This window comes from Lygodium microphyllum, chromosome 4, assembly GCF_053477565.2.
Source record: "Lygodium microphyllum isolate KBCC chromosome 4, Lygodium_microphyllum_v1.1.10, whole genome shotgun sequence".
Lineage (NCBI taxonomy): Eukaryota > Viridiplantae > Streptophyta > Polypodiopsida > Schizaeales > Lygodiaceae > Lygodium > Lygodium microphyllum.
The window spans coordinates 132,861,737-132,933,825 of NC_141138.1; the positions used below are offsets into that span (position 1 = coordinate 132,861,737).

The 72,089-nt window shown below is 41.8% G+C and overlaps 2 pseudogenes; both read right to left on the minus strand.

Moving 5' to 3' along the window:
- Positions 1–5,608: 5,608 nt before the first annotated feature.
- Positions 5,609–25,562, minus strand: LOC148037642 (uncharacterized; annotated as a pseudogene).
- A 9,644-nt stretch (positions 25,563–35,206) lies between these two features.
- On the minus strand, positions 35,207–35,749 carry LOC148037643 (putative pentatricopeptide repeat-containing protein At3g28640 pseudogene; annotated as a pseudogene).
- Positions 35,750–72,089: the final 36,340 nt, after the last annotated feature.

Here is a 72,089-nt window from a genome sequence, read left to right on the forward strand (position 1 = left end):
CAGTCACTAATATTAATCCACTCTTCCTTAGGCTGGCCAAAATCTACTAGCACTCAACACTACCCTGGAGTTTTGGTGACTTTCTCTTAATCTCAATCAAGGTCTTGCAAAGAGATCAACCTCTTGGCTAGGAGATCAAGGGGTTAAAGATTGTTCAGTAATAAGTGCAATCCCTCTGCCTTGGTAAAGAATACCACCTTCTCATAGAGAATATGGTGTTGAAACTTCTTGGTGGCAAACACCATAGCCAAGCAAACCTTCTCCAAATAGCTATGACGAAGCTTTGAAATTTCCAATTTTTGGCTTGTGAATGCAATAGGATGATAAAGTTGTGCCACCCAAATTTGGGATAGGCAACAATAATTGACACTTTACATTGTTCCATGAATATATAAAAAACCTCACCCCTTTTTGGAGCTTTTAAGATTAGCACTTTGGATAATTCCATCTTAGCATCCTCTAATGCCACTTTGCATGATTCTATCCATTCAAAGACAGGGTTGTGAGATAAAATATTTGTCAAGGTAACAAGTGCTTAGTTGATGCATTGATAAATCAACGACGATAGTACCCCACAAATGAAACAAAACTGTGAACTTCCCTAGGGCAAGTGGGTGGGCTTAGGGCCACAATAATAACCCCCTTTTTAGAGTCAATGGCAATACTAGCTGCACTCACAACATAACCCAACAACAAACCATAAGGCACCTCAAATACACACTTTTGAGGGTTCAATGCTATGCAATACTCACATTATCGCACTCAAAGTATGCACATAAAACAATCAAATATCTATGGCAAGTCATGGTAGCTGCCCAAAAATCATCAATAAAACCTCCAACTCTTTAGGGGATATATCGATAAATGTATTATCAGCCTTTCTTTGCCAAGACCCAGGCGCATTACATAAGCCAAAAGCGATCACATGGTACAAAAAAGTGCCAAAAATTATAATAAATGTCATATTTAACTTATCCTCTTCAGTAGGCTATTTGATTATAGCCCACAAAGAGGTCCATGAAAGAGTATATCTCTCACCCTGCTAGCTAATCAATAAAGGGTAGATGAAATAATCCTTCACCATCTGCTTCTTCAATTCCTCAAAATCAACACACATGCAGATTTGATTGTTCTTTTTCTTTCTTATTACTAGTGGTGAGTACCATTCTATATGTTCAATGGGAAAGATCAGACTAACCTTTCTTAAGCGCATCAATTCCTTAAAAGAGGCTCTCTCAACTCAAAAGGCATATTTCTAACATTCTGCTTCACTGGCTTACTACCTTCTTGTTGAGGAATAGACAAATGATGTATGCTCTAGGAGGAGATGCCATGAATCCCATATGCATAGTGAGGAGAGTGGAACAAGCTAGAAAGCTAAGGTTGTACTTGACTCTTATTTCAATGCAATGCTATTGTCCTTTTAATCAAGTGTCAATGTCATTGTCCATACACACAATAATGTGTTTATGAGTCCAAGTCTCAATATTGGAACCTAATTCACTTTTGTTAGATTTGGTCTTGTCACAATCTATGTCCTCATGAGTCTTGTCTACATTTTCCATCCTCCATTGCTCATGCCATGTTCTAGATCCACGTCTTTTGACATGGTATCAGAGCTCAGCTGAGCATGGCCCACTAGCTTAATCTAGCTCTCTTCTTTGCTATCTCAAGATTTCTTAACTTTAATCTAGCTCAATGCTAGCTTATAACCTCATTTTCATATCTACCCTCAGCTTTCATGGCTGCCATAGCTAGTCTGCACCCACCTCTGTTTGAACACTTGAATCTCTTCATCCAGGTGAAATCTTGGCAGGCTTCCTTCTAGAAATCTCTTCCCTTTCTTAGGGCACTTCTTCCTGGCACATAATAGTAGGACATTAGCCACTCTATGCATCAGCATTTTCAATATTGCAGCTCACTGTCAAAATCTGTGCGCCTGTCCTCCTTGTCTTATGTACGAATCTCCACACAGGCCGTGATCTATTATGTAGCAAGCTATAGGGAAATGAAATTCCACTAGAAGATATTTTTCCTCACTAAGAATCTCTGCTAGTGGCTCCTCGAATGTGCTATAGTAAATAAAAAACTAGTGGTTTGTCAAAACCCTAAACAATCCACCATAGCCATTATAACTCAAGCCATTTTTCACTTCATTTTCCACTTCATTCCAACACACTGAAGCCTCAAACACTTAGGTCTGATCAGTTTCCAATAATAGAAATTATCAAGAAGAAGATTTGGAACATCAAGTATCAACTATCGAGCTCAACATCGAGTCTTCAAGGCATAGTCAAGGCATAATATATCTTGATACTCCATTAGTGCTTCTTAGCACTTGGATCATCAACTCACTCAAGAACAACTCATTTTTTATCCCATATCAGTTGCTTATTGTAATGCCCTAATCAATCAAATCTCTTGTAAGTATTAACCCCTTTGAAAAAGGATAGAGACTACCCGAGTACGCTCGTGGTAAGACCTCCTTCAAAACGAGTGAACTTGAGCAAATAGCTAAATTCAATGGTGAAGGCTTTCATGCCTGGAAGGAAAATACCATGTACCACCTCATGAGGAAAGACCTCTAGGATCTCTTTGAAGATGATAAAAGAGATGCAAATGGCTAGAAAGAAGATTCAGAAAGTGGGATCCTTTGCAGTAGCTCCACCAAAAACCAAAGAATGGAAGAAGATGAATAATAAGGCACTAGGCATCATTGCATGGGGACTAAGTGATGATGTGCTACATCATATCTCTAGCATCAGAGATGCTTGAACTACTTGGGAGGAACGTGATATGATCTTTGGCACCCACGTAAGGAATTCAAAGGTAAAATTACTCGTGCAGTTTTATAAATTGGATATAAAAGATAGTGCTTTCACCATGACCTGTTGAGAGTGGAAAAAGACTGAATTTTTGACTGATTTTTGTTGTTTTTGAGGTTTGAATGATTGATTTTTGATGGATTTAGAGTGATATATGGTTGTTAATGGAAGTATTTGAGAGTGTTCTAGATGATATTGATTATGTTTTGGAAGTTCATGATGATTCTCAGTGGAGATATGAAGCTCTATGATGTTCTATAGAGGTTTTGATTGGTTCTGTAGACCTTCTGTAGAGCCTCTGTCTCTACTATGTCTCTATACTGTAACTGTACTGTAGCTGCTTTGGTGTTGTTCTGTAACCCTTTGTAGACCTTTTGTAAGTGTTCTGTACAATGTATGTGTGACTTTGGAAAAGTTTTCTAACCTTTGGAAAGGATGAATCTAAGTTCGAAAGAGCTAAAACAAATGGAAGAAGCAGCTTGATGGGACCTCAAATGATCCGGCAGTGGCTATGGCACTAGCCGGACCTCATGCTCATAACAGACAAACACACCCTTACGGCCTTGCGGGCCAGGAGCGTCTATCTGCTGCTAAAGGACAAACTGTCCTAAAGCCTAATCTATGCATTTATAGTTTTGTAGTCCAATGTTTCCCCTTCTATAACATAGAGGGAGAACCCTTACACATTGGCAATAAATGCCACGATAATCACATACACGGGAGGCAACCTCTCAGTGGAATCACTACGGCCCCACTATAGCTCTCCTACATCGCAGGGATTGGCCCCTTGATGCACTGCTCAACATATAGAACAAGCGATCAAACTCCACTCTTTCATTTTGAAAGTATTCTAGGAGATACCATGTGTACTTTCAAAATAATTCCCCAAGAAATGAACGTCTATCCTACAGCTTAGGTTGCATTTCCGCACTCAAGCGTGGGTTATCGTAATCGAAAACAGGTGCTATGCATCCAGTCCTTTGTATTTTGATACCATGGTCGACATGCACATGCAAAAGTGGATGATTCTAAAGTGCTCAAATATAATTTTCAATCAGAAACGTGTTGTGCACAACCAGGCTCTACAATGCTCATTCACTAACTCGTTGCGGCGATGTAAGGATAGCACCGAGACAACACCTGTGCTACTATCCTCTTAGTTAAAATACAACAAACTCTATATCATGATATACATAAAAAAATTAGCAACAATCAGCACGCAAATCGCACCATTCAAACATCCCAACCCCCTACGTTTAGGTATTGCTTTCGTTGCATAGGTGTAGAGGTTCATTTTGTCATGTTTTGACGTATGAAAAGCAATAAATCACAAACTTTGACAAGGAGATAGGGCAAACAAACCTCATGCTTTGCCACTACCATACATCCACAAACAATCACTATATTTTTCTTATTTTTGTGAAGCATATTTCTATTTTTTCCCTTATTTTCTTCATTTTTTTGATTTATTTATCAATAAAATATGTTATTTTCTGATTTTTCTTGTTCCAATCACTTCAGCATACTAACATTTAATTTATTTTCCATTTTCTCCTCCCATAGGAACACATTTCACCAACTCAAAACGACAAAACTATCATTTTACCGCTTAAAAACCGCATTTCGGGTTTTACGAGAATTAAATAGCGCATGTAAATCATTGCAAAATCAAAATTTTTTGATAAACAACAACTAATCATGATACAACTAGCACTCTAACAAATTTTCATCCAATAAGAACATCATTACCATCATAAAATACCAAAAAACCCTTCATTTTCTTCATAAAAATGGTCATACTGTGTTTTTACGAAACCCGAGACGCATTAAATGGGTGCGTGACCAGCAGACGGAGCCTCCATTGCTCTCAATCCAATGCTGCACAGCAATCTTCAGCATCTCCATCAATCTCCATCACCATTTCCTTCAATATCCTTCCCCGTTCCTCCTTCAAGATAGTGCACATGAAGAGCCCATAGAGAGGAGAGAGAGGGAGGAGAGAGAAAGACTAGATTATGATCTCTTCATTCAGTCAGCCATATCTCGCGCGAAGACCAGCGATATGATCAGGGAAGAAGGAGAATTTGCCGGGCATTGTCTGTTAGATAGGTTGCTTGTATGCTCCATTCATGATTTGTGGGGGAGGTGGGGGGGGGAGCGATTTATTCGACGCCATTTTTGGCGTGAAGATGCTGTGGCCACGTGAAAAAATGAGGGAGGGGGGGTGCCTCCTCCCAAAGGGCACCCCCTTTTGGCCTAAGTTTTGTCCACCTTTTCAAATTTGGCCAATTTTTTGCCTCTTCTGCGTCCGGACTCCGATTTGTCCTCTAAAAAATCCTGCACATCCATCTCGGCATCCCGCACTGACTGGCAACTCCTGGCATCCCGTACGTCAGTCGAAAAAATTATCAAAAATCCACAAGTGTCTCTTGGGCGCCTTTTAAAAGCCGTCTTTCACTTGGTGCTTAAAATCGTCCTAGCTGCAGCCGCCGCTGTCAAAGGATTTGTGAAAGCAAAGTCGCGTCTTCAGAAGACCTTGATAAATTTCAGGATAAAAGATCGAACATATGAATAAACAAGATGAGAAAATAATGTCAGGACTCTATTTTATTTCTGTCAATAAGAGTATCAAGATTCAAGATGAAGAAATCCGAGCAGCCTCTCGAATGCATAGATCATATATACATTTCAAAGAAAATTTCCAAGAGTATGGTCTTCATTGATGAATGTTGCCTTTCAGTTCTATCAGCCGTTAAAGGTCACAATCCATGTCTCAGAGCTTTTCAAACACTTGGAATTCGAGGTGCCCGACGCTCAGCATGACAAATTGCAAAGATGTCAAAAGCTCGCTCCTTTCTCTCAAAAAGCTTTTAATACACATGAACTACACCATTATCTTCTTCTGCAATTTGTCATTTTCATCTGATAAACCACTTAGTTTGTGAGAAGCCTTTTAACAGATCCACATGCATGTATTATGGTGGATGTCAAATCTTGTTTCAATACTAACTCCACACAATGCAGCTTCAGGACACTTATAAACTCTGAATCAAACTGGTTAACTGTGTACCAAGCCCAACCAGTGAGCTCCTTTGAAGGTTTCAATTCAGCTAGCATGTAGACTTTCTTGCTTTTGCTTAAGATTGATTTGACTGCCTTTATCAGAGAGTGTGTGTGTTTAATGAAAAGAGAGAGAGAGTGTGTGTGTGTGTATACACTTCACCTTCAATTGAAATTTTAACCAATTTTGGAAATAAACACAAGTTTTGGGAGAAATGAGACCATTGTCTGTGCATTCGTGCAAAACAGGACAAACTCCACAAGGAATACTGGTGAAGGCTGAAGATTCAGAAAACCGACTTTGTGAGCCTCGATACAACACAGTGTCCTTATATATACCAAGTTTTTGGACACATATCATGTCTTCCGTCTGTGTTCACAGTCTCTTCTATCTCACCATCCAGCACTAGTATATCCATAAGCTGCCAGATTTTCTTACAGCATCAGCAATAGTCTCCACAGATGTCAAACTTTTCCAGCAAGTCTCGCTCTCGTAAGCGGAACAAAATCAGATGGAATTCTTTGCCTTGTAGAACCAAATTCTCTGTTGATTTTGAGATTGAAGGTAGGTTGAAACGCCTCGCAAAATACGTCAACAATATGACGAATTACAGCATAGAAAACCAGTCCAACCGTCACAGAGAAAAACAAATTCCGCCGTCATGAGTACCTACAATCTGCCGCTCTGTCTTTTCCAAATTGTTTGTGTGGATGAGAACGACTGGGAGTGAGATCAATAACACTGTCCTTCAGATATGCTGGAGTAACCTGTCGATCTATGACACAATCTCTAATACAATCTCGACAGTCACAACAATTGCCATGGTCACCAACATCAATACATCGGTCTTCTCGGTCTCAATTATCACTACAATGGTTCTTGCACTCTCGATTCACACCTGCAGGTGGTTCTTTTTATTTTTGCACATCTTGCTGCCGTCTGTACTAAAGCATCAGACCGAGTCTTCAAAGACAATCAGGAGCACACCCCAATGGGCAACTTTTCTTCTCCACTAATACTCTGTTCCTCTTCACTTGTTTTTCTGCGCCTTCCTCCCGAATACTCCTCTATTTTTCTTCTCGTCTAAAATCCTCCTCGCGCTCGTCTGCCTATTGTCCATGGTTATGAGTGTCTTCAGTGCTGGGTATATCCCACTCGACTAGATTGATCGCTGGCATCGGACGTCTCCTCCTTCCAGTCCATCCATACTGCTCATTGAAGTCGCAGAGCACCGTTTTTCCTATTTGTCCCCTCTCTCCCAGATTAGCGTAATTCCTCTTCTTTTTCTGTCACATACGCCTCTTTTTTCCCTCCCTCTTTAGCTTTTCAAAAATCCTTTTCTTTTTTTTAGTCTCCTCCTTTCCTTTCCATTGAAAAAGCTCATCTCCCTTCCTTCCGTCCAGCGCAGAGTAAGCTACTTTTGCCTATTCCAAGACAGCCCAATATAGGCATAGCTCAATGGAGCAAATTTAATAAGACTCCTGAATTCCTCATACCGCCTGCCATGGAATAAGATCCTTATCATCCACAACAACACAATCGGTTTTTGTTACAATGCAACACCAAAAGGTCACCATGAAAACACTGAACAGAATAACCACCATCTGAAATTGACACAATCTTAAATCCCGTCCCGCCGGCTTAGAGTACATATGTCCAACCACCACCCGCACATCAAAGGAAACACTCCAAGTTCAATTAGCAACAGGAAAGCAACTTTGAACAATGTCATCAAGTAATTCAGCCCTGCCACAACATGTCTTGCCACAGATGGAGCAGCCTCAGTCATTGAGCTCAAACCATGAATCCGTCCTACTGTCAATGGCTCCCCTCTGCTGAGTCTACGAGCAATAGTGCTGATGGATTTTGGCAAGCAATGGTTCCAGACCTTTTTGCAGCAACATGTATCAACATAGGCTGAAAGCATCTCATCATGTGCACCACTATGCCTCTAACTCCTCCTCACTATACTCATGTGCAGAAAATAAATGTAATCACAACAACTAAGTATGCACAAAGTATCAAATCGCACACACAACTTTCGGGTGGTTTTCACACCTCGAATGCGCAGCAATACGACATCCACCCCCTCTAATCCTATGCATCCTCCGGATGGGCCAACTACCCATGATCGTTATCATCAAGATCCACAAACAGATCAATCTCTTTATTATGCATTTCCGGTAGATCAACAAGATTATCTGTCTCTTCCATTGGAGTTTCTTGTCGTTGCTCTTCTCTTGAAAATTCTTCCAATGCATAGTCCTCATCATCCCTTTTCTTGAAAATCTTGATTCTTTTTCCAGCAATAGGTACTCTAAGCATTGTCCCATCCAATTCTGTCAGCTCATATGTTGCATTATCAAAGACATGTCTGACTATGTATGGCCCAAACCATCTTTTCACCATCTTCCGAAGTGCAGTATGCTGATTTTCAAGACTGCTATCAAACACCAATACCCAATCTCCCTCTTCTATTGCTCTTGGCCGTAAGCGATGCCTACTGTCAAACCTGTCCTTATTCCTTAGTCTAGCAACCTTCAACCTATCAATAGCTAGCTGAATATCCTCAGGTCTCCTCTCCAGCTGTCGAATCCGAAGAGCTAAGAGCTCCTCTCTCGTCAAATCCTCCTGCCAAGGTAAAATTGACTAAGTCAAAGCACAAGTCTCAATCGGCATAACAGGTTTCTGACCATACATCAACTCTGCAGGCATATATTCTATGGTAACACTATGAGTCGTACGATCAGCCCATAAAGCAAATGGTAGAAGTCTTGGCCATTCTCCAATCCGTCCTCTGCATGCTTTGGCTAATGCTTTCACTATCGGCGGATGCCCTCTTTCACTCTTTCCGTTTCCCTCTGGATTGTATGCTGTGGTTAGAGCCAACTTGATTCCTAGCTGAAAGAAAAACTCCCTAGCTTCATCTGCATCCAATTCACCACGATCTGCAGTGATCTTACCCACACAACCATACCTGCAGAAAATTTCCTCCAATAAGAACTTACACACTGCACTAGTGGTCTTCGTTCTCAAAGATCTGCCCTCAACATGATTAGAAAGATCCTCTCTAGCCAAAACAATGTACCTCATCTGCCATAGACCCATAGGCATGGTAACCAAATCAACTACCCACTTATAATGAATGCATAGCGGATAGGTCGGATGAAGCTCATCTCTATGACGCACTACTGAATACATCTGGCAGTCTCTGCAAGTCTCAACAAAGTGAGAAACATCTCTATACATGCCTTTCCACCAATATTTCTCCTTGATTTTCTCATAAGTAGCCCATACTCCTCTATGACCAGCCCAAGAACTCTCATGAAACTCCCTCATCACCTGTAACTGTGTCTCTTTATCACAGACAACCCGCAAAGGTAATCCGCCTCTTTTCTTCGGATGCTTCCAAAGAAATCCGTCCTTGAGAAAATAACCATAAGCTTTCCTTCTGATCTTCTTGAACTCTTCATCTGTCCATTCATCTCTTTTGCTTAGTGTACTAAGGTACCTGCCAATCTGCAACCAATCTCCAACATAAAGTTCTTCTATGAAAGCCACAATATCATAGACATGACAAACATGATCAACCATAGTGGCTGAAATTTCTGCATCATCCTCTTCTGCAAGTAGAGTCTCCTCATCATCATATCTGGCTCTAGACAACATATCTGCCACTGGATTATCCTTCCCTGCTATGTGTTTAAATTCCGGATTTAATGACTTGATGTATGCAATCCATCTCAACATGGCTATATCCGGAGTAGAGCAACTCGTGATCATACCAATCAATGGCAAGCAATCTGTCTCTACCACAACTGAAGCGCCAATAAAGTACTCCTTGTCACATTTGAGAGCCGTGACAATTCCCAATAACTCCCTCTTGATTTGCGGATATCTCCTCTGTCTCTCGTTTAGGACTTTCGCCCCAAACCGAATAGCATACCTATTTCCATCTGCATCATCTTGACCCACAGCCCAACCTATGCCAATTGGACTAGTGTCAACTGTCAATACAATAGGCCTTTCACAATTATAATCCGCTTTCCTGAGAGTAGGAGCATTCTGCAATAACTTCTTCAATTTCCGCATGGCTTTAGTGTGGCTCTCATCCCAATAGAATTTCTGCCCCTTTCGAAGCAGCTGATACAAACAATCTGCTATGTGTGCAAAATGAGGTATCCAAATCATATAAAACACACAAGCACCAATGAATCTCCGTACCTCCGAAGTGGTAGAACAATACTCTGCAATCGTGCCTATAGCATTCACCTTATCAGGTGAGGGTTTCCTGCCATAATATCCACACATATGCCCAACAATGATAACCTCATTCACTCCAAAAACATATTTTTGCCCTGAAAGTGTCAAGTTCACTTCTTCTAGCCTGGCCAAAATCTTCTCACATGCTGAAATATGATTAGCCACAAAGTATTTGCATCCCTGTTCATTTAGGCTCTCATTTTTCTCTTCTTCTGCACACCCCTTAATGGGCACATCATCCAAGAAAGGCATAGTAAGTTGAGGTATGTAATCACGAAGGACCTTATGCATGGCATTCATCATATGCGCAACAGAATTAGTGGCACCTTGAGGCAAGGTACACATCCTGACAAGCCCAATAGGAGTTCTCATGGTGGTTATGTCCCTGCTTTCCAAAGCCAGCTGAAACTGATCATATCCTGAATACAAATCACCCAAAGAATAGATGGCACGTCCAGCAAATGCCTCTGCAAACTCATCCACAACTGGACCTATACCAACATTCTTGATAGTAACTCTGTTCACTAGCTGCATGTCCTGAATAAATCGGAGAGTACCATTCTTCTTTGGAACTGTAAACCACCTGTTTGAGTATGGTGCAGATGAAGGCTCAAGGATTCCCATCCTGATTTTCTCATTCAATAAATCAATTAACTTTGGCAAGTGTGCTTTAGGCACTGGAATAGGTCAGAGATTCCATGGGATATGAGGAATAGTAAAAATGACCATAGGAGCAACAATATCAGGATTCACACATCCAATCTCATGTGGGACAAAAGCAAATCCCCTTCCATGATGCTCAAGCATATCCTGAAAGCATTGCTTCTCTATGGGTAGCAAGAAATCACCATTTCCAATTTTCAATTCAGCAAGAGTCTCTGCTGAAAACTTATGACCAATATGCTCCGGATTCCTCAAAATTTGCTGTTTAGCAGCCCTCTCTATTTGCTGAACACTGTCAGATGGAAGCGGTACAGCAACCGGCTTCACCTTCTTATCCACAGTTTTGTATTTCGTGTTAACCCTGGCTTCATTATGCTCTTCTGCATTACATAAACCTTGCTGTAAATCAGCAATTCTGCACTCCAATGGCTGAATATTCTCAACCCTCTGCTCTATGGACAGCATAGAAACAGCCCCAAACTCTGAATGCTGAAATATTTCAGCAGTAAACTCTATTGGCTGAAAATTTTCAGCCCTCTGTCTCTCTGAAAGCTGATCATAACCAGCTGGAAACTCTGTTTGCTGAATTTCTTCAGCACTCAACACTCTTTGCTGAGTTTCCTCAGCCTCTGTCTCAATCTGTGACACAAAATCTGCAATTTCATGAAACATGTCCAGGGATTGCACTAATACATTACCATGACAATTCAGCATATCAGTTTTCAGCATATCTCCCATTTCTGTCATCGTATCTGCACAAATCACACTGTCATACATCCCATCTATGTGCTCATCATCCTCCAAAATTCTTGCATTTTTCAAAATTTTCTCCTTCCTGCATATATACTGCATGGCAGCTCTAGGCAACCTAGAAGTCTTCTGATAACTCATTGAACTGTTTGCTGAAATCCCAACATAACCGGAGGAGAAAACACTACTGCTGCCAGGAGGCGAGAACTCCAATCTCCTCTGCTCTGTACCACCATCGTCTCGCGAAACGGCGGTACCTAATGAAAACCCGAATCCCTCACAGTGGGCAAGGGTGCATCTCTGAGAGTATCTCTGTTTCTAACATGGTTCACACATACAGTCATAAACTGAACTGCTCTCATACCATCTTTACTGCGAATCCGTGCATAAGCAGATCCATCATCCATGACCTTTGTTTCCATGCGCATCTCTGTAATGAATGGCTGACCAAGAATTATGGGATAAGAGCATGAATCCTGCACAAAGAAATGAAAATCTTCCTCTACATCACCAATAGAAACCTTGACACTAGGACAGGCAGCATACAAATCACCTGCAGTGTTATTGGCGGCTCTCATACGCCACCCATGCTCTACATCCATAGGCCATCTGTTACTCTCATAAACTCCACGAACTATGAGATTAATCTCTGAACCATGATCAACCAATGCAACATAAGGCACCTGTTTCTCTCCAATCTTTACCATCGTCTCTGTAGTTGCCCTAGCCCAATGGCTCCGCGAAAAGTGACTACACGGTATCAAAACAGGCTCATCAATTTCAGCATAATGCATAGGCTGAACCCTCTTCTCTACCTGCGGAAAAACAGAAGCATTATCAACCATAACCTCATCATCACTCTCATCCAACTCCCCAATTAAAACTCCCTGTGTATCAGTGGTAGACAATGCATGTCTTTTCCTCTTCAAGACCTCCTGAAACTGATCCTGAAACTCTTTTTTTGAGATGCCCAAAATCTCAGAAATAGTGAAAGTCACCTCACTGCCAAGTATTTTATCATTAAAGATTTTCTTCATGTCTGTAGATGTCTCAATATCGGACATCAATCTGAATCCTGGCTGCTTTCTCTCTCTAGGCTCTTGCCTCTTTTCTCTCTTTTGAGCATCCTCCATCTGTCGATCTGGCCCTGGTCTTGAAGACGGTCCTGCAGTAGGTGGAGTAACAAACTCACCCCCTCTAGTCTTCTTAGCTGCACTTGGATTTTCTTCATCCCTCTTACGCTTCTCCTCAACAAATACATCTGCACAATGAGATTTAGCCAAATAAGCATAAATAGAATACCTGTCAACAGGCGAGTCCCAACCTGTCTCAGATCTGATGCTAGAGCCTGCACTAGTCAAAACAGTTTGCTGAATTTTCCCCTTGTTTGCAGTCTCCATAGCATAAGTCCATAGTGCGGACTGAGTCTCCAATCCCTTCTCAATCTGTACTCCATATGCAGAAGCATCACCTCTAGCTGTCACATAAGAAGTACGCGCAGCCATGTCCTCCACTAACTTCTTCATTTCACCTTTACCAAAGTTGGTAGCAAGTGGAGCTCCTGTCTCAGTCAACCAAATCTTACCATCTTGCCCTCAATATACCAAATTCTGCCTCCTTTCATCCTGGAAAGAGTCACAATCCTTGCAATGCTGATGCTCCGTACTATCACACCAAATACATCTCCGATCTCTCCTAGGTGCACTAGGAGCACTCCTAGGTGCAGTAGGAGCACTAGAAGAAGTAGTAGGCACAGTTGAAGCAAACTGCTCCTTCAACTTTCCCACTAACTCCGCTTTGACTGACTCAAGTGTCAAATCTGTGATGCCTTTGATTATGTCATCAAGAGAGGTAGGCACCGATGGAGCGGATGGTTTTGGAGCAGAAGGTGTAGGCATCGGTCGTGGAACAGGAGGAATAGGTGGAGTAGAAACAGTAGGCTCTGGCATAGGCCAAGAAACTGGCTGAGGAGGAGAAGAAATAACAGGGATAGAAGTAGGCATAGGAGCAGATGATGGTGTAGGTGTCATGGAACCATTTTGTAGGCGAGTCTTCCATATCCTCCTCTTGGTCAAAGTCGAGACTGCATCCTGAGCATCCTGCCAATCAGTTTTAAGACCCATAGGCTTCGTGCGATCTTCAAGAAGCTCACCCAATTCTTCTTGAAGAGCAGGATCTGCAGCTTGCAAGAAAAGCTCAACTTTTTCAACATCCAATGATCTTTGTTCAATGGCATCAAGCTGACTATACCTCTCTTCGAATTCTCGAATCAACTCCGAAGCAGCAAGACCTTTGTTTGGCATGTAGACCCACTCTCGGAATGACCGTCGAGTAGCCATACCAAAGTCCTCAAGGAAGTATTCTTCTTTCAAGGCCTTCTTAAAATCTTGCCAATGTGTATTTTGAATAAAAAGATCAGTCACTTTTGTCCTCAAAGCAGGTGTGACAAGACGAAGGAAGTACTTACTCATAAGTCCAACAGGAACTCCAAAAAACCCCATCTTGATCTCATATGTCTTCAAATATGCTGAAACATTATGCCCATCAAATAGCTTCTTCTCACTCTCAACTGCTTCAATAGCCTTAGTCGCGCTGTTTGCATTCTCCTGCTCCGAATAGAGTTGCCTTTGCTGAGACAACTGATGTTGATGCAATTGTTGTTGCTGCTGCATATACATTTGTGTTTGCTGATTTTGGAGCTGCATATACATGGACATATTCTGCAAAATCTGTTTTCATTAGGGCCAAAAACACTTCAAAAAATGCACTTTTGTTAATCACGGGATTAAGGAAAGGGCCAAAGAGAGTTCGCCACGTGTGCAAGAATATGGCATTCTTGTCTCCTCTTTTTTAGAGATAGTGGAGTCCATTTCGTGATTCTCTCTTCTTTTTTAGCCAAAACCCCTAAATTCTGACATGTTTTGGAGTCCCAAAGACGTTATTTACTTACAAATCTGACAAAATACATGACAGAGATGTGATGAAATTAATAATGAGTTTTTGGAAAGTCGGGAGATCTTTCAATATTGTTTTTGGCGCCCAATACATACTCATTTGGGTTCTTGGCGCTACTTTTTAGTTCATTCACCCCTCTTTGAGCTTCTTTCTATGCGCTTTCATTCTTTTCATGGCTTCCTCCAGGCGCCCTTCTCGTTTAATACACTCTTGCACAGTCTATAGCCAGGGAGTAGATGGAAATTTTGAGCCCAAAACCTTTGCTGTAAATGATTGGGTTACCATGCTGCCATCTTGCAAGGGCTCCCATAAGGTGAAAAGAAGAAAACGAGAAGATATAAAACATCACTGGAAGGGGCGTATCATTGCCTTCAAAATTATGCCCGAAGGCTGGTTTGTCAAGGTGCAACATGTTTACATGGCCAAGGATATGCACTTGCCTCCAAATGAACGTGTTCCCCAACAAACACATTGTAAGTTATAAGTTGAATAACGTATATAATTCTTTTCCATTTATGCAAGTTCTAACAAACGGTTCGTCATTGTAGATATCTTTCCGTCAACAAGTATTGAATGGCAACCTGTGGAAAGCCTAAGTGGGACTTTCCATGCCATTCATAAGGTATTGGCAGACATTATTTATGCCGATCAAACTGTCTTTTTATAGTGAATGCAAGGTTTTTATATATTATGCACAGTATGTGGTTCCCTCTAAAGCGGATAGATATGGGAATATCGAAGATTTGCCATTGCCAAGTCTTTCATCTCTAAATTGGGAGATTCCTGACAAGGTAACAGTGCAGAGTTTCAAATTCAAAATATCTCAGGATATTAAAAAGTCCATGACAGCTGGAAGGATCTCAAGAAGAATACGTTTATCATGGTTTGTACCCCTCCATATCTTCGTGGCTTGCTTCAAAACAGCAAATTTACAAAGAACGAAGGTATCTTGGTTAAGTAGAAACTTTTCGGAAGAGGATTTGGACAACACTATAGGGACGCATTGGAAATCTAGAGAGTGCGATCATAAAGGTGATACCTTGAGGTGCAGTGCATGCCCTCAATCCTTGGCTTTGTCTTACAGTATCCCTGGCCAAAATCTTGCTTTGGCCTTTGATTACAGGCGATACAAACTAAGATTGGGTATTTGGGTTCCCTTGGATTCTGATACAGAGAACACACCATATAAACTTGTGGTGCACGTTTTTCCGCATGAAGAAGTAAAGAAGGTGAGTGTTACTTCCAATTGGAGTCTGAAAGATGTGAGGGATACCTTGGAATTGCTAGACAATACATCCCCTAGATATAAGTTCAAAGTGAATGGTGTAACAATTGGTAAAAGAGCCGAGCGCTCTTTCTTTTGTACGAGTTGTTTGTCTCCCACAATTGTGAGTTTGGGGCCTTAAGAATGAAAACTTGGCAGGAATTTATCTTAATAGACTGTCCTTAAGATATTTTTTAATGGGAACTTCATAAGCTATTGTGAAGCAAGTCGCCTTTCGAATGTGTATAAATAAAATGTACATTGCATCCGATTTACAAGTGAAAATTTTCATTACACAATGAGATACAAAAATTGCATAAAAATGTACAAGGCCAAAATAATAAGGCTCGTGTATAAAATGTACATTACATTCGATTTACAAGTGAAAATTTTCATTACACAATGAGGTACAAAAATTGCATAAAAATGTACAAAGCCAAAATAAAATGGCTCGTGTATGCTTATGTTTGCTATTTTCATTCTTTATCGATTTCTTCAAAGATATTTTTTCTCACAGGGCCTTTCTTTGATTGTTGAAAAAATTTGACCTTTATAGGTAGTCTCCTTTCTTGGGGCTTAAGAGGGGATGGATCAAATTTAAGAGGAGAGAGCAGTGGCATTCCTTTTTTCTTAGACTCTGCAGCAGTGGTCCCATTGCCTTTTCCCTTGCCCTTGTCTTTACCATTGCCATTGTCTTTACCCTTTCCCTTAACCTTTCCCTTGCTTGTGCCCTTGGCCATTGAAGTTTTGGGAGGAAGAGGGGAGTCAGGATCATACGGTGTGATTGCTTTGTCTAGAATCAGCTCGATGCATCTCTCCCTTATCCACCAAACATATGATTCAGGATAGTCTCTACACTGTAAGAATAAATGTTATAAGTTAGTGAAAAGACATCATGATAAGGGTTACACAAACATCAAATGAAATAAACTTACATTCACTCCTTCTATTTGTAACAGCTTTGAATCCACTGTTCTGCAAATGTTTGAGATAACTCTCCATCCACAAGAATGCGCATCGCTTTGCAATGGAACTTCTTGTAGAAGAAAAGTATACGGCCTTTGAGGATCATCAAGATCCTCGTATGTTGTATCCAAAAATGTAGAAACGAGTCTACCAGCACTGCAAAAGGAAGCTTTGTAAGTTCAAAATATTATTTATAAAAGAAATCAAAGTAAGTAATTTTCTTCCAACATACATTCGTGCTTGACCGTGAACACCGCTGAGAGAATTCATAAAGATAATTTCCCTTGAAAGACAATTAATGTAGATGAGACTCCAATGCCCTCTGCAAATTCATAAAAGAGGTGAGTAGAAGGGTGAAAGCAAATGAACATAAATTCTCCTCTACAGAAAAAGAAAAATACATTTCTACATAAGGGAAAAAGATGTGGTAATTTCTCACACTATCGAAGCTACAAAAAAATGGTGAAATATTAGAACCAGATTTTGCAAAAAGTCCCACAGAGAGAAGTGGATCAACAATGTATATGGTTCTACGGATATCGAGAGTGAGAGAGGACACCAATGCCCTGCAGATAATAGCAAAAGCTATTCAATACCAATTTCATCCAAAATATAATTGAAAAGACTTAACTTATGCAACAAAAAACCTTACCTTATGCAACAAAATACCACGGAGTCAGATAGTTGGACATCCCTTTTTTCCAACATGGGCTTGTCCTCGGGAGATATACTAAGATATTCCTCCTCAGATTCCCCAACAACATTCACAAGAATCTGCCCATACGCTTTGCCCATCCTCTCGCTGTTGACGGGAGCAAGTGATGCGGCTTTCCTCTTGTAAACATCGTCTTTAGTTTCAAACACCTCCTGATTTTCTTCACTCAAGAAAGCCTCCTGCTAGGTGGCACCCCTTGTAGGGTAAAGGTCACTAACATCTTCAACATTTAGCTTTTTCTCTTTCCTGGACAATTTTGGGGGAACGTTAAGGATTTCAAAGGCTTTTTGATCATTGGAAGGCAAGGGCCTCAGGACTTTGTCAAACCTATACCTCACTCTGCTAATGATGCTGAAATCTTTATTCATAAGGGCGATCCTATGAGCATGGGCGGCAGCAATGTAAGCGTCGTTCATGAAATCAATAACAAAATCTTCTGCGGCCTCTTGCAGGGCAAGAATGGCTGAGAGTTGCCACTTCTTATTTAGACCAGAGACAGTTGCCACTTGAGACAATCTATCAGAGATCTCTTTAACCACCCTTATAAAAGCAGCTTTTGGAATGACATGCTGTGTAGCTCTCTGGGCTTTCCCGATCTCACTGAAACATCTTTGCATATAGAAGAACCTAGACTTCCTCTTTCTCTTTTGTGGCTTGGGGTGTTCAGTGGCTTCAGCAGATGTGGGCTCAGGTACCATTGTAGGGAATGAATCTTTCACAGGGTTAGCCTCATCCTTTGCTTCCTCAACTTCAGGTGAAGAAACATTTATGGAAGATATAAGGACAACACCTGGTGTAGGAGGGATTTCTGTTGTAAAATGCTCTGGAGCCTGTGATGGACCAGCTTCTTCTACCCCCTTAGATTCATCAAATTTTAACTTTCTTCTACCCCCACTGTCCTTCCCATCTAGATACACTCTTCTTGCAGTTTGCTTTGTCCTTGCCATCCAGAAAAGGAAAAATAACAACCAGAAGGACAATAACTGAAAGACAAACTGGCGAGGAAAGTGACGAAATGAGCAATTTCGATACGACGCGATATGAACAAAGCGAGCAGAATGGAACAGTGCCCTCGCTCTGTATTGGAGATCAGAAGCCGATACGGCGCGATAGGGAGAAAACGAGCACACTGTTTGGACGATCTCGCTTCGTATTGAAGATCAGAAGCCGATACGGCGCGATAGGGAGAAAACGAGCACACGGTTTGGACGCCCTCGCTCCGTATTGGAGATCAGAAGCCAATACGGCACGATAAGGAGAAAACGACCACACCGTTTGGACGCCCTCGCTCCGTATTGGAGATGAGAAGCCGATATGACGCGATTAGGAGAAAACGAGCACACCGTTTAGACGCCCTCGCTCCGTATTGGAGATGAGAACCCGATACGGCGCGATTACGAGAAAACGAGCACACCGTTTGGATGCCCTCGCTCCGTATTGGAGATGAGAAGCCGATATGGCGCGATTACGAGAAAACGACCACACTGCTTGGACGCCCTCGCTCCGTATTGGAGATGAGAAGCCGATACGGCGCGATTAGGAGAAAACGAGCACACCGTTTGGACGCCCTCGCTCCGTATCGGCACACCTCTTTTTGCTAGCGAAAAAGGACTTGTATCGCACCGTATCGGCAAGCAAGGCGGGAAGAGCTCGAGAAATGAAAAGTGTACACGTCGGACAAATGACCACTTATATACCCAGGTAAATCATGACACGTGTCAGACACGTGTCCGATACTGATTGTGCCACGTATCTGCATTTATGGTCCGTATGCTACGTGTCAAGTAATGACCGGTCCACTTGTTCGCCACGTGGTTTTCGGCCACGTGTTGCCCAACAGCTACTGCCACATGTATGAGACTAACGGATACTGCCAGGTGGCATAATTCGCGCCTACATAAGGGTGTGTTTCTTATCTGTACGGCTTTTTTCGATTTCTGACCTTTGTTTGTATTGCTGATACGGCGCGAGAGCGACTGTTGGTTTTCTTCGCTTTCCTCTCTTCGCTTCGTTTTGGAGGTTCTGTAGATCTAGTCTTCTTTCAGCGTTCCTGAAGCTCGTGTGACCACCTTTGTTGTGGCTCTAGCGCTTCTTACTGGGATCACCGATACGACGCGAGGGGGCCTTTCCGTCTGAATCATTTCTCTCTTATCGCGCCGTATCGTCAGAAGTTGGAAACATGTCTGAACCCATACAATCTAAGGTTTCTTCAGGAACTGGTAAAAGAAGAAGGCTTTCAAAAGGCTCAAGTGCATCAACAGCTGATCAGCATGTGCATTCTTTTTCCTCTCCATCCTCTGCCACCAGTGTGAGAAAGCCAAGTACATCTCCAGGGAAGCGAACGCCAGTAGTGAGAGGTCAAGGAGTATCAGAGCTCATTGATATCACTCCATCAGAGAGGCTACTTGATTTTATGCTTCAGAATGGAATGGATCTCTCATTCTATGGAGTTGTGAAAAATATTTTTAATCCTGATTGGGAACTTGACAAAGTTCTGAAATCTTGTGAAAAATATATTATGGAGGACTTTTTGGAATTTGAAACTCTTGCAGATCCTTCTGTTGAAGTTGGCACAATTGAATATGTCCATGTTCCCATTGGGTCAACAGGAAATGAAAAGGCAGTATTTACTAGAAAGTGCAGGGCCCACTCTCTGGAGAGGTTTCATTCAACAGACATATTTTGATGCACTCATTCCAAAAACTGCAAGATGATGAGAAAATCTGCTGCTTTTATTATATTCATCCTTGTCAAATACCCTATGAAAGCTGAGGAGCAACAGTTGGAAGGAGCAAAGACTGCCAGCTTTTGCATGTTGGATGATCTGGCAGATGAAAGGGAAACAGAGGAGGTTGTAGATACAGATTTTGAGGCTTCCATTGCTGAGAATTTGGATGTTGCTCACTTCAAAGCTGAGACTATCATTGAGGAGAGCCAAGGAGATACAAACCCTCAACCTGATGAGAGTTCTCACCATATTGTTCCTTCCCTGCCATGTATACCTTTCAAGGACAAGGAGTACATTTTACTATCAGATATTCAAAAAAATTTTAATCTCAGGGAAGATTATTGTCTTGCAATTATTGCAGAGGCTTCTGATGCTGCTAATGGGATAATTGACACAGAAAATGAATCAAAGGAAGAGATTCTGAAACTTGATAAAGAAACTCTAGATGATAAGTTTATTGATGCTGGTGAGGCATTCTCTCTTTGTTTTGAAAAGGCCAAAGAAGTTGAAAAAGAGTTGAGTATTACTGATGAGGACTTCGATCGCATTCAAAGCGAGCTCGGCATTTCCAATTTTGGAAGAGAGGAGTCTGAATATGTTAAAGAATTGACTAACACCAATGAGACAGCATCATCAATTAATTTATGGAATCCGTTTAAATTGGAGTACGATGAAAATCAAGTGGTAAGATAATTTTGAATTTGCTTTTACACATTGGTAGGTTTACATTTCATGCTCATTCAGTATGGGTTTTATTTGCAGTTGGAGATTGCCGATACAGATAACTTCTTGGGGCGTGGCAAAGGATCGAGAGCTGCTAGTAACACCACCAAAGACATTGCACTCAGCCACTACTTGGCTAGGATTGACCCTGAATCCTTTTTTGTACTTCATAGTAGTTTCTCAGAGGACGCAGCATGGCCGATACTTTGTATTAAAGCTCTTACAAGGCTTCTAAGTTTCTCAGGATTACAATATAATGCCCACAAAATAATGTTTTTGGAAAAGACTGCAGCAATTAGGATTTTTGGCTACGGTCCAGGTTACTCTGCTTCTAGAGCAGGATACTTTTTGGCGTTTTCATCCTACGCCTTAGCTGCAGACAGAACTGATGTAAAATCTATAGCTGGCTACAAGAGAAAAAAATTTCTACGTTATAGAGGAAAGATTCCTGAGGAGGAAGAGAATGTGAGAGTTTTGGAAAACTAGCTTTGTATATATTCTTTCTTATATATAAAAGTGCGATTGCTCATGTGTCATTGCCGTCTTTTATTTGCATTCTTTGAAGTTGTCGTCGAAAAAACCAGTTGAATAGCTCCTCCAAAGCATTGCTTTTTGTAACTCCTCCCCCATGCCTTGTGCTTCGAAAATAACTTGTGCGTGCTTGATAGTGGGATTTTTCCATGCCTTGGTTGCTATAAGTTGCTAAGGGGCCATGCTCCTCCACAAAGAAAGGTCCATGAATATGAAGAATATGCTGCAATACAAAGTAACACAAATTTTATACCAATTGAAAAACCTGTCAAAATAAGCCGATATTAAATAATTATTACTTTACCAGATAAAAAGTGATATCTTTTTCTCCCCATGCCTCTTTTATCGCCTGAACAAGCTTTGTGATTGATCTTTTGAACTCTTCCGCATATGTATATGTTGTCTTATGTTGCCTGAGGAGTTTCAGAAAAACATCAAGGTGTATCCAGACCTCCATTCTAAGAAACGCAAGCCTCGGCGTGCTTGCAACATTTGTTGTGATCTCACATAGCTCTCTCCAACACTCCCAAGCCGCATTCACCTGCTTTCCTGAATGGTTTCCTAAGAATCGTCTAGCTTTTGAGCCTCCCATAGAGACATCGGCCAAGATATCTCTTGTTTTTCCTGAAAGTATTGGATCCTTTCTCAAGTGAACTGGGCTCCCATGAAATCCCATTTTCGATAGCAATGCGTCGCATTTATCAATACACTCATCTGATAAAGATAATGGCTTAATGGAATATGCGTAGTCAAGATGCAACCTGAGAAGCTTATCGATTATTCTAATCTCTGCATGCAAAGTACAAATATGAACATTCTTAAGAGAGATGGAAAGAATGGGATCCCAGATGTCTTCTATGTTTTTAAATTTACTCAAATCTATAGAGTCTCTATTTGGGGCTCTTCTTACTGGTCGCAAACTACTCCAATCTTTGGATCCAATACTTTCCATGCAATAAATGCAAGGATATTTTGCATTTGCACCATTACATATTCCAAGCATACATTTGATAGTTTTCAAATCAGCACTCATATGCCATTCCACATTAAATTTACCAACCCCATCAACTACCAACATTTCGCCTTCACTTTGAGACTTAATGATATTTGGAATACCTGTATGGTTGAACAACCATTTCAACGTTTGATGATTTTCAATTGGTACCTGGGCTGCACCAATCCACCAAATCTCCATCTCGGATTGGATCTTATGCAATGGAGCTTTGCCCTCGCCATTGCCATGGTCCAATGCCATGTTCATGAGGCAAATGCTAATTCTTTCCATCTTTTGTCCCTTTTGAATCTGTGCTTCATCCAACTTCAAGGCAAACTTTAGAACACCATAACTTTCTTCTACTGTGATTTTATACATGTGAACCATTGCAATTTGCACCTTTTTTAGATCAACCCATATATTGTTAAACTCATTGTAATAAAAAATTGCCTGTTTTTTTTGTTTTTCATAGGACATAGACCTTTCGATGTGAAAGTAATCTCCAAAAACATGTGGAATCTTGCGATTCATGGAAATTCTTGCAGTGGAAACTGCAAGGGCTCGGGGCAATCCAAATATAGTTACCCTATTGCGTTTAAGATTTTTAAACCATAATCCAGAGATAGCACGGTAACCTTTTCGACTTATACCCACAGTATCGCATGTCTCTACGATTTCATTTGCTTTCACTGTGCCTTTTAAATCCTTCACTAACTCTCTCAGAGTTGGACCTCTCAAATCCACATTTTCTGGTGACTTAAGAATCCTCAAAATGTCTTTCTTATTCATGGTTTCCTTCAAAAGTTTGATTCTTTCCTCATTCTCTCAGATATTTATGCCTAATATGTTAGAGACATATTTCTTTGTAAGATTTAGTCTCCTTTTCTTTGCTCTCTCACACAAGCTGGTTATATTTTTTAATGGTCTCTTCCTCTCTCTAAATCCTACTGGAGTTTCTCTCAAGCGTATTAGCTTATTCTGCAATGAATTGTTAACATTTTTCAAAATATCAATCTGACTTGTCAACTCTAAAATTTTTGTTTGTGTAGTTTCTAGTGCTTTTTTCATTTCGTGCACTTGAGCTATATATGTGTAAGATGCAGAGTATAACCTCATACAGTAGCCAAGCATTCCATTGTAACCTTCTCCAGCATATCTTATATAGTCATGGACATTCAAAAAAGGAGGTGGTTTACCTGTAGAAGGATCCCTGGGATAGATATTTCCATCCACCCACAAATCTATATGCTTCATTCCTTGTGTTCGCAACCTGTTGGCTTCAATCTCATCTATCAATACTCGATGATGTATACTTCTCCAAGATGTGTAAGTCGGATCTAGCTGAATAGATAGCTTGTATTTACGTGTGCTTGCGCCTGTGTTATTTGAAGTAGTATTGCTAGACATTCTAGCAAATGAACCGAGCAAGAATCTCACAGTGATAGAAAGCAAGTGCAGCAAAAGGAATGGTAAAAGAGAATAGTGTATAGAAAGAAAACGCGGGAGCAAACAAATGCGAAGTTCGTACGAAAATCTCGAAAATACAAAATCTCTCGAGTTCCAAGACAATAAACGGCCGAAAAGGTGACCCCTGACCTGGATTAAAAGATGAGGGCAATTAATGGCCGACCTCTTCAATGAACCAAATATTCTCTCATTAATCACATCTGGACAACCAAATTTAGAGGTTTTATTCTTCCTAAACCTCAACTAATTAGCAACTTAATCACTTTCTTACAAGTGCCATTTTTGAAGCGTTTTTGGCCCTAATGAGATCCTCCGTTGAAGTACTTGACGCAGCAGTCATTGATGGAGCTGAAGTAGACACAGCTGGAGTTGTAGAAGAAGCTGAAATAGAGGCTGAAGTATCTCCCATCCTGAAATTTCTACGACACTTTCACGTCGGGTTCACCAAAGATGTCAAAGGATTTGTGAAAGCAAAGTCGCGTCTTCAGAAGACCTTGATAAATTTCAGGATAAAAGATCGAACATATGAATAAACAAGATGAGAAAATAATGTCAGGACTCTGTTTTATTTCTGTCAATAAGAGTATCAAGATTCAAGATGAAGAAATCCGAGCAGCCTCTCGAATGCATAGATCATATATACATTTCAAAGAAAATTTCCAAGAGTATGGTCTTCATTGATGAATGTTGCCTTTCAGTTCTATCAGCCGTTAAAGGTCACAATCCATGTCTCAGAGCTTTTCAAACACTTGGAATTCGAGGTGCCCGACGCTCAGCATGACAACTTGCAAAGATGTCAAAAGCTCGCTCCTTTCTCTCAAAAAGCTTTTAATACACATGAACTACACCATTATCTTCTTCTGCAATTTGTCATGTTCATCTGATAAACCACTTAGTTTGTGAGAAGCCTTTTAACAGATCCACATGCATGTATTATGGTGGATGTCAAATCTTGTTTCAATACTAACTCCACACAATGCAGCTTCAGGACACTTATAAACTCTGAATCAAACTGGTTAACTGTGTACCAAGCCCAACCAGTGAGCTCCTTTGAAGGTTTCAATTCAGCTAGCATGTAGACTTTCTTGCTTTTGCTTAAGATTGATTTGACTGCCTTTATCAGAGAGTGTGTGTGTTTAATGAAAAGAGAGAGAGAGAGTGTGTGTGTGTATACACTTCAACTTCAATTGAAATTTTAACCAATTTTGGAAATAAACACAAGTTTTGGGAGAAATGAGACCATTGTCTGTGCATTCGTGCAAAACAGGACAAACTCCACAAGGAATACTGGTGAAGGCTGAAGATTCAGAAAACCGACTTTGTGAGCCTCGATACAACACAGTGTCCTTATATATACCAAGTCTTTGGACACATATCATGTCTTCCGTCTGTGTTCACAGTCTCTTCTATCTCACCATCCAACACTAGCATATCCATAAGCTGCCAGATTTTCTTACAGCATCAGCAATAGTCTCCACAGATGTCAAACTTTTCCAGCAAGTCTCGCTCTCGTAAGCGGAACAAAATCAGATGGAATTCTTTGCCTTGTAGAACCAAATTCTCTGTTGATTTTGAGATTGAAGGTAGGTTGAAACGCCTCGCAAAATACGTCAACAATATGACGAATTACAGCATAGAAAACCAGTCCAACCGTCATAGAGAAAAACAAATTCCGCCGTCATGAGTACCTACAATCTGCCGCTCTGTCTTTTCCAAATTGTTTGTGTGGATGAGAACGACTGGGAGTGAGATCAATAACACTGTCCTTTAGATATGCTGGAGTAACCTGTCGATCTATGACACAATCTCTAATACAATCTCGACAGTCGCAACAATTGCCATGGTCACCAACATCAATACATCGGTCTTCTCGGTCTCAATTATCACTACAATGGTTCTTGCACTCTCGATTCACACCTGCAGGTGGTTCTTTTTATTTTTGCACATCTTGCTGCCGTCTGTACTAAAGCATCAGACCGAGTCTTCAAAGACAATCAGGAGCACACCCCAATGGGCAACTTTTCTTCTCCACTAATACTCTGTTCCTCTTCACTTGTTTTTCTGCGCCTTCCTCCCGAATACTCCTCTATTTTTCTTCTCGTCTAAAATCCTCCTCGCGCTCGTCTGCCTATTGTCCATGGTTATGAGTGTCTTCAGTGCTGGGTATATCCCACTCGACTCGATTGATCGCTGGCATCGGATGTCTCCTCCTTCCAGTCCATCCATACTGCTCATTGAAGTCGCAGAGCACCGTTTTTCCTGTTCGTCCCCTCTCTCCCAAATTAGCGTAATTCCTCTTCTTTTTCTGTCACATACGCCTCTTTTTTCCCTCCCTCTTTAGCTTTTCAAAAATCCTTTTCTTTTTTTTAGTCTCCTCCTTTCCTTTCCATTGAAAAAGCTCATCTCCCTTCCTTCCGTCCAGCGCAGAGTAAGCTACTTTTGCCTATTCCAAGACAGCCCAATATAGGCATAGCTCAATGGAGCAAATTTAATAAGACTCCTGAATTCCTCATACCGCCTGCCATGGAATAAGATCCTTATCATCCACAACAACACAATCGGTTTTTGTTACAATGCAACACCAAAAGGTCACCATGAAAACACTGAATAGAATAACCACCATCTGAAATTGACACAATGTGTTCCTTAAATCCCGTCCCGCCGGCTTAGAGTACATATGTCCAACCACCACCCGCACATCAAAGGAAACACTCCAAGTTCAATTAGCAACAGGAAAGCAACTTTGAACAATGTCATCAAGTAATTCAGCCCTGCCACAACATGTCTTGCCACAGATGGAGCAGCCTCAGTCATTGAGCTCAAACCATGAATCCGTCCTACTGTCAATGGCTCCCCTCTGCTGAGTCTACGAGCAATAGTGCTGATGGATTTTGGCAAGCAATGGTTCCAGACCTTTTTGCAGCAACATGTATCAACATAGGCTGAAAGCATCTCATCATGTTCACCACTATGCCTCTAACTCCTCCTCACTATACTCATGTGCAGAAAATAAATGTAATCACAACAACTAAGTATGCACAAAGTATCAAATCGCACACACAACTTTCGGGTGGTTTTCACACCTCGAATGCGCAGCAATATGACACCGCCTTCGATATCGAATATTTTTCCCCTAAATTCTGGATTTTTTGAAAAATTTTAGGCACATCTCGGGCTCAAAACTCCGCTCTCATTGGCGACCATGGGATAGGGAGACTCAGCCCGTCGAATCCCACAACGGATCTGTACGAAACAACCAAAGGAAGCATCAAGTTGATACAAAATAGATACATATTAAAACACAGCACAATGGTCACTCTACCCCTGACAAAACCAAGGCATGAAATCCACAAGGAGTAGGCCTAGCATAATCTGATCGAACGCCTGAAGCTAGTCAGTAACCGACTGCTCCAACACGGCCAAACTAAAAAGAACTATCAAAGAGGTTGCCCTACGTGGTAGTCTGAGCTACCTACCTAACTAAGGACAACACACCCCAAAAGCTCCTACTAGGTGAGGACTTCTATAGCTTGGTCAAGAAGTATTTTCTTTTAGCAAATTTCTTCTTTTAGGTTTCTATTTTTCCATACTCGAGCGTGTAAAAAGGAGGGAGCTGAGCGTAGTGACCCAAGGAGAACAGGGCATCGGCCTCGGGTCCTGTCTCGGTACCCAAGAACCTACCAAGCCCTCGCGAGGCGACACTTAATCCTTTTCGAATGCTCACTTTTATTTTCGCTCCAACCTTCCTTACTTTCTTCTTTTCTAGCGAGATGCCACCCCTGGGAAGACAAGGCATCGGCCCCGGGTCTGACTCGTCCCCAGGAACCTCCCAGGCCTTCTCAAGGCGATGAGCAACTGCTTATAAATTTTCCTTTTGTTATTCTTCTATAGGGGTTAGAACCCCTTCTTACACACCTTTGAATATATTTTTTCCTTTGAGATATTCAGGGTTTCTTCCTCTCTATCATCATCATTTTTTCCTCTAGCTGGCTTCTCTAACTGCCTCACAACTAACAAGAATTCCTAGAACAGCTGCCTAGTAGGCTAGCAGAATAGGGTCACTAGGACTACTTTCTAAAATAGATCTATCGATACCTGGCAATGTCTCCAAGAAAAGAAAATCCCCTACAAGTACACATACACATATAGAATAAAAAAATGGTACTCGTCAAGGAGAGATATCACCTGGATAGGGCCACGAGAAGCCTCGGCGCAACATAGGCTCCTTCCAAGCTCTTCTTTAAACTTGTCTAGCACATGACTAAAACAAGAAACCATTAACCGCACCCGTACTAAACAGACAATTGGCCCTCTTGGCCTAATGAAATAAAGCATTTCACTACAAAAACTAATCGGATCTCTTGGCCTAACGAGATAAAACATTGAAAACCTCGCAAAATTGGCCCTCTTGGCCTAACAAGATCAAACAGAATAGCACCTACACATCCCTTCCTGAAATAGTATAGATATATAATAATATGCTCCTTTCCAAGGAGGAAAAATAGGGCTCGCAGCCCTAAACTAAATGCATAAGATTATGACCCATCCCTCCTGCATATATAGCAAGAGGCGTATGCATAACATGTTGTCTAATTAGCCTATGGGTCCAGGATAACAACGGTAGATGGGTCTCGGCTACTCTCTGCATCACCCAAATCAACCATCGCCTGCCATATATTGCATGCTCTGATAACATTCCCCACAAATGACCGGGTCTTGTCTCATTATTCATAGCAATATCTAAACTAGGACCACAGTTGAAGAAAAGGTCTTCTTCATAAGCAAGGTTTGCTAGTGAATCTGCAAACTGATTCCAATAACGTGGAATCAGCTGAAGAGACACTCTCTCAAACTCCTCAAGTAGGGTCATGGCAGTTCGATGCTACATACAAAGGATGGGATTCTGCACTATGTATGTCCCATCTAGCTGATTCAAGATCAACTGGGAATCCCCTTTTACTAACAACAGCTGAATACCACCTTGCTTGGCAATATGCAGTCCCATAATCAAGGCTTTATACTCCTCCATGTTGTTAGTGAATCCTACCCCGAGATAAGCAGCTAACTTCATCGTAACTCTACGTCGAGGATCTCAGATTACTACTCCAACACTCCCTTTTTTATTAGGGCCCCTGGACGCTCTGTCAAAATATAATGTGTACGTCCATAATGGGTTTACACAACCTGCCATCACGAACTCCTCTATTCGTAATTATGATATATCAAAATTTAGCATGTTTAGAGGATGAGCTGACGGCTCCATCCCACCTTCTTCATTAAACTCAACAGGGATACTTGTCAACATTCGTAAGCTGTGATGGCAGAAGGCTTTGATCTCCCACACAAAGGTTTCGTCTTCTTGCTCAATCACTTTGTATCCTTTGCTCCACCATATAAGTTTCCCCTGATGGTATCTCTACTTCAGATATGGGTGCTCCAAATAAGGAATTAACCGCCCCATCAACCAGCTTTAAGCTCTTTTGCAGGTCTCAGATCAGCCCCAGCATGGACCTGCAATGCATTTCTCCGTGTTAACATACTTAGATATAATAAGGTTTAATCTTATTAAGATTAACCTTATTTTTAAATTCTACTCTTGCAGATCAGCTAGTAGAGCCGTAGACCTATTTTTTCCTATCCTGACAATCTTGTAGGGGCCATCCCATCTAGGTTCCAGATTCCTTGGAAACAGCTCCCTATGCACATCGTAGTACAGAACTAATTGCCCTTTTTTAAAGGTATACTTCTTTGCTTTAAGGTCGTGCAACTGCTTCATCCGACGTTTAGCTACCTCCTGGTGTAATAAGCTCTGCAATTTCAATTCATCCAGGTGGGTTGTGGTCGTGAAACGTTCAAAGAGTGCATCCTCGTCTCCCGATGAGTGGTTAATTGCAAACCGTATGGTTGGCAACTCGATTTCGAGGGGTAACACACACTCTTCCCCATAAACTAATTTAAATGGAGTATGGCTGGTAGCTCGCTTGAACGTTGTATTGTACGCCCATACTGCCACATACAACTTCCTGTCCCAGTCTTGTTTCTTCTCCGAGACTATTTTAGACAAGATACCCACAAGTTACTTATTAGTACTTTCAACTTGCCCGTTGCCTTGCGGATTATAGGGGGTCATTTTGTTGTGCTTGATTTGCCAAGCTTCAATCAGGCTTTTGATCACTTTATTCAAAAAGTGGGTTCCACAGTTTGACACTAGTTCCTTCGGTGGACTGAAATGGTAGATAATCTGCTCTAAAAGGAAACTTGTAGTCTCTTTTGCATTGTCCTGCCTCGTCACCCGCGCTTTTGACCATTTTGTGAAATAATCAATTGCTACTATAATGTACCTTTTCTAAGTAGTAGACGACGGGGTGATAGGACCCATAAAGTCAATGCCCCACTTCTCAAACGGAAGGATAGCCATAATAGGCGTAAGTGGGCGTTTCCTATTCTCTCTGCTATCATGTCTTTGACAGGTATCACATCTCTTAACGTACTCAAAGGAATCTTGGAAGATAGACGGCCACCAATATCCAGCTCTTAAAGCTTTCTGTGCCATCAACCGTCCAACAAAGTTCCCTCCACAAGCAGAGTCATGGCACTCTTCCAAGATGAAAGGAACCTCGTCAAGCATCACATATCGGTGGTAGATATCATCAACACCCTGCCGATATAGTGTTCCTGCGATCAAGGAAAACTTCAAAGCCTATTGTCTAATTTTCCTCTTTTCTGATTTTGATAAACCAGCTCCAGTCTCTCCTGTTGATAGATAATGCGTGATAGCAGCATACCAAGATGGGATAGAAGTTGTGTCAATTTTAAACATTTCTTCAATATCACTTTCTTCAGCCAAAGTCTCTTTCAGCTCCCCGAAATCCACAAGGCATTCCACAATACCCTGCAACCTCGGTGGCTTACTCTTAATCTCATAATCGAACTCCTGCAAAGTGATTAACCACTTTGCCAGACGATCAGGTGGTTGCAGCTTGTTCATAAGCAATCTAAGCCCTTCTGCCTTCGTATAGAAAACTACCTTCTCATAGGGGATGTAGTGCCTGAATTTTTTCGTCACAAAGACCATCGCAAGGTACAACTTCTCCATGTAGGTGTAGTTAATTTTTGATATGCCCAATTTTCAACTAGCAAAAGCTATCAGATGATACCATTTTCCTCCCAGATTTGGGCTAAACAACAGCTGATACTATGCATGGTGGTTGTTGAAAATATGTAAAATACCTCGCCTCTTTTAGGCGCTTTTAAAACTGGTGCTTTTACTATCTCTTGTTTCATATCCTCGAAAGATACATTACAAGCATCGCTCCATACAAATAGACAGCTAAAGGATAATAAGTTCATTAGTGGCAATGTCCTTTCTGCCAAGGCATTTATAAACCTCCGATAGTATCCTACCGATGACAGAAAGCTATGTACCTCTTTTGGAGTGCGTGGTGGAGTCATAGCGACTATAACCTTGATCTTTTCAAGGTCAGTTGTGATCCCTACTGAACTGACCACATGGCCTAGCAATAGCCCATAAGGCACTCCAAATACACACTTTCGTGGATTAAGAGCGATACAAAATTGTCTGCAGCGCTCAAAACATCTTCTTAAGATAATCAACATCCTTTCCCTTATAGCGGTTGCCCCTAGGTCATTGATAAAAACTTTCAACTCATCTGGGAAGATATCACCAAAGGTCTTGTCTGCTATTCGTTGCCATGATCCAGGTGCATTGCACAAACCAAAGGCCATCACATGGTATGCAAAAGTACCAAAGATAGTAATGAAAGTTGATTTCAACTTGTCCTCTTCTGCAATTTCCATCTGGTTGTATCCTGCAAAGCAATCCATAAACGAATATATTTCCCTACCCGCTAATTGATCCAAAATCTGGTCAATAAATGGCAACGGGTAGTAATCCTTAACCGTCTGCTTATTCAGCTCTCTAAAATCTACACATAGTCAGATCTGGTTGTTTTTCTTCTTCCTGATAACAACTGGTGAACACCGTTTTGTGTGCTGTACAGGGAAGATTAAACTAGCTTTCCGTAACTTCTGTAACTCCTCAAATAGCCCATCCCTCAATTCAAAAGGCATACGCCTTACTTTCTGATGCATAGGATGATTGCCTTCTTTTACAGGAATAGTATGAATAGCCAGGCTGGGAGGAATGCCTCTCAGCTCGTCATAACTCCAAGCAAAGATGTCACGGAATTCTTGAATCAAGGACACATAGTTCTCCCTTTTTGCTGAACTGAGCATGGAACGTAATTTAATTGGTCGCGAATCATTCGGCGTGCCAAGGTCCAACTCAATCACATCCGTGTCTCTGATCCTATCTTGCGGCTCTATCGGCTTATTTAGAGTTATCTGATAAATATCCTTTGTAGTGGACCCCTCTTTAGATTCATCGCTGGATGATGTCTCACTACTAGATGGATCATCTGCTATCTCTAATTTAGTGGAGGATAAAGGAGCTCTCTCACTTTGAGGAGACTCAGGGTAAGCATCGACTATTACTCGATTAGCACCTCTACCTAGAACCACTCGATCGGCGGGTATATCGACTTAACAGTTTGTTCGTAAGATCCAAGTCCTGCCTAGCAAGACTCAATAGCTCGGACGTCCTGCAAATCTTATCACCCTAAAGTCCAAGAAGCATTCTACACTTGCAACTGTAACATGGACTTTAGAAATGCAACCTTTTGGTTGCCTTAGACTATCATCAGTCATTCTAAGAAGGGTGGAGCCATCTTTTTGGATGCCTAGACCCAACCTCTCCAACAACTCTGAACTCATGATATTGACGGAGGACCCAATGTCTACAATAGCATGCTCCACTAGTATTTCATCCACGTATGCTGGAACCCTACGGCAATTCTTTTCAGCATGATCAAACCAATCTTCCCCTACTCGTGCTATGCCCAAAGGTTCTACAATATACCCAATACGCAGGATCTTCTTGAATTCCTTGCGTACTCTTGGAGATAATTTAATCAACTGTAAGAGGTTTACATCTGGTTTGACTTCGCAAAGAGAACTTGCTAAATCAAAATCATGATAGGTAGCCAAAGCTCTCTTTTCTCACAAAACCATTCTCTCTTTTGGTCTCGAGATAGGCTTTGGTGCTTCTCTTTTAGCTCTTGCCTTCTTTCTTGGCACTTCCTCATCCTTCTTAGGATCAACTTTTTTGTCAACAAGCCTTAGAGGTCCACCTTCCATGCCAGGATTTAGGACTTGTGTCCCCTTATCCCCTTGCTTAGGGTTTTCCTCGACCGGTTTTGCATTATCTTTATCACCCTGATGGAGATGAAGTAGACGCAGCTGGAGATGTAGAAGAGGCTGAAATAGAGGCTGAAGTATCTCCCATCCTGAAATTTCTGCGACTCTTTCACGTCGGGTTCACCAAAGATATCGAAGGGTTTTCGAAAGCAAAGTCGCGACCACAGAGGTTCTTGAGAAATTCCAAGATAGAAGAATCAATCAAACAAGATCAGGCTATGCAGAACAACCTGTCCGTTCTCTAGGTTCCCACATCTTGAATCATGAAATGATGGTGAGGTTAGCTACTACTGCTAGAGGTCTGTATGTGGCTTTAGGAAAGGCTATGGCTATTCCCTCACGACGTCGAAATGATGTTGTCACTGTGAGTTCAGTGGCAAAAGCTATTGCCTCTTCTCTTTCAATCCTCTTTCTTAACAACTTGCAACATGATGGTTGTGTTGGGTACTATTCCCATTCCCAAAGACTCAGAAAATTTTGTTTTGGCTCTTCAAGCACAAGGTTTAGAAGTGGTACTCCCTGTGTGGAATCATCCTATGTTTCCTCAGTGCAATCCGAATCTAATCGAGTCGCTTTGCTTTATTCTAAGACACATATTTTCTGGTATAAGAAACACAAAAAGGGCAGAGATTTCATGAAGTGGGAACTATTGGAAACAGATTCAACTTCTGGAGAGAAAATTTCAACATCCCATCCTGAAGGGAGCTCTCTGAATTCCTGGTCAGCAAATTCATTGTAAACTGTGGGCTCATGAAGTTCTGTGAAGAATTCCTCTAGATCTCATCTAATAAGTTATAGTCTCCTTCCTCCCTGAATAAGCCTATTTTTCTTATTACTAATTAATCTATCCGAACAGTCAAGAGTTTCCAGCAGGATTTAGCTTGTGCATACTCTGTCCCATCACCAATTCTCCACTGAATTGATTTATCAATGTTTGAAGCTATGGATTTGCTGTTAGACAGTAAGGGCTTTATCTTCCAGAAAATCCTTCCCGACTTCAACCATGACAAGGGAATTCAGTTCGAAAAGGAAAGAAAAATAGAAATAATCCTCTCTGACTTCATCCGTCACCAGAGAAAAGACAAAATAGAGGTCAGAAAGGAATCAGGAATTCCCATTATCGTTGTGGTTCCACCCATTTGTGCATTCACAAGTAGCATCAGGTAATTGGATCCCAGTCAGCGCCTTTGAGTATATCAGAACCGGAGCAACAATTTCTTGTTCCTGAAAGGCACAAGCCAAGAATCGGAGCAAAATCCTAAGAACCTTTCTGCTATCTGGATGACTATATACAATCAATTAACGTTGACAATGATGACCTTCGGAGTAGGAGGAGGGATCTTTGGAATAGTCATAGTGAGAACACCATCTTGACAGGCAGCGTTGATCTTCTCGACGTCCGCGTTGCTTGGAAGACTAAACTTCCTCCTTCTTCGTTCCTTCCTTCCAATTGACGACTTCTTCTTCCGTTTTTCCCCAGAGCAGGCGACGATTCCTCCTTTCTTCCTTGAAGATAAGCATCATGAATTGAGGTACTGAAACCTCGTTGGGCCAACGAAAGCAGAATTGCTAACGAACAAGGAAGCAGAAAAAAAATGTGTGTGTGTGTGTATCGCGTTTTCCTGTCTGTCACGCACTCTCGTCACAAATTAGCTTTTCTTCCCCCAGTGGAGCAGCAGAGTCCAGGATTCCCCCCAGATTGAAAAAGCTCTCTTCTTTTTCCCAGTTTTGAACAGAGCTAATTGAAATTTCTCCTGATTTATTACACCCTCATCATCTCCAGCACTGCTAATCTTTTTAAACAACTCATATAATGCCTCCCTCTCACTAACACTGACCGATCTGCAAACCAGCTCTCCTTTTCCCCCCTCGTAGATCCCGGAATGCCTGTTTCTCTGCGTTTCCTTCCCTTCTCCCCAATTAGCATTGCCTTCCTTCCTTTTCGTCCCACACGCCTGCTTTTTTTTGAATCTGCTTTTTCCCTCCCTTGTTTTTAGCCACCCTTTTCTTTCCCTTTCGACAGGATTAGTGGCCCTTTTGTTTAGCTCCTATGCTAGCACAAGCTTTCAAGATGCTAACAAAGGTGACACCGTCCGGAGAGACACCCTCCAGTTGCATTCGCTCAAAACATTTAAGTGCTTGGCTACCATGTCCATATTGGCTATAGCCTGCAATTAATACACTCCACAACACTACATTACGAAGTGGAAGCTTGTCAAACACATCTTGTGCTCTTACAAGCAAGCCACATTTGACATATACATCAACCAATGCCGTGCCAACAGCCACATCTTTTTCTAGCAACCCCTTCATAGCAATCTCAGTATGAATTTCCCCAACCTTTTCTGTGGCTCCTATGCTGCCACAAGCTTTCAAAATGCAATGAAAGGTTACTGCATTTGGAGATACCCCATCAAGTTTCATCCACTCAAAATGCTTCAGTGCTTCTTCACCATGCCCGTGTTGTGTATAACCTTCAATTAGTGCATTCCAAGAGACCACATTCCGGAAACGAAGCTTGTCAAACACATATTGTGCTTTTACAAGCAAGCCACATTTGCCATACATATCCACCAATGTACTTCGACTTGCATCTCTTGGAATTAGTTTAGTACTTCCTCACAAAGCCCATAATCGACATATCTTGAAATAAGTGTAGCCCATGAGATTGCATCTCAAGTTACCAGTCTACCAAAACTCCCTGTTTTTCTCCGTCTTCAGCATAGAATGAAAGAGCAAACATAACAACTAAGTATGTACAAAGTATCAAATCACACACACAACTTTTGGGTGGTTTTCACACCTCGAATGTGCAGCAATACGACACCGTGCCTCTCTATATATCGAGTCTCAAGGCTGATCGGATCGCGATTTATAATGGAGTGCTGTAAAGAAAACAAAATGCTAATGGTTAGAAACATGATTGTCAGTACAAAGAATATTTCAAAAAAACAAACAAGCAAAACAAAAGAAAAACTTACAAAGTCCTCCAAATATGTCCTGTGTGGCCGCCACTCCCAAGATGAATGGACCACTCCGGTCTCGAGTCGTGCCCTCGCCGCCTCGTGCTGCTGACTCCAATGTCCTGGAGAATTTGTAGCCTCCTCCCTCAGTCGGCGCTAGTCGTCTGCATCTAACCACTCGGGCTTTGCAGCCCCACTCTTAATTGCCTTGCGTGCGTCGGATAGTCTATGTGACATGTATGCACGCATGCAATCCATCATCTAGCTTGTAGAGAATCTATCTACTGCGGCTGGCAGCGGAAACTCCTTGTGCAAGGATGCTACTATATAGTCCTTGCTCCCCTCCGGTATGTTCTTCCAATGATCCAAGACGTTGTGTCGAAAAACTTGTTGGCACAACTCTCTCATGCGAGCCATCACCCTCCTCCCCTCATCATTCATGATGATGGCTCTTGACCTACTATCGGCTAGATATCCATAACCCCTAGGAGTCTGCCTAAGATGGGTCCTCTCCCATCTATGTCCACGCTCTTGGGCATATCCATGAGACCCCTCTACATCCGGTGTACCGACGGGGGTAATCTCTCTCGGAGTGGCACCCAAAGGGGTGCCACCTACTGACGGCTGTTCAAAAGCCGGAGTAACTGGAGTAGACGTCCCCACACGTGTGACAAATCTTGGAGGTGACACAACTCCAACTGAACGACGAGACGGAGACACCACATCCATGTCTCCATAGCAGCATCCCCCTGAACCCAATGCACTCCCTCCCTCTAGCCCAAGTCATGAGCGTCGAGATCGTCTGCTCGAAGCCGAAGCATTCGATCGCGCTGAAGCAGATCTAGCAGAGCGCCCTAACGAAGAACGAGACAGCTCCTGGTTTGCCATCTCTCTGAATCTCGCGAGCTGGTCTGGAGACATGCGTGCGAAGATGTCCTGCAACTCCTCATCGCTCATCCCTCGACTCATCCTGAAAATGTCACCTGCACAGATAAAAAATGATATTAGAATAATCAATTTAAATCATACAAAGCACAGTAATATAAATTATTTTAAAAAAATCTCACTTAAAATGCATATCTTATGTACCTTTATAAGAGATTGGTCAATGAATTGAGTAAGTAGATGCTCCAAGTATGAAGTATCCTATGGTCCCATGTCAATCTCCTGACACAACTCCGCATACACTGGAAGGTCGATAGACATGTCACCACAAAAGAATGAGTCCGCCTTGTTCTCGAAAAATTCTTGGACTCTTGTATTTCCATCATTGTTAGCCGATGCTAGCTCCAAGCTTTCAACAGCCTCCACCCCTTGCAATATCGATCCCTCTATTTGCATATTATCTTCATTTACGGAACATCGCTTTGATCATATACTCTCGCACTTCGGGGAGTTGAAGGTATAACATACCACCATCGAGGTTGTCGGGGGTTTGGATAGAAGATTACCTGTTCACAAACACGTACAAGATAGTTCAAACCATTGTGACATAAACCATGTCGTAATACAATTAGCAAGCAAATGACTCCATGCACCTGTTCACACTGGGCCGGCAACACAAAGGTGTCGCACAAATCTGTCCATTTTTTTCTGAATCTATTTCAAGAAATCCAGATGAACCTCGTTGAACTGTTGCTCCAGCTCCTCCAAGTACCACTTTGAACCACTGCACAAACATCGAATAGTATCATGGAGAAGCTACGGTAATCCACCGTAATAATACTTTGCAAGTTCCCAAAATACTCCATCTCATCCACAACCATGTTTGGATCCGTTGCTCGTCGCCGGTTCTCTTGCTCGAACCTTGCCATGATACCATAGTCCATTGTGGAGCGCATTTTGTCAATATGCTCCACACAAAAATGCCGTCCGTGCGACCACGCTGTACTATATATTTTGTACTGTACATTGAAACACTCAAATTAGATGTCACATATAAAATTTAGATACGACAGATTCTAAATCCCTCATCACCTTTGGACTACATCCCCTCAAGAATTCCCACTCCTCCATTGAGACCTCTGTCCCTTCGCGAGATGCTGCGGTCAAGACTCCATGTAAACATCACGTTGACATAAACCGTGGCATCTCCTCCATGCCTTCAGGATATCGAATCGGTTGATGACGCGTACTACGTCGGAATTCAGCTCGCGCTTCCTCTCAATCTTGCCTTGCAATCTGGTACTTGGCGAGCCACGTCTCCATGGAGGCATGGTGCAACATACAAAAGCGATTCACCTTCTCTTCCATTGAGGCATCCATTCTTTTTTCTACCCCATTTCCAACCACCACATCTCCAGTCAGTCTATCATCTTCCTTCAGCGACCATAGCATTTCATTGTCTGGTTCCACCGTTGGTAGCCATTGTGAAATATGCACTAACGCCTCTGACACCAACCAACCTTCGGCCATGCTACCTTCTGGCCGAGCTCATTGTCACACAAAGCCTTTCAAGGTTTTCATGAAGCACTCCAGGAAGAACATCCATCGTGTATGGAAAGGTCCATCAATCTCCACTTCGTCCACAAGATGCACAAGAAGGTGGATTTGTATCATGAGCATGCTAGTGGGTAGGTATTTCTCAAAGAGACAGACTGTCTCCACTACTCCCCGCCTTGCGGATTCAATAGAGGACGTCTTAATCTCTTTCTGTGAGATCCATTGCACCAAAGTCGACAACTTGTAAATGGCCCCGTGAATTTCTGGAGTAAGGCATCCTGCGATCGCGATCGATAGTACTAAATGCCACAAATGAGAGAGCATTATGAATAATGACCACATTCCAAATAGCAAAATACCCACGCTAATTACAATCCATTCATAGCACAAACCTGACATATCTTATGTCAATCATGGGATTTTAGCCCCAACAATTGGTCGTCTTTCGAAAATGCGGACCTGAGAGAACGCAAAAGTGACGCCGCTACTCACCGTCGCTACTCACTGTCGCTATAAGATTAAATCCTTGTAGTGAGAGAGAGAAAGAGAGAGGGGGAAAGAGACCCTCTGAAGGAGTTCCTCCTCTTCCCCTCCTTAGAGGGTGGCCACATGTTGTTGGAGGGGTTTTTGTCGAAAGGTCATATCTACCAGGGATCAAAGAGATAGAAGGAAGTAGAGATAGGAGATGGAAGAGAAGAAAAAGAATAGACAAGAGGTAAACATGACAAAGACAAAGCACAATGAATTGAATCAATATGTATTGATGGCAGAACCTGAAATCTTCTATCTAGCACTACTCAAAAGAAATCTCCAGGCATTTGATTTCCTGGAGCTCCTTCGTAGAACAAAAGAATGCATCTAAATAACAGCTCCTTCTTTGTTGCTCGAAACCCAAATTTGATGGCTCCGTTGACTTCCAAAGGGGGGTTAAACTCCAAGACAATTGCTCACGAATCTCCATGATCACTCCTTCCTCTTCCAGTTTCGAGTGTAGTTTTCAGCTTGTCTCAACAACGATCGTGATGTGTGCGATTTTTCCCAGCTTTCTTTTTTATGAAAAATCCAATAACTAGCTGAAAAAACAACTTGGTTTTTGCATGCCATCCTAACTTACAAGCTTTTCTAAAATTTTTGGATTTTTAAAATAAATAAAATAAAAAAAGCTAAAATTATCTAAAAATCTAGTATTTTTGGACCATTCATACCACTTACACTAGTACTAATGACTCAGATCACATTGACTCTCTTCATCAATAAGAAAGTTGGATGATGATGCATTCCAGAGTTTTTCACACCATGTCTGCATAGTGGCACAACATCCACCCCCTCTGAATTTGTACATCCTCTAGTATGTGCAAAAATCCTAGTTATCACTAGATTTTGAGTCCTCATTCTCTGCAACCATATCCTTTGCTTCTTCATCTTCCATATCTTCCTAGCTACCCCCTGTATCATGGCCACTATTTTCTTCCAATTTTGGCAACTCATAGTTATTAGATTCCCACCTCTTGAATAATTTGATTCTTTTCCTTGCTATCAGAAGTTTTATGGTTGTCCCATCCAGTTCATTTAATGCATAAGTAGCATTATCAAATGCTTGTCTTACACATAGGGTCCAAACTATCTTTTGGAAACTTTACACATGGCACTATGCTGGTTGTCTAAACTGCTATCATAAACCAATACCGAATCCCCATCTTGTATGGTTCTTGGTCTCATCCTATATCTTTTGTCAAACCGTTTCTTGTTTTGTATCCTTGCTGCCCTTAATTTTGCAACTGCTGCCTCTATGTCTTCTGACTTTCTTTCCAACGGTCTAATGCGCAAGGCCAACAACTCCTCTTGATTCAACTCCTCCACCCAAGGTAGCATGCTCCATGTGACAGTCATCTCTTCTATCGGCATGATAGGTTTTTGACCATGCATCAATTCTGCAGGCATATATCCTGTAACAACACTATGAGTTATTCTATTAGCCCACAAGGCACAAGGGAGCAATCATGGCCACTCTTTTACCTTCTCTCCACATGCTTTTGCCAATGTCTTCACAATAAGTGGATGACCTCTTTCACTTTTTCCATTTCCTTCAAGGTTATAGGCTGAAGTTAAAGCAAGCTTTATCCCCAACCATGAAAAGAAATCATGAGCTTCATCTGCAACCACTTCACCCCTATCTGCAGTAATTTATCCCACACAATCATACTGAAAAAAGATCTCTTCTAAGAGAACAGTACACATGGCATTTGTTTTCTTAGTACGTAGAGCTCTCCCTTCCACTTGATTAGTCAAGTCTTCATGGGCAAGTACAAGATACCTCATTTTTCAAAGACCTGTAGGAATCGTGACTAAATCCACCATCCACTTAAAATGAAGAGACAATGGATATGTGGGATGCAATCCATCGTGATGTCTCACAGATGAATATATTTGACATGTCGTGCATGTTTCCACAAAGTGAGCAACATCCTTATACATACCTTGCCACCAATATCTTTCTTTGATCTTTGCAAAAGTACCCCAAACACCTCTATGACCAGCCCATAAGCTTTCATGAAATTATTGCATAATATTTACTTGTGAAGCTCTGCCACCCAAAACTCGCAATGGCATCCCTTGTTTCTTTTTAGCATGTTTCCATAAGTATCCACCTTTCAAGAAAAACCCATAGGCTTTCCTCTTGATCTTCTTAAACTCCTCATCTCACCATTCATCTCTCTTTATTAATGTGCTGAGGTATTGACCAATTCTCAGCCACTCTCCTGCATATTCATCTTCCAGAAACACTTGTACACAAGATACAAAACATCTAAAGTGTCTTCTCTTTGTTGTCCAAGCTTCTGTTAATGCTGTAGCAACACCTTGCATTGCTAAATTCACTCTTACAACATCATTTTTAGCTGCAAGAAAGTCATCTTCTTCCTCCTCATCCATCATCCCATCTCCATTCTCATAGCGTGTCCAAGATAACATGTCTGCCACTAGGTTATCTCTTCTTATAATATGAAAAAATTCAGGGTTCAAAGAATTGATGTATGCAATCCACCGGAGCATAGCAATGTCCGAGGTATCACAACTAGTAATCATAACTAATACCATCAAACAATCAATTTCAATGACTACATGAGCACCCATAAAATACTCGTTATCGCATTTAAGGGCTGTCACAATTCCCCATAATTCTCTTTTTACCTGTGGATACCTTCTATATTGTTCAGTCAATACTTTAGCACCAAAGCTTATTGCATATCTTTTCCCTTCCTCATCATCTTGCTCAACGACCCATCCAAACCTGATTGGGCTTGTATCAATAGTAATAATGATAGGTTTTCTATGTGAATTGTCAACCTTTCTCATTTTAAGAGCTACTTCAATTTCTTCATTGCTTTCTGATGCTTTCTTTCCCAATGAAATCTCTGATCTTTTCTCAAAAGCTGATATAAAACATCAGCTACATGTGCAAAGTGAGGAATCCATATCAAATAGAACACACATACTCCCAAGAATCTATGCACCTCTGATACATTTGTGCATACTTCCATAGGGCCCACACATATGTTCAACAATCAAAACCTCTTCAACTCCAAAGAAAGAATTTTGTCTAGAAAGAGTTAAATGCATCTCTTCTAGATGCATCAAAATCCTCTCACAATCCACAATATGGTCTGCAACAAACTATCTACACCCATGAGCATCCATCTCTTCATTCTTTTCATCCACTCCACACCCTTTGATTGGAATATCATCCAAGAAAGGCATTGTCAATTGTGGTATAAAATCCCCGAGTACCCTATTAATAGAATTTGTCATGTGTGCCACTGAGTTTGTTGCACCCCCTGCGGGAGAGTACACATCTGTACTAACCCCAAGGGAGTCTCTTCATGGTTGTGATATCCTTGCTTTCAATTGCAAGCTAAAACTGATCATACCCCGAGTAAAGATCATCCAAAGAATAAATTGCTCTGCTTGAAAAATCCTCTGAAAATTCATCAACCATATGACTTGCACCCACATTTCTTATGGTCACTTTATTGACCGGTTGCATGTCTTGAATAAATCTCAAAGCCCCATTCTTTTTAGGCATAGTAAACCAACGATTTGAGTACGGGGTTGAAGAGGGCTCCAAGATCTTCATACGAATCTTTTCATTTAAAAAATCCATCAGCTTTGGCAAGTAAGCTTTAGACATTGGAATAGGCCTCAAGTTCCATGGTACATGTGGTAGAGTAAATATTACCATAGGAGTGATGGGACCTGAAATGGGCCGGCACTGGCTATAGCACTAGCCAGACCTCATGCTCATGACACACAAACACCCTCACGGCCTCGCGGACCAGGAGCATCAATCTAATGCTAAGGGACAAACCGTCCTAAAGCTTAATTCCCGCATTTATAGTTCATAGTCCAACATTTCCCTAAAACTCCTCAAAGGGAGAACCCTTATACATTGGCAATGCCACGATCACACACATATAGGAGGCACTCCACCAACTAATAGTCGAAGCCCCACTGCAGCTCTCCTACATCTCAGGGATTAGCCCTTTGATGTGCTACTAAACATATAGCACATACGAGCACATACTCCTCTCAAGGTACCAATATTTTATGTTCCAAGATGTACCGTTCCTCACAACAATTTTCCCTTAGGACCCAACGACTAATCTACAGCTTGGAACGTCCTCTCATGCTCATCGTTGGTCTTAATCTAAGGAAGACATGTGCCATGCATCCAGGAGGTTTTTCTGATACCTTTTAATTATTATGGTTAATGCAAATCCTGTATGGCTATGTGCTTAGACAAAAGAAAAATCAGCATTGTACATGGTGCATAAAAAATTCTTTCCATGACTAACACGTGCTGCGTTGAAAGGAGGCACCGAGCCATATGCTCATGCTACCATCCTCTTTATTTAAATCGGTTCCTATATGCCAAGTGCAATGCATAAATCAGGTCTTTTCTTATCTTTCAATTTTTCATCCCCTTTTCCTCCAACTTTTAGCATTTTGCATCATTGATCAGTTAGATAGGGTTTCTATGCATTTTTCCCTTTAAAAAGAATAATAAATACGCATAAAACATAGAAACGGGAACAAACCAAGGCCAACCTCGTGCTTTGCCATCGTTATACATTGCACAAACATAGATATAAATTTCCCTAATTTTTCTTAGCCCATTTCTTATTTTTCCCTAATTTTAAACCCATTTTTTCCATTTTGGGTATTTTTCTCTATTTTTCTTTAATAAATAATGATAAAAAATGAAAGTTGATTGTGGACTGTGGCCCTTAGGTTTATTGATAGCAAAAACTCAGATTTAGTTGGTGTGACATATCATATTTCTCATTTATATAGCAAAAATCCAATTTTACCCTTAATACGCATGTTTTCATGTATTTTAGCACTAATTCCGGCCATGTAGCCTTATATTTTCTAATTTTCAGGTTGCAAACAATTGAAACTCATGGCAAACAATGTCATAAGGAACTTTCATCCCATATGAACAAGATTTCATAAAGCAAATAGCATAAAAAGATATTTTTTCTTTATAAAAATAGCATTACCGCTTATTTTCAGGTCTCGATTTCTTGGTCTTGATTACGGGACTGATTTCCAGCATGCATTTAATGCTCAGCATCTTCAAGAACATCACTCTTCATGTCTGCATCCATCCGGAAGCAATCCGGTCTCATCCGGACAAGCTTTCCTCCATCATTCTTAATTGCCTTCTTCCACACAAGAACATCCCCTTAAGGGAGAGAGAGGGAGGAGAGAGAAATACTGAAATCAGAGATCTCCATTGAGGCCACCATTTGACGGGCGAAGCACGGCGATAGAGTCAGCATCCAGAGGGAAATCAAGGCCCATGATCATTGGGGGTGGTTGTTCATAGGCAGGAGGATGGATCCATCAAGATATGGGCGCAAAAATCGGCGCCATTAGATGCCATCTCCACGCTTCCTCTTCCCACGTTTTTTCATTCTTGCCTCATAAAATTTTGGGGGGGGGGGGGGGGGGGGGTCCAATGCTCCCAAAAGGCACCACTCATTTGGCCCCTCTAATGTCCACCCCTTCGCATCTTGCTCATTTGTTGGCCATTTCCTTGTTCGGTGTCCAAATCGAGTGCTGTAAATTTTTGTGCGTCCGGCTTGACATCCCACATTGGCTAGCAACTCTGACAACCCGCACGTCAGTCTAAAAATTTATCAAAAATAAACAAGTGTCGCTCGGGCACCTTTAAAGCACTTGACGCTTAAAATCGTCCTAGCTGGAGCCGCCGCCTTCGACGTTGAATATTTTTCCCTTGATATTCGTAAATTTTAGCTATTTTTAAGCACTTCTCGGCATCAAAACTCCGCTCTCATTGGCGACCATGGGATAGGGCGACTCAGCCCGTCGAATCCCACAATAAATCTGCACAAAACAACCAAAGGAAGCATCAAGCTGATACAAAATAGATACATACTAAACACTCAGCACAATGCTCACCCTACCCCCTGACAGAACCAAGGCATGACATCCACAAGGAGTAGGCCTAGCATAATCTGATAAAAGGTCCGAAGCTAGTCACTATCCAACTGCTCCAACACGGCCAAACTAAAAAGAACTGTCAAAGAGGTAGCCCTAAGTGGTGGTCTGAACTACCTTCCTAACTAAGGACAACACAACCAGGAGCTCCTACTAGGCGAGGACTCCTATAACTTGATCAAGAAGTATTTTCTTTTAACACATTTCTTCTCTTAGGGTTTTATTTTATTGACATACTCGGGCATGTAAAAAGGAGGGAGCTGAGCGTAGTGACCCAAGGAGAACAGGGCATCGGCCTCAGGTCATGTCTCGGTACTTAAGAACCTACCAAGCCCTCGCAAGGCGACACTTAATCCTTTTTTGATGCTCACTTTTATTTTCGCTCCAACCTTCCTCAATTTCTTCGTTTCCAGCAAGATGCCACCCCTAGGAAGACAAGGCATCGGCCCCGGGTCTGACTCATTCCTAGGAACCTACCAGGTCTTCACTAGGCGGTGATCAACTGCTTATAGATTTTCCTTTCTTTTCTTTTCTATTTTTATAGGGTGTTAGAATCCCTTTTCACACACCTTTGTATATATTGATTGTCTGTAAGATATTCAGGGTTTCTTTTCCTTTATCATCTTTATTTTCTTCTTCGATAGGCTTCTCTAATTGCCTCAAAACTAACAAGAACTCCTCGAACGGTTGCCTAGCAGGCTAGCAGAACAGGGTCACTAGGACTCCCGTCTAAAACAGAGCTTTTGATGCTTAATAATGTCTTTACAGGAGGCAATGACTACTCAGACCTCCCTCAAACATACTGAACCTAAACCTCGGGACTTCATGCCTTGGACGCCGGTCCCCAACAAGAAACAAATAACCCCTTAACAAGTACACAAACACATATAGCATAAAAACCACAGTACTCATAAAGGAAAGATATCACCTGGATAGGGCCACGAGAAGCGTCCACGCAACAAAAGGCTCCTTCCAAGCTCTTCTTCCGAACGTGTCTAGCAAAAACTAAAACAAGAAACCATTAACCGTTCCTGCACTAAACAGACAACTGGCCCTCTTGACCTAATGAAATAAAACATTCAAAACCTTGCAACACTGGCCCTCTTGGCCTAACGAGATCAAACAGAATAGCACTTACACATCCTTCCCTGGAATAATCCAGTTATACAATAATACACCCCTTTCCAAGGAGGAAAAAACAGGTTTGCAGTCCTAAACTAAATGCATAAGGCTATGACCCATCCCTCCTGCATATATAGCAAGAGGTGTACGCATAACATGTTTTCTAATCAACCTATGGGTCCAGGATAATAACGGTAGATTGGTCTCGGCTACTCTTTGCATCACCCATATCAACCATTGTCTGCCATATATCGCATGCTCTGATAACATTCCCCACAAGCGACCGGGTCCTGTTTCATCATTGATAACACTATCCAAACTAGGACCACAGTTAAAGAAAAGGTCTTCCTCATAAGCAAGATTTGCCAATGAATCCGCAAACTGATTCCAGTAACATGGAATCAACTAAAAAGACACTCTCTCAAACTCTTCAAGCAGGGTCATCGCAGCTCGATGATACATACAAAGAATGGGATTTCGCACTGTGTATGTCCCATCTAGTTGATTCAGAATCAACTGGGAATCCCCTTTTACTAACAACCGACGAATACCACCTTGTTTGGCAATATGCAGTCCCATAATCAAGGCTTTATACTCCGCCATATTGTTAGTGAATCTTACCCCGAGATAAGCAGCTAACTTCATCGTAACTCTATGTCGGGGATCTCGGATTACTACTCCAACACTCCCTTTTTTATTAGGGCCCCTGGACGCTCCGTCAAAATATAATGTGTACGTCCACAATGGGTTTACACAGCCGGCCATCACGAACCCCTCTACTCATAATTATGATAATCAAAGTTTAGCATGTTGAGAGGATGAACGGACGGCTCCATCCCACCTCCTTCATTGAACTCAACAGGGATATTTGTCAATAGTCATAAGCAGTGATGGCAGAAGACTTTGATCTCCCACACAAAGGTTCCTTCTTCTTGCTCAATCACTTTGTATCCTTTGCTCCACCAGATGAGTTTCCCCTGATGGTATCTCTGCTCCAGATATGGGTGCTCCAAATAAGGGATTAACCGCCCCATCAACTGGCTTAAAGCTCTTTTTTTCAGGTCTCAAATCATCCCTAGCATGGACCTGCAATGCATTTCTCTGTATTAGCATAGTTAGAAATAATAAGGTTTAATCTTATTAAGATTAACCTTATTTTTAAACTCTACTCCCTGTAGATCAGCTAATAGAGCCGTAGACCTATTTTTCCCTAACCTGACAATCTTGTAGGCCCGTCCCATTTAGGTTCCAGCTTCCTTGGAAACAACTCCCTACGCGCATCATAGTAGAGGACTAATTGCCCTTTTTTAAAAGTATATTTCTTTGCTCTCAGGTCATGCAACTGCTTCATCTGATGTTTAGCTACCTCCTAGTGTAATAAGCTCTGCAACTTCAGCTCATCCAGGTGGGCTATGGTCGTGAAACGTTCAAAAAGGGAATCCTCATCTCCCAAAGAATGGTTGATTACAAACCGTATGGTTGGCAACTCGATTTCAAGGGGTAACACAGACTCTTCCCCATAAACCAATTTAAATGGAGTATGGCCGGTAGCTTGCTTAAATGTTGTATTGTACGCCCATACTGCCACATACAACTTCCTGTCCCAGCCCCGTTTCTTCTCAAAGACTATCTTAGACAAGATCCCCACAAGCTGTTTATTAGTACTTTCAACTTGCCCATTTGCCTGCGGATTATAAGAAGTCGTTTTATTATGCTTGATTTGCCAAGCTTCTATCAAGCTTTTGATCACTTTGTTCAGAAAATGGGTTCCATGGTCCGACACTAATTCTTTCGGTGCACCAAAACGGCAGATAATCTACTCTAAAAGGAAACTTGCAGTCTCTTTTGCATTGTCCTGCCTCGTTGCCCGCGCTTTTGACCATTTTGTAAAATAATCAGTGGCTACTATAATATACCTCTTCTGAGTAGTAGACGACGGAGTAATAGGACCCACAAAGTCAATGCCGCACTTCTCAAATGGAAGGATAGCCATGGTAGGCGTAAGTGGGCATTTCCTATTCTCTCTACTGTCATGTCTTTGATAGGTATCACATCTCTTAACATACTCAAAGGAATCTTAGAAGATGGATGGCCACCAATACCCAGCTCGTAGAGCTTTCTGCGCTGTCAACTGTCCCGAAAAGTGCCCTCCACATGCAGAGTCATGACACTCCTCTAAGATGAAAGGAACCTCGTCAGGCATCACACATCGGCGATAGATATCATCAACACCTTGCCGATATAGTGTCCCTGCAATCAAGGAAAACTTCAATGCTTGTTGTTTGATTTTTCTCTTTTCTGATTTTGACAAACCAGCTCCAGTCTCTCCTGTTGATAAATAATGCGTAATAGCAGCATACTAAGATGGAATAGAAGCCATATCGATTTTAAACATTTCCTCCATATCACTTCCTTCAGCCAAAATCTCCTCCGGCTCCCCGAAATCCACAAGGCACTCCAAAATACCCTGCAAGTTCGGTGGCTTACTCTTGATATCATAATCAAACTCCTGCAAAGTGATTAACCACTTTGCCAAACGATCAGGCGGCTGCAGCTTGTTCATAAGAAATCTAAGTCCTTCCGCCTTCGTATAGAATACTACCTTTTTATAGAGGATGTAGTGCCTGAATTTCTTAGTCCCAAAGACCATCGCAAGACACAACTTCTCCATGTAGGTATAGTTAATCTCTGAAATGCCCAATTTCTGACTAGCAAAAGCTATCAGATGATACCACTTGTCCTCCCAAATTTGGGGTAAACAGCAGCTAATACTATGCATGGTGGTTGGCTGCTGAAAATATATAGAACACCTCACCTCTTTTAGGTGCTTTTAAAACGGGTGCTTTTACTAGCTCCTATTTCACATCCTCAAAAGCTACCTTGCAAGGGTCGCTCCATTCAAATGAACAGCTAAAGGATAATACATTCGTTAATGGCAACTCCTTTCTGTCAAGGCGTTTATAAACCTCCGATAGTACCCTATCGATGACAGGAAGCTATGAACCTCTTTTGGAGTGCATGGTGGACTCATAGCAACTATAACCTTGATCTTTTCAGGGTCAGTTGCTATCCCTACTGAACTGACCACATGGCCCAACAATAGCCCATAAGGTACTCAAAAAACACACTTCCGTGGGTTAAGAGTGATACAAAATTGTCTGCAATGCTCAAAGCACTTTCTCAAAATAATCAACATCCTTTCCCTTACATTGGCTTCCCCCAGGTCATCAATAAATACTTTCAACTCATCTGGGGAGATGTCAGCAAAGGTCTTGTCTGCTGTTCGATGCCACGATCCAGGTGCATTGCATAAACCAAAGGCCATCACATGGTACGCAAAAGTACCAAAGACAGTAATAAAAGTTATTTTCAACTTGTCCTCCTCTGTAATTGCCATCTGGTTATATCCTGCAAAGCAATCCATAAACGAATATATCTCCCTACCCGCTAATTGATCCAAAATCTGATCAATAAATGGCAACAGGTAGTAATCTTTAACCGTCTGCTTATTCATCTCTCTAAAATCCATACATAATCGGATCTGGTTGTTTTTCTTCTTCCTGATAACAACTGGGGAACACCATTCTATGTGTTGTACAAGGAAGATTAACCCAGCTTTCCTTAACTTCTGCACCTCCTCAAATAGCTCGTCCCTCAATTCAACAGGCATATGCTTACTTTTTGATGCACAAGACGACTGCCTTCTTTTACAGGAATAGTATGAACAGCCAGGCTGGGAGGGATCTCTCTTAGCTCATCATAACTCCAAGCAAAGATATCGCAGAATTCTTGAATCAAGGACACATAGTCCTCCCTTTCTACTGAACTGAGCATGGAACCTAATTTAATTGGCCGCGAATCATTCGGCATGCCAAGGTCCAACTCAATCACATCCGCATCTCTTATCCTATCTTGAGGCTCTATTGGCTCATTTAGAGTTGCCTGATAGATATCCTCTATAGTGGAACCCTCTTTAGATTCATCACTAGATGATGTCTCACTACCAGATGGATCATCTGCTGTCTCTAATTCAGTAGACGATAAAGGAGCTCTCTCACTTTGAGGAGACTCAAGATAAGCATCGACTACTACTCGATTAGCACCTCTACCTAGAACCACTCGACCGGCGGCAGGTATATCGACTTGACAGTCTGTTCGTAAGATCCAAGGCCTGCCTAGCAAAACTCGATAGCTAGGAGGTCCTGCAAATCTTATCACCCTAAAGTCCAAGAAACATTCTACACTTGCAACTGTAACATGGACTCTAGTAACGCAACCTTCTGGTTGTCTTAGACTATCATCAGCCATTCTCAGAAGGGTGGAGCTGTCTTTCTGGATGCCTAGACCCAACCTCTCCATCAATTCTGAACTCATGATATTGACGGAGGATCCAGTGTCTACAATGGCATGTTCCACTAATATTCCATCCATATAAGCTGGAACCCTAGGGCAATTCTTTTCAGTATGGTCAAACCAATCTTCCCCTACTCATGCTATGCCCAAAGGTTCCACAATATATCAATTGCAAGAGGTTCACATCTGGTTTGACTTCACAAAGAGAACTTGCTAAATTGAAGTCATGATAAGTAGCCAAAGCTCTCTTTTCTCGCCAAACCATCCTCTCTTTCGGTCTTTGGACCGGTTTCGGTGCTTCTTTCTTGGCTCTTGCCTTCTTTCTTAGCACTTCCTCATCCTTCTTAGGGTCACCTTTTCTGTCAACCGGCCTTAGCGGTCCCCCTTCTATGCTAGGATTCTGGACTTGCATCCCCTTATCCCCTTGTTTAGGGTTTGCCTCAACCGATTTTGTATTATCTTTGTCAACCTCTTTAGCCTTTTGGCCTCTTGTCACGGCTCTTAAGTTAGAGGTTTCAGCATCATTGACTCATAGAGCCTTAATAAGGCTGACTCCATTGCCTTGTGGCAACGCTTCTATATTTGTTTTTTCCCTCTGCAATATTTGCCTTACTGCATCATTCTGCTGCAAGTTATTTCCTTGCGCTCTATGATTCACAAGACCTGGCTGTTTACTCCCTTGTTGGAGGGAACTAATCTTACTCCAACAGGTAGCAGCTAAATGGTCCGACTTCCCATAAATGTCACATTTCACATTTGGACAGTTTCTGGGGAGGTGCTGTCCACCACACCATTTACAACTGAATCTAGAGGGTCCACCCTCTTCAGGGCATCGACTCCCTATCAAATTTTGTTACTTCTTCAAGAAATTAACGTCAACGGCTATTTGTTGATATTGTTCGGAAATCATATCGGTATAATGCTTCATCATGTCCTTAACTTCACCAAGGACATTAGATGCACTCGACTCGTAGCCTCGGTCGTCGACTCGTCGTTCCATTGGCCTGACAATCTGATTTGGCATTGGCTGCTGACCCACAGGAACAACGTTAGAATTTGAACCTTGGCCTCCAACATTTGGTGGAGCCAACCGACTTGCCATGGGCATAGTCACATTGGGAGGAGCTGGCAATAAATGTACATTTTGAACTATACTCCCTCTCCCAATAGGGTTAGTCATAGGCATCCCTTGACTTCCATTTATCAATGATGGATTGCCCCTGGATACTAAACCCCCATTAACATTCATTCGAGAGGAGTAGGCCGTTTGTAATCGTGCTTCTACTCCCTCTGCCCACATAATAGCAGTGTCTATATCTGCCAAGGCCACACTGCTCAATTGTACTTGGATATTAAAATCCAACCCCCATTAACATTCATTCGAGAGGAGTAGGTCGTTTGTAATCGTGCTTCTACTCCCTCTGCCCATATAATAGCAGTGTCTATATTTGCCAAGGCCACACTGCTCAATTGTACTTGGATATTAAAATCCAACCCATGCAAAAAGTATTGCAATTGGGGAGCTGGTGGAATGGGAATGTAAGTTTGCAACTTACGAAATACTTCCTTCAACTTCTTGGCATATGCTTTCACATTCTCGTGAGGATCTTGGTGCATTACATTCAAGACCCGCAACCAATATTGGCCACCTCTTTCAGGGGCATATTCCGCTCGAAAAGCTGCATAGAATTGATCAATGGTGGTTATGGTTCCAGACTCTATGCTGTGATACCATATTGCAGCCCTTCCTTTTAACGTCATATTAAAGAAACATCATAAGATGTCCCTCGTCTTGGATGCGATAATTGAACATCAATCTCTGAAATTCACAAATGTGAAATTCTGCATCGTCTTTCACTAACCCATTAAAAATGGGCAAGGGAACTCCTAAGGCTGGTAAATCCGGCATCCCTGTAGGAATCGCAATAGGTTATGCCATGGTGACAATCGGATTAGCAGTAGGAGCTTGAAGTGACGTATTCACACTCCCACTTGAAGTGGGTAAACTTGGTGGAGGAGAGGAAGATCTTACACTTCCTCCTACACCTAATGGAATAGGTGGAGTAGTTAAATGACTAAGACTACTGCTTCCTATACGTACTGGGCTACTCCTTTGAGGAGAATAACGACTCACGATCTCTAACCGCCGTCTAGCCCTCTCAGCACGTTCTACTTTCTGGATTTCGGCTTGACGGTCCTTGTCAGAGGACGCAAACTAACTTCCTTTTGGTCCCTAGAAACCCTAGATCCGAAAACCACCACTTATAAGTGGCTCCCGGAAAACGCACCACTGATGGGACCTGAAATGGGCCGGCACTAGCTATAGCACTAGCCCGACCTCATGCTCATGACACACAAACACCCTCACGGCCTCACGGACCACGAGCGTCAATCTAATGCTAAGGGACAAACCACCCTAAAGCTTAATTCCCGTGTTTATAGTTCATAGTCCAACGTTTTCCTAAAACCCCTCAAAAGGAGGACCCTTATACATTGGCAATGCCACGATCACTCACATATAGGAGGCACTCCACCAACTAATAGTCGGAGCCCCATTGCAGCTCTCCTACATCTCAGGGATTAGACCTTTGATGTGCTGCTAAACATATAACACATATGAGCACAGACTCCTCTCAAGGTACCAATATTTTACGTTCCAGGATGTACCATTCCTCACAACAATTTCCCCTTAGGACCCAACGACTAATCTATAGCTTGGGACGTCCTCTCACGCTCATCGTTGGTCTCAATCTAAGGAAGACATGTGCCATGCATCTAGGAGGTTTTTCTGATACCTTTTAATTATTATGCTTAATGCAAATCATGTATGGCTATGTGCTCAAACAAAAGAAAAATGAGCATCGTGCATGGTGCATAAAACATTCTTTCCATGAATTTCACTAACACGTGGTGCGTTGAAAGGAGGCACTGAGCCATATGCTCAAGCTACCATCCTCTTTATTTAAATTGGTTCCTATATACCAAGTGCAATGCATAAATTAGATCTTTTCTTATCTTTCAATTTTTCAGCTCCTTTTCCTCCAACTTTTAGCATTTTGCATCATTGATCAGTTAGATAGGGTTTCTATGCATTTTTCCCTTTGAAAAGAACAATAAATACGCACAAAACATAGAACCGGGGACAATCCGAGGCCAACCTTGTGCTTTGTCATCGTTATACATTGCACAAACATAGATATAATTTTCCCTAATTTTTCTCAGTCCATTTCTTATTTTTCCCTAATTTTAAACCCATTTTTCCCATTTTTGGATATTTTTCTCTATTTTTCTTTAATAAATAATGATTGAAAATGAAAGTTGATTGTGGGTTGTGGCTCTTAGGCTCATTGACAGCAAAAACGCAGATTTAGTTGGTGTGACATATCATATTTCTCATTTATATAGCAAAAACCCAAATTTACCCTTAAAACGCGTGTTTTCATGTATTTTAGCACTAATTTCGGCCATGTAGCCTTATATTTTCTAATTTTCAGGTTGCAAACAGTTGAAACTCATGGCAAACAATGTCTTTAAGAACTTTCATCCCATATGAACAAGATTTCATAAAGCAAATAGCATAAAAAGATCATTTCTCTTTATAAAAATAGCATTACCGCTTATTTTCAGGTCTCGATTTCTTGGTCTTGATTACGGGATTGATTTCCAGCATGCATTTAATGCTCAACATCTTCAAGAACAGCACTCTTTATGTCTGCATCCATCCGGAAGCAATCCAGTCTCATCCGGACAAGCTTTCCTCCATCATTCTTCATTGCCTTCCTCCACACAAGAACAACCCCTTAAGGGAGAGAGAGGGAGGAGAGAGAAAGACTGAAATCAGAGATCTCCATTGAGGCCACCATTTGACGGGCAAAGCATGGCGATAGAGTCAGCACCCAGAGGGAAATCAAGGCCCATGATCATTGGGGTTGGTTGTTCACAGGCAGGAGGATGGATCCATCAAGATATGGGCGCAAAAATCGGTGCCATCAGATGCCATCTCCACGCTTCCTCTTCCCACATTTTTTCATTCTTGCCTCATAAAATTTGGGGGGGGGGGGGGGGGGGTCCAATGCTCCCAAAAGGCACCACTCATTTGGTCCCTCTAATGTCCACCCCTTCGCATCTTGCTCATTTGTTGGCCATTTCCCCGTCCGGTGTCCAAATCGAGTGCTGTAAATTTTTGCGCGTCCGGCTTGACATCCCACATTGGCCAGCAACTCCTGACAACCCGCACGTCAGTCTGAAAAACTATCAAAAATCAAAAAGTGTCGCTCGGGCGCCTTTAAAGCACTTGACGCTTAAAAACGTCCTAGCTGGAGCCGCCGCCTTCGACGTTGAATATTTTTCCCTTGATATTCATAATTTTTAGCTATTTTTAAGCACTTCTCGGCATCAAAACTCTGCTCTCAAGGAGAGACAACATTTGGATCCACACAACCTATTTTAGTTGGCTAAAATGCAGATGCCTTTCCATGCCTAGCCAACATCCACAGAAAATAGTCTCCTTCAGCAGGCAAATGAAACCCTTATGCACCAACTTTCAATTCCTAAAATGTTTCAAATGTAAACTGATGACCTATATCTTTAGGATCCTGTAAGCTTGGCTGCCTTGACACTTTTTCATACAAACCCTCACTTTCTTGTGGGAGTGGCAAAGCAATTGGTTTCACCTTTTTGTTAATTGTCTTATACTTTGTTTCCACAAGTGCTTCAGTCCATTTTAATCTTTCTTGCTGAGAAAACAATGCTATAACATCATACATGTCCAAATAACATACTGACAAAACTCTGTTTTAAGCCTCATTTTTGCATGTATAGTTGCTAAAATTTCAGCCATAGTGTCATTAATATTCAACCCATAAAAGATGCCTGAAATGCCTTCATTTTCAGCTAACAATCCCAATGCTTTTAGTTCCTTAGTAGCCCGTTTCATAGATATGTGTTCAAATTTGCACATAGCTTGCATAGGCTTAAAGCAACATGAAATGTTTGCTATAAACTAAGAATAACCAATAGTAAATACATGCTTCATTCCATCAAAAGGCGAGTACTTCCTTTGAACAACACTATTATAGCCCTGCATTACAGTTTTGCTTAATGAAAATTCAGGTCTTTGAATTCCCTTGCATTTGGAGCCAAAGGAGACTCTCGAAGCGTATCCCGTTTTCTAGGATGATTAACACAAACAATAAGAAATTGGCATGCTTTCCTCCCATCCTTGCTTATGACTCTTGCATACGCAAAACCATCATCAACCACCTTTGTTTCCATATACACTCTTGTAATATAGGGCTGTCTCAAAATCACTGCATATGAGGAATTATCTTGCACAAAGAAGTGTTGCTCTTCTTGTACATCACCAATTATCACTTTTACATTAGGACATGCAGCATAGAGCTCTCTTGAAGAATTATTTGCAACCCTCATATGCCAACCATGATCAGTGTCCATAGGCCATGCACCATTTTCATACAATCCATGCTCAATGACATTTATCTCAGACCCATAGTCAAGTAAAGCAATACAAGGAGTTTCACATTCCCCTATTTTTACTACCATTTTAGTGGTAGTCCTGGCCCAATGATTTCTTGTATAATGACTTCGAGGAATAAATCCTAGAGTCTCTTCCCCATATTGTTGCATCTGCCTTACTCCACCATGCATATTACTATCTACAAGATAATGCATTTTCAGCCACTTTCTTCTCTTTTCCGCATGATGTCCACTAATTATTAGCATCCTGCATAGATAATCGAGTACTTACTTCAGGCTCATATTCAGCCCGAATACCCAACAAACTAGTTTCGTCTTCAAATTGCAGCAATGCACTAGTGGTATCACCAAGAAACTGACACTTCCTCTTAATTATGTCAATGATCTCATCATGAAATTCTCACTTGCTTGGTGATGCCAATCACCTCTCCCAAGGTGAATTCCACCCGAACGTTTAAGATCCGTTCTTCAAGAACCTTTTTAAGATCTATGGTTGTCTCAATGTCAGACTGCAATTTATATTCTGGCTATTTGCCCTTCTTTTTGCCCTCTTGTTTGATATCCTATTTTTGCTCCTGAGACTGACCTCTTTCATAACATGCTCGGGAGGTGGCTGATTTGTAGCTTTAGGCTGATCCATACTTCTTCTTGTTACTCTTTTAGATATCACTGCATTATCTTCATCTCTCTTTCTTTTCTCTTCCACAAGTACATCCGTGTTTTGTACCTTTGCTAAATATGTATACATTGAATATACATCTACCGGTGATTCCCAACCAGTTATATTACGAATGTCTTGCCTTGCATGAGACATTTCACTATCACTAACCTTTCTCTTTTTAGCTGCATGTAAAGTATGTGTCCATATTTCAGCCTTTGGACCAAACATCACTTGGCCATGCATTCCATCCAATTGTAAACCAAAAGTAGAAGCATGTACTGCCGCATAAGCATTTTGGATAGCCAAGTCTTCCAACAACTTCTACATACCTCCCTTTCCAAAGTTCAAAGCAAGAGGCAATCCCCTTTCTTGTGCATTAATCTTACTATCTTTCCAAAAGATTAGCTATCGTGCCAGGGCCTCCTGATAGGCAGCACAATCCTTCTTCTCACGCTGCGAACTATCACACCACATACATCTTTTTCTTGGCTTAGAGGCTACTGCCCATCTCATTTCCTCTTGTCCTTTTTCATCCAATTTTGCAACCTTCAATCCTGCATGCCTTTGACCAATTCATTTAATACATCTTCTCTAACAGAGGGAATAATAGCAAGTTCAACCATAGGGTTAGCCACAAAAGCGGGTGGCTTACTGGATACTTCAACTGTTTTTCCGTAACAGTGGGCAAGCTAGAGACATGCAATCTTTCTCTTCTTCTATGATTTTTCACAAGTGTAGTAACAACTTCCTTGACATGTCTCCACTTTGTTTTTAGAACTCTCTCTGTAGTCTGATCCTCTAGCAAACCATCAAGCTTCTCTTGAAGCTCAAGATCTGTTGCTTGTAGAAACAATTCAAATTTTTAACTTGCAAGAGCTTGTTGTTCTACAAGATCCAACTACTCAAATTGACTTTCAAATTCTCTTAACAATTTTGTAGCCACAAGAACCTTATTGGGTTGTAAAACCCACTCTTGAAAAGTCTGGCATGTAATCAAACTGGTATCTTCAATGTAAAATTCTTTGCTGAGTGTCTTTTTGAAAGCCACCCAGTCAGCATCCCACATGTATAATCCAGTAATTCGTGCTTTCAGTTCATGTACAGTGATCTAAACAAAATACCAGCTCCATGCAAGTTGAGCCACCCCAAAGAATTACATCTTTTGAGCATAGGTATGTACATATGTAGATACATTCTTGCCATTGAATAACTTCATCTCACACTCAATTTCTTGCAGAGCATTCATCACAATACTTTCTGTTTGAGCAGAAGCCCGCATCACCTATTGTTGTTGTTGTACCTACATAAGCATATTCATATTTTGCACCAACTATTGCAAAACATCACTAAAATTGTACTCGAAGGTTCTCCCATCTTGTCTTTCCTTTTGGTGACCTTTCACATCGTGTTCACCAATGTTGGAGGGATTTTTGTTGAAAGGTCGTATCCATCGGGGATCAAAGATAGAAGGAAGTAGAGATAGGAGATGGAAGAGAAGAAAAAGAATAGACAAGAGGTAAACAAGACAAAGACAAAGCAAAATGAATTGAATCAATATGTATTAATATAACCTGAAATCTTTTGTTTGGCACTACTCAGAAGCAATCTCCAAGCATAAGATCTCCTGGAGCTCCTTCATAGAACAAAAATGTGCATCCAAATAACAGCTCCTTCTTTACTGCTCAGAACCTAAATCTGATGGCTCTGTTGGCTTCAAAACGGGGGTAAAACTCCAGGACACCCACCTGATCAGGAATCTCCCTAATCACTTCTTCTTCCTCTTCCAGTTCAAAGTGTAGTTTTCAACCTGTCAACAGTGATCGCGACGTGCGCGATTTTGCCCAGCTTTCTTCTTTATAAAAAAATTCAATAATTGGCTGAAAAATAAACTTGCTTTTTTCATGCCATCCTAATCTAGAAGCTTTTCTAAAAAAAATATATTTTTATAATAAATAATATAAAAAATGCTAAAATTATCAAAAAATCTAGTATTTTTGGACCATTCATGCCACTCACACTAGTACTAATGGCTCAGATCACATTGACTCTCTTGATCAATAAGAAAGTTGGATGATGATGCATTCCAAAGTTTTTCACACCGTGTTTGCATAGTGGCATGACAATGCGTGCTTCCTTTTCCTTCTTCCCCCGAGTTTATTTCTCTATCCCTCAAGCTAATTTCCCTAATTGCTCCCCTCTTCTGCTCAAGAGGTTGCTAAAATTCCTACAAAAATGACATTCTAGGAAGGAACATCGGGAATGAACCCCAAGCAAAGAGTGCCAAGTGCGGGTGGAAATCCCACATCCCGCAACGAAGCCTCGAGCAAGGGCATCACTGCCAATCCAATTGTGGTACTACCGGTCGTAAGTAATATATTTTTCAATTAAAGAACTACTTGCTTTGATTTCCGCAAGAGGTGCATTAGGCCGTACTATGCCACACGAGAATAGGTTAAAGTGAAAGAATAAAGTCCATCTCAAATATTTGAGGATGAAGTTTGTGAAGTGCTTGTACCAAGGGAAGTTAACTACCCTAGTTGCTATGCGAAAAATCCATGCATATCATAAGTGGCATATAATATTTCTAAAGTACTAAGCATAAAAAATTCCTCAATCATTCTTTACATAGGACAATATTGTTAAGGCTCGAAGATGCACGTAGATGGTACATGCATGGGAAAGATTATATAAAACATACATCGATCGTACATGTAGAGGTGATCAACCACCAAGACCCACGGATTGCTTATTACTTCAAGCATTCCAAGTGGAGCACTAATGACTACCTCTCACATAGCCGCTCTCACATAGCCGACACACTATCCATCTCTACAAGTGTAGTGAGCTTACCTCCATGGCCAGTTACCTCCTCTCTTGAGCACTCTGGTAGCTCCACGATCTAAGTGCAAGCTTCAAGCAAGCTCCATCCTCAAGCTCCACACTCCAAGCTCCATTGCCACAAGAAAGAGAAGAGAAGAGAAGAGAAGAGAAGAGAAGAGAAGAGAAGAGAAGAGAAGAAGAGAGGAGAAGATGGAGAGCTTCTCCACCATGGTTCCTCACCCTCACACACTCACTCCCTCACACTATCACACTCCCTCTCTCAAGCACAAGCTCAAGCAAACAAGAAGAAGAAGAAGAAGAAGAGGAGGAGAGCTACTTTTGGCCACCCACAAGATTGAGCTTCTCATTCACTTTTCAACTTTATATACAAAACCCTTAATTCCTTTTGGGTGGTCATCCCCTTATCCCCTTTTTTACATGGCCGGCAGAAGCATAGGCCCTTTTTCCTATTGTCCTCCTATCTTCTTAGCTTCCTTCCTATCGCCCATCTACTTTTACAATTCGCACAGGTGAGAGCCCGATGCTCTTAAAACAAGTCATGGTGTGCCTTGTGCTCTTTTACAAAAGTATTGACATGCACTTTTTTCATGTGCACATTTCTCCTTGATTTAAGACTTTTGTACACTTCTTGTGTTTCTAGATTCTTCTTGGCATGCCTTCATCTTCCGTTTCACTTTTTCCTTGGCCTTGCCTTCTGCTCAGATTTTCTAGATTTTCCACCTTGTTTGTTTGAGGGTTAACTTTACCCCCCTCCTAAACGAGTGCTAGTCCCATGGCAGTCACCGTTGTAGGTAGTAGGCTTTGGCATGCACCTAAGACATGGTTGGAAGGGACATCTGTGGGGTGCCTTGGAGGAGATTTGGTAGTGGTGTGGATGAACCATTAGGGGCATGTTGGTGGCCTAGGTGGCTCATGGTAGGTTGTTGGAGTTGGAGATAGGGCTATTCGGTGTTGGAAATTGCATTAGTGTAGCTGGCACAGGTGATGGTGTATGGGGATTTTGCACAAGACAATTCTTTGGTGGGGTTGCATGATGAAAATGGACAAGAGTTCAAAGTTGAGTGTTGATGAAGAGCTGACAACACTTTTGTTGGAGTCTTCAATACCTGCAATTGGGAACCTCGCAGATGTGGTCTCTCCCTGGGGGTAGTGCTAGTCTTCTTATTGTGCATAAGATAGAGTTTGATTAGTTTGGGAGACAGATCGATGAATTGTAGGTGAGCCAAGAGTAATGTCCTGCACTTGAGGACCCAAACTGTGCATAGATTGTGGTGCATATATTATGTGAGTACACATGGATACTTAGATATTACATAGGTAGAAGACTGCTAGTCTGGTGCCTCCTAGCAACGTGTGGATGAAGCAAGGGTTCAGTGGGGTGGAAAAAGTTATCAATATTGAGGAGAAGTACACATGAAGGTGTATGAGACATCATTTATGTTGTGACAACACAACATAGCATAATTAAACTCATCGACACCTTAACTTTTGGTAGTTGGTAGCTACTTGTCTTGCTCCATGGGTCCAATGTATTTTCCATGGTCGTTCGTGCGTTGCTTACCACAATCGATTACAATAGTACTGAAGTGGAGTGCAAAAAGGAAATTGTGCAAATGGATCATGGTGACAGGTCTAACCATAGGCGAGACAAGCTCCCTAGGTACTGAAGTGGAGTGCAAAAAGGAAATCGTGAAAACGGGTCACGGTGACAGGTCTAACCATAGGCGAGACAAGCTCCCTAGGTATGTTCTGCCCTTGATGTGCCCTGAACAATTATGGGGATGTGAAAAGTGCTAGGGAACCAGGGACGGAGCCAGCCAACCAAGGTCACTGTTGGACACACCTAATTTGAGGACCGCTAGGTGTTGTGCTGTGATTGTGAGTGCTTTTTTTTTTCTATCTTTGTTTCTTTGTTTCTTTTCTTTTATTGTTCTTTCTTTTGGTTTTCTCTTTTTATTTTTTCTTTTTCTTTTTTTGTTTTGGAATACAACCATTGCAATATGTTGAGGCCATCAACCTTTCATTTGGGCTAAGAAATGTAGAGAGTCAAAGGCTGTGAAAATGGATATTACAATGATGATTGTGTTACTAGCCTCGTTGCTAGGGGAACAAGTGTGGAGAGCAACAAGTTTAGTAGGGTGGATGATACACACTCCAAGGTGTGTTGTGTATATTGGACTGGGCTGAACAGCTATTCCATCTTTCTGTAAAGGCAATAGTTTTACAGCTTGATTTCCATCAAGTAAAACTGGCAAAACCTTTCTAAGAGCAGCAAATCTTTGAGGTTAAAGATTTTCCTTAGAGCAACCACATGTCGGTTGACTTGCTTGAGCACATGGCATATATTGGCACGAATCTAATCAGAGCTCCCATATTGGTGATGATGGAAAGATTGTGATGCCAGATCTAGGCTTCCTAGATGATTTTATAGGCCCTTTGTGCATAGCTTGATGTGTCAACAAGTAGCTCATGCCTTGTGTAAAGGTTGCATGCGTTCTTTCAAGAAATTGGAGGGTGGCTTTTGAATTGGAGAGGAGACTGGTCAATGACTATGCTTCGGGCCACGCGATGCAGGCGGGCTGCAAGGGTGATTTTTTCTTTTGGTAGTGAGACGTCCGTCGTGGCTCTTTGTGGTGTTGGTGGTCTTGTGGTACCTTGGACATTGAACACTTTCGTATATAGACCTATGTCATCCTGTATCCACTTGACAACTTATTAGGTTACATGCAAGTCATATGTTTCAATTATAATGAATAGGTGCAATGCAAAGAGACATCACTTATCTGAATCCCATGATGTTGACTTAGATGCATATCACATGTGCTTGTTTTTTGTTAAAGACGTGAAATATATTAAAAGTAGATATGAAAAGTTTGCACAATTGGAGAATCTTCCCCTTTTAACCATCTAATGACAAAATGTTGTGCCAGATAGTATTTGGTAATCATTTTGTACAAAACATGGGCTATTCTATTTGTATGAGGTAGGGTGAGTTTGGGTGACCACCAAGAGATTGGGGCATTGCCGATGGGGGACTCCTATCAGGCCAGGCAGGGGAGATATCGGCTGGGACCCAAATGGTATAGTCCCTGGCCACTATCGTATCAAGAATGCTTTGAAATAGTTCAGAAAATTCCTTCTTGTTTTTAGCCCTCATTTTCTTCTTTTGAGCACTTGGTGCCCGAGCGTCTAGGGAGGGCTTGCATGGAAGGGTCACTACCCCTCATTGAGCCTTCCACTTCCTTGCGTGGGGAGTTTGCGGCTTGCATCCTGGTCGATGTCGCTTTGGGCCTTACCTCGGTGCATACCTCTTTAGGATAGGCACGCAACGTTCTAGTGTGTGGAGGAGCTCATGCCATATGCTCCCTTCTACGGAGGAGAGATTCTTTGCAGGCCAGCTGCATTGTGTGCTCCATGATGGGCTACTATGGGGGAATCTGAAAAATGTGAACCAAGGTAAGGCCCAAAGGTAGGATAGAACTATTCGCATGAAAGGGATTAAACGGTGGATTATCAAGCGCATATGATGAGGAGGGGTGAGGTGAGGCATGTCGTGTTTGCTGTAGAGGGATGACCCCTGTGATGATGTTCTTCCTGCCTCGATTGCAAGGTGTATTCTAGCTAGTAGCAGATCTTTACTCACGCCAAGTTGCACGGATTGGTTGTGATGGAATGGGGTAGGGCTTGTCCCTGAAAGAATAGATTGAAAATGGGGGAAATCCTGTATAAGGGGATGACACCCTGCATACACCCTCAAAGGTGTTGGCTAGGGCTTTCCATGGTGGCAATGAGGGCTACATACCCTCCACCTGGAGGTGAGAATGGTCACACAACTTCTAGACACATGGTGAGAGGAGTACCTAAGACGCTCAGCCTGTCAAACCCAAAATTTTCTTCTTGCGCTGACTATCATTGCTTGTGTGTGTTGGTATTATCTCTACACAGTCACAAAACTCATTGTTTATTTATGTACAATGTATTCATCCATGTCACTTTCTGAGGATAAAAACCAATTGTAGAACTCAGGATTGTACTGGAGTGTGGCACATGCATCAAGTAATTGTGGTAGCTTACTCAATAACAACAGATATTTTACAACATCAAGTAGCATGGTACCTTTTCCGAGTCTACTCGCAACATGTAGCTCCTCCTCAGTGAGAATCTTATCAGCCAAAGAGTTTTCTTGGATAGTTCTGGCTAAGTCAGTACTTGAAAGGAAGTTGGCACCACATAGGTTACCATTTGGCCAATCACTCCTCTGAGACTGGCTCCAAGTTTGGCCATTGTAGCATAAATTTCAAACCAACATTTTTCAAACTGACTTCGATCTTGTGATTATCGCCTTAGTTGCTCTATCTCTAAGATATTTGGTTGGAAAAGCACATCCTTGAATGTCACAGTTAAGCGTAAGTCGTCGGCTTCCTCGTTAGAGATGAGTTGCATGTGTTTATGAAGGAGATTGTCATAATGCTTGTCAAGATATACTTACTCTTCCTAGGATAGAGGATATGGCAAGTATTCCTCAAGTTGCTGCCTAGGGAATGTGCCCATGCCTGCAAGGATGTAGACGCGTGCAAATATTTTGAATTTAGTATCCAACTCAACCAAGCAATCTGTGACACTTCTATGTTCTATGAAGGCTTGCTCGGTTGCTATCTCATGCAAGGTTCTAGGGATTTCCCTAGGCTTTAGCGTAGCTGGGGGCTTAGTCCTAGATGAGCAAGATTGGTCAATGCTAGGATTGCTCATGTCCTCAAGGTTTTCATATTTCTCCTGAGGCTTTGTTGCTATTGTGTCATGGTTCTCCTCAGATGTGACTGGTATAGTTTTGTCACCCTATGACACTGTTGTATCCACTCTTGATTGGTCAATGCAAGTTTTGTTGTCAGTGGATTGGGTGTTGCAAGCAATCATTGACAGTAATGGTTGCTTTGATTTTTCAAAACACATGGATGTGTTTGAGGGTTCATAGCTATTACGAGAGATGGCAATGGGTTCATTGGTGGATGGACTTGATGCTTTATTCCTCAGCTATGTAGTGCTCTTGGTCTCAATCTTCTTGGTGTCTATAGCTACTAGCAACTGTCATTGTTTTCACTATTTTTTCCTCTTTTTCTAGGGCACTTGCAGTGTATCCTTTAAGGACTCGGGACCTTGAACTAGGTCAGATGTTGATGTGCTTGGTTGGGCCTCAGCATTCTCTTTCTCTAGTGTGTCCTCACGGGAGGTAGCTACAGCCTATTGAACATCCTCATGCGGTTGTGAGGGTGCAACTGCCTCCCTTCTTGGAGAGTCTAGCTCTTCAACTAATTCTCTTTTGTTTAGCTCCTCATGTGATTGCATTGGAAGTTGCTCTTGGTCGGGTGTTTGCTGTAGACTCTTGTCCTTACCCATTGTTGGAACATGCCTCCATTACTTCTTATCAGTGCAGGTGTTGTGCTTAGTGTTGTTTTTCTATTGCTCTAAGGAGGTTTGGGTGACTCTAGTGTAGAACCAAGAGAAAATTTAGGATTCTTGGCAGGTAGGGTTGGACAGAACCAGCTGAAGAAGTCAGGGTTGTATTGATGGGAAGCATAGAGATCTAGGATTGTAGGGTCTTGAGTGAGGCAAAAGACATATGCACTAGTATCAAGAACCATGCTCCCTAGTCCTAGCATACTAGCCATGTGTAGATCTTCTTCTAGAAGCAGTTTGTCATACAAGGGATGTTTTTGGACAGTGGCAGAAAGTTGGACCTTATGGATCGCTGCCAACACTCATAACAAAGTTGGGGCAATGTACATGGAATCATGTATTGATGTCCAAAGTGCTTTCCTTTTCTTAGCGAGTGTCATTAGTTGATGGCCAATTTTGGCTGCCAAACTTTGGAGTACCATTTTTGCGCAAAGTTACCTTGTTCTTTTGCTTTTCATTCGATTGCTTCAAGCCTTTCCTTGTTTGTGTCACATTGAGCAGTATAGAGTCACTACAAGGATTTGAGTTGGTAGCGATGGCGATTAGCGACGGCGGGTAGCGACGTCACTATTTGCGTCGCAAAAGTGACGCCAATAGCGATGCTCCACAGGGAAAAAAGCGGGCCGAAACCGAGCGCGGCTTTATTTCACGTTTGCACGTTTTGTGTTTTGAGAGGGAGAGCGAGGGAGAGAGCGACCATTGTGAGAGAAGGAGATGAAGAAAACTTGCCGCCGCCGTCGCCGCCATTGTTCGCGAAGGAGAGGAGCCTTCATCGCAAAGAGGAGCCACCCCACACTCGCCATATCTCATCGGTGAGTCTCCCTCTCTCTTTATTTTGCTTGTTTAAGGTTTAAATCACTTTCTCTTTTGCTTGTTTAGGAGAGGAAATGAGAGAGAAAGAGAGGGAGAGGGAGAGAGACGGAGAGAAAGAGAAAGAGAGGGAGAGGGAGAGGGAGGGAGAGTGCATTCTCTCTCTCCCTCTCCCTTTTGCTTGTTTAAGGTTTAAATCACTTTCTTTTTTGCTTGTTTAGAAGAGGAAATGAGAGAGAAAGAGAGGGAGAGGGAGAGAAAGAGAAAGAGAAAGAGAGGGAGAGGGAGAGGGAGGGGGAGGAAATGAGAGAGGGAGAGAAAGAGAAAGAGAGGGAGAGGGAGAAGGAGAGAGAGGGAGAGTGCATTCTCTCTCTCCCTCTCCCTTTTTCTTATTAAAGGTTTAAATTACTTTATTTTTTGCTTGTTTAGGAGAGGAAATGAGAGAGAAAGAGAGAAAGAGAGGGAGAGGGAGAGAGAGAGAAAGAGAGGGAGAGGGAGAGGGAGAGGGAGGGAGAGTGCATTCTCTCTCTCCCTCTCCCTTTTGCTTTTGGAGAGTGTTAAGATATATTGTGAGAGGGAGAGGAAATGGGAGAGAAAGAGAGGGAGAGGGAGAGAGAGAGAGAGAAAGAGAAAGATAACATATGTTGGAACGATAGCATATCCATGATTATGGTAATGGTATCCACTTTGCTTTTTTTATGCGTACCATTACATCGACTCCTTAAGAGGGCTAAAAATTAGTCATACACTTTATAAAGTCTAATTAGGAGATTTAAGATGCACGACAATAGACTTATCGATAATGGTATGCAATGTGCTTTGCCATGGGCCACGTACATTGGTGACTCTTTAAGATGGCTTAAAATTGGTCACATCCTTCATAATGTCCAAGTAGGGGATCTAATTGCGATATGCATAATTCATTGTTTTTTTATTAACTTTATAGGCATAACAAATTAGAAATCATGCCAACTAGTCAATGGAAGGACTAAAAGAAAATGATACCCTAGCTAATGGTCATTATGGTACTTCATCAAAATGAACCCAAAAGTATTGTTATAGAAGAAGAATCCCTTAAATTGAGCATAGGATATTTTCTTCAAATGTTATGACTATGAGTAGAATTGATTGAAACAAATTTTATTACTATAGTTGATAAATTTCATAGATGGCATTAATTTTAATACGCGATCCTAGGACAAAAAAACCACATTTCTAAGATGCTTTTTATTGAGACTCATTTATTATTAGACTAAGAGATCCTCAATGATGCTCATAAATGGATTACTTATACTCAAAGCCCTCTAGTGCAGTTGTATAAGCAATCCTAGTAGAGCCCCTCTAAGATACTCAAAGTACATAACTAGAGACCGTAGCTAGGTATATAAGGTATAATGGTTGTACAAGAAGACACCTCAATAATTGACTTATCACCATTAAATCCCAAAGAAGAATCGTGTTCCATCCCCTTCAACTCTATATTCACCTCGTGAAGAACTTCATTAATCATAGCATCCTTGTCACCAATATTTTTGTTGCAATGATGAAGTAACATATTCATCACTTTTCCTTTTAGCATCTAAGCCATTATCCAATCTTTTAGTCAAGTCCAAACATTTAGTCTTCGACTCATGAACCTTATGAACCAATGCTTTTTTTTTTTTACAATAACGAATAATTATCTACCTGGACAAACAAATCCTTGAGAATGGTATATGGCCGAGATGTAACATCAATAAATCTCTCAACTACTATGTACAATGCATTCTTTATATTAATCAGTAAAGCATTTCTTATATCTTGAAGTTTAGATTTCAACACCATGGATGCATCAATATCAACCTCAATGTTTTACAAAATTTGCTTCTCAAGCTCTTGCAGAGGCTAAAACCTCTCAAGCAAGAGCTTATGGCCAACTTGCAACTTGACATACATCTCCATAAAGCTATCCATTTGAGCCTCGTTTGCTGTAGTGTAGATAAGATGGAAAACGAAGAAGGTCTTATTGTTCAAGATCGCAAGGCGTATCTTAATCAGCGTGTCCTCTCAATGCAAGTTGGCAATGAGACGAAAACGCCGATTGTCTATAAAACACGTATGACGATTTGGCGAGTTTCAATCTAAGATCATTGATTAGGTGATTGCGGATTTTCAGCAAACGGTAATTTGAAGTTAATATTAATCATGCATTCTACTCGCAAGCTAATTGAAAACCATACACAATAAGATTGGGTCTTGTTGGCAAATTTTCTATCCAGGGGGGGTGATGTCTCGTCCCAAGGGGGAGTGCACCCTTTGCAGCCAATTAGAAGAGTTCATGGACATGCGATGGATGGATTGCAGGATCCAATCCACCACTCGCAAGGCCAATCTATACCGTCAATGCCAGAGGAGACAAACAACCTTCCAGACCTACCTACAATCTTGGAGCCTGAGATGGAGGCAATGATCGATGCATTGATTCCCATGGATGTCGAGACATCTGATCCGCTTAGAGAGGAAGCATCCATAACATTATATGATGGGTGCCGAGTATCTCAGTTGAAGACATTGCTTGCACTCTTAAGTGTGCAAGCAAAATACGGGTGGAGCGATACAAGTGTGACCGAGTTATTTAGGTACCTTGCACATAGGCTTCATTGATTATTTTTTTTGACACTATTATTACAAACATTTGTGCTTTTTCAAGGTGTTTTATGATTTTTTTCAGGTTATTGAAATATCATATATTACCACCTGCAACTACTATGCCTGAGTCTCGTGATGATGCAAGACATGTTTTACGGAAGCTTGGCATGGACTACAATAACATCCATGCATGTATCAACGATTGCATACTGTTTCGAGATGAATACGAGACTATGGAGACATGTCCAAAGTGTGGTGCTCATAGATATTGACAGGACTTGCAAGGGCAAACCATCCCTCAAAAATTTCTCAGACACTTTCCGCTCATCCCCTGCATAAACCACATGTTTCGTACGTCCAGCATGGCAAGCTTGACAACGTGGCATGTGCAGAATAGGTCTACGGATGGAGTTCAACGAATATCAGCGGATTCGCGCGCATGGAGCCACATTGACTCTACCTTCCCAGGCTTTGCGTGAGAGCCAAGGAATCTTCGGCTTGGTCTCCCAATGGATGGTGTGAACCCATTCGGTCTACGCTCAACTTCTTACAGTGTGTGGCCTATAGTGCTTGTCAACTACAACATCCCTCCATGGCTTTCTACGAAGAAATGACATCTCATCCTTAGCTTGCTCGTCCCAGGCCGCTACAAAGTAAAAAATATGGACGTGTATCTTCGTCCATTAGTCGATGAGCTTAAGATTTTGTGGGAGGAGGGGGTCACTGTGCAAGATATGACCAGGCGCGATGGTCAGCGGTCAGCCAACATTCGAGCCATTCTCATGTGGATGATGCATGACTTTCCGGGATTGTGAGAGTGCTCAGGTGAGCAGACCTCCATTCTTGCTGGTAATATCTATATTTTATCTCATTCAATCAAGTATTCACTAGGTCGTGGCTCGCCTTACAGGTCTGGTTACCTCAGGCTATCATGCATGTCCATTGTGTGGGCCACAGTTAGACTCCCGAAGGTTGCAAACCATGAAGAAGATGGTATATCAAGGACACGCCGCTTTCTTGCCGGAGGATCATGAACTCAGGGAAGGTTTCCTTGGACGACCTCCAATACGTATGAATGCCACAAGTTGGTACGAGCTGAAAATGGTAAACCCGGAATCACATCCAAATGGAATGCGACGATTCTCAGTTTTCTACGAGTTGCCATATTAGACCCACTTACAGGTCAACCACTTGTTGGATCCCATGCATATTTTCAAGAATGTGGGAATCTTGCTATGGGACCACATCACAGGAAAGAGAGATACTATGGGGGCACGAATGGATTTGAAGGAGGTAGGTAAGATGGAGGCGCTTTGGCTGCAGTCGAGTGCTGATGGTCACGTGCAGCTTCCTCGCGCTCCTTGGGTTTTGTCCACTAAAGAAGAGCGCATTGTGAAGCAAGTAATCAAGTCTATCCGCACTCCGACGAGTATGATGCATTCTCTCAGGTCTGCATTTTCTAAAGATGACCAATTGTCGGGGCTAAAATCCCATGATTGGTATAAGATATGTCAGGTTTGTGCTAGGAATGGATTGTAATTAGTGTGGAAATTTTGGCAATTTGAAAAGTGGCCATTATTCATAATGCTTTCTCATTTGTAGCAGTTTGTCCTACCGATCGCGATCACAGGATGCCTTACTCCAGAAATTCACGGGGCCATTTACAAGTTGTCAACTTTGGTGCAATGGATCTCACAGAAAGAGATTAAGACGTCCTCTATTGAATCCGCAAGGTGGAGAGTAGTGGAGATGGTCTGTCTCTTTGAGAAATACCTGCCCACTAGCATGCTCACGATACAAGTCCACCTTCTTGTGCATCTTGTGGATGAAGTGGAGATTGCTAGACCTATCCATACGCAATGGATGTTCTTCCTGGAGCGCTTCATGAAAACCCTGAAAGGCTTTGTGCGACAATGAGCTCGGCCAGAAGGTAGCATGGCCGAAGGTTGGTTGGTGTTCAGAGGCATTAGTGCATATCTCACAATGGCTACCAACGGTGGAACCAGACAATGAAATGCTATGGATGCTGAAGGACGATGATAGACTGACTGGAGATGTGGTGGTTGGAAATGGGGTAGAAAAAAGAATGGATGCCTCAATGGAAGAGAAGGTGAATCGCTTTTGTATGTTGCACCATGCCTCCATGGAGACGTGGCTCGCGAAGTACCAGATTGCAAGGCAAGATCAAGAGGAAGCGCGAGTTGAATTCCTACGTAGTACGCGTCATCGACCGATTTGATATCCCGAAGGCATGGAGGAGATGCCGTGGTTTATGTCAACATGATGGTTGCATGGAGCCTTGACCGTAGCATCTAGCAAAGGGACAGAGGTCTCAATGGAGGAGTGGGAATTCTCGAGGGGATGTAGTCCAAAGGTGATGAGGGGTTTAGAATCTATCGTATCTAAATTTTATATGCGACATCTAATTTGAGTATTTCAATGTACAGTACAAAATATATAGTGCAGCGTGGTCGCGCAGACGGCATTTTCGCGTGGAGCGTATTGACAAAATACGCTCCACAATGGACTATGGTGTCATGGCAAGGTTCGAGCAAGAGAGCTGACGACGAGCAATGGATCGGAACACAGTTGTGGATGAGATGGAGTATTTTGGGAACTTGCAAAGTATTATTACGGTGGATTAGTGTAGCTTCTCCATGATAGTATTCGATGTGCAGTGGTTCAAAGTGGTACTTGGAGGAGCTGGAGCAACAGCTCGACGAGGTCCATCGGGATTTCTTGAAATAGATTCTAAAAAAAAATGGATGGATTTGCGCGACACCTTTGTGTTGCCGGCCCATTGTGAATAGGTGCATGGAGTCATTTGCTTGCTAATTGTAATATGACATGGTTTATGTCACAATGGTTTGAACTCACTTTGTACGTGTTTGTGAACATGTAATATTCTATCCAAACCCCCGACAACCTCGATGGTGGTATGTTATACCTTCAACTCCTCAAAGTGCGAGAGTATATGATCAAAGCGATGTTCTGAGCATAGATGAAGATAATATGCAAATAGAGGGGTCGATATTACAAGGGGTGGAGGCCGTCGAAAGCTTGGAGCCCGCATCGGCTAACAATGGTGAAAATACAGGAGTCCAAGAATTTTTTGAGAATGAGGCGGACTCATTCTTTTGTGGTGACATGTCTATCGACCTTCCAGTGTATGCGGAGTTGTGTCAGGAGATTAACATGGGACCATAGGATACTTCATACTTGGAGCATCCACTTACTCAATTCATTGTTTAGATCTCTTATAAAGGTACATAAGATATGCATTTTAAGAGGGATTTTTTAAAAATAATTTATATTACTGTGCTTTGTATAATTTAAATTGATTATTCTAACACCATTTTTTATCTGTGCAGGTGATATTTTCAGGATGAGTCGAGGGATGAGCGATGAGAAGTTGCAGGACATCTTCGCACGCATGTCTCCAGACCAGCTCGCGAGATTCAGAGAGATGGCAGACCAGGAGCTGTCTCATTCTTCGTCAGGGCGCTCTACTAGATCTGCTTCAGCACGATCAGATGCTTCAACTTCGAGCAGACGATCTCGACGCTCACGACTTGGGCCAGAGGGAGGGACTGCATCGGGATCAGGGGGATGCTGC